This window comes from Camellia sinensis, chromosome 9 (genome assembly GCF_055761805.1).
Source record: "Camellia sinensis isolate YWXY chromosome 9, ASM5576180v1, whole genome shotgun sequence".
NCBI classification, from domain to species: domain Eukaryota; kingdom Viridiplantae; phylum Streptophyta; class Magnoliopsida; order Ericales; family Theaceae; genus Camellia; species Camellia sinensis.
In genome coordinates, this window is record NC_138969.1 from 139,324,427 (window position 1) to 139,396,515 (window position 72,089).

General features: G+C 39.2%; 1 long non-coding RNA gene across 1 annotated transcript; it reads right to left on the reverse strand.

Annotated features, from left to right (window-relative positions):
- Nucleotides 1-15,894: 15,894 nt before the first annotated feature.
- Nucleotides 15,895-37,577, reverse strand: LOC114312891 (uncharacterized). The gene is made up of 3 exons (XR_014340378.1): nucleotides 37,366-37,577; nucleotides 35,369-35,438; nucleotides 15,895-16,288 (listed from the first exon to the last, which is right to left on the reverse strand). It is a non-coding gene; the product is annotated as an uncharacterized LOC114312891 (long non-coding RNA).
- Nucleotides 37,578-72,089: the final 34,512 nt, after the last annotated feature.

Below are 72,089 nucleotides of genomic sequence, written 5' to 3' on the forward strand. Positions count from 1 at the left end.
AGAAGATCCCTAACAGCATAAGGTGAGTCATCACCAATTGCCTCTGTAAGGTACTTTCACTTCCTAGCTGCTACATCGCATTTATTATCTATTGCATCACATCTATCACTTCTATTGCATATAGAATTTATTGCATACATCTATTGCATCATACCATTTTATTGTTTGCATCCTTTCCATGTTAAGCTTGGTTTGGTATGTGCCCATACCTTTTCACGTTAAAACATAGCTCTGGACGTATACGCGCCTATTCTGCAAGAATTGTGGTATGAGGGTTTCGGCACCTTTTCTGTGTTAGACGTGGTTTGTTTTGTGTCCATACATTTTCTAGGTAAAATATGGTTCGGCTTACGCCTTATTCACTGCATCTATTGCATCGTATTTTGTCTTGTTGCATTAAGCATTTAGGATCATTATCTTTCCCCAGCAGATCATTTCTCACTTATATCATACCATCCAATTACTTGTACTCTTTCTCTTTCTACGAAAAACATAGTTCTACATGTGCATGCGCCTATTTCGCAAGAACTATGGTTAGAGTGCTCCGATACCTTTTCTATATAAAACGTAGTTTGACTTGCATCGCCAATCCTTTATGATATTTGTGTGTTTTGCATTGCTTGTGGTTTGATGATTTTGTCACATTGTATATCATTTTCATGATTTCATTACAATTGTGTATCATTTTGCATTCTGTTCCTGAACTACACTGGTTTGATTCCTTACAAAGGGATACGTAGGCAACTTTCGGGTTTAACCAATTGCATCTCTATTTTGTTTGTTTGCTCAAGTCTTACGGCCTTGTCAAAATGGGTCGTCTTCGGGCTTGACATTCGCTCACGTCATTTCATGACTTCGAGCTCTCTCAAAGAGGGACAACTGTAGACACCCCATTTTTGACCGCCCTTAAGACTTGGGTGCCATTGATTGATCACTCGATGATGAAAGTTATGCTGTACAAACGTTCGATTTCTTCAACAAGAAGAGCCTTAAATCCCAACCTTACACCACATTTTGGACCAAAACTATTTTGACCAAAATGATTTTGGACCTTAAAACCCTCTCTTTCAAAATATTTTTGAAAATGTTTCTACGATGTTCCGAAGCTCACTTTTCATTAAAAATTGTGCTTTTCGGTAAACCAAGTAAGGACAAAGTGGAAATAAATGAAAGGGAGGTGAACTCTTTGAAAAATCTTATTTATGGGTTTGGAGTACAAGAAAATAAGATGAGAGGGAAGAAACCTAGTTAGGGAAGAAGTTGGGCATAAACCGTTAAGAGAGAACCGGGCAGCCTTCACTAAATCAGGTCTATCCTTTTGTACACTTAGACTTAAGCTATGAAAACACCACCATTGGAAAGTGGACTTTCGGGGCTTCATTTTACACTCACGAATCTCCTAAAGCCGAGTCCGGATGAGGGAGATATGGCTGGTTGAAGTTAGGCACCAATTCGGTTAAGCCAAAACTGAGCAACCTTCACTAAAATAGGCATATCTCTTAGTACACTTATAATTTAGATGTGAGGCTACTACCATTGGAAACAAGACTTCAGGGACTTTAATTTAGACTCAAGAATGACCTCCAAAGGAGTCTGGATGAAGGAAATATGCCCATTTAAAGTTGAGTCTGGAAATAGATTTTTGATAGCCGACCGGCCACCATTAATGGCCGACTGGCCACACTTCTGGCTTGTCGGCCAGTGGTGAAAAAACTAGATATTTTGTACCAGCTGTCCCCCAAAATCTCTAGCTATCCATGGCTTGATATTTTCGACTGATGGACTATATTTTCTATATATAGAAGGCCTCTCTTGTTGCTTTCAAGGTTAAAAACATTTAGGAGTGAAATATTTTTGGAAAAATCCTCTCTCCACAATTCTCTCTCTCTTTTGCAACTTGCATAGCCTATGCCCAAACACACCAAACCAAACCTAGAGACCTTCTTGCTGAGGTGATTTGAGCTTGGATTTGAGCTCTTGAAGCACTTGAGAGTGTGGAAATTGGTAGTTTATGGCTTAAGGGTTCACTCATCTCCAAGAGGTATACTTTCTCTTGCCTTTGTACCATCTTTACACCTTTTGTTTTCCATCTTTTCTTGCTGTTTTTAAGCTCTTCAAAACCTGTTTTTGTGGGCTGAAACTTGTGGTTTAAGGCTATTAAAGGTAGAAGGGTATCACCCTTCTTTGAACCTTACTCTCTAAGCCTTTCCACTTGTGTTTCCCATTCTTTCATCAACTTTTTCCAAGCTTTTAAACACTGAATTTCAGAGTAATTTCAGTGATAAAAATCATGTTTTGAAGTTCAAAATAGGAGGGGTTAGCCTCCTCTCCTTATGTCTTGTTCACTAGCCTAGATAGCTCTTTGTGTTAGCCTATTTTTCTAGTAATTTGTAGCTTAATTCCAGCATGATTTAGGCTCTTTTTTGGATTGTTATAACTCTGTTTTTGACTGGTTAAGTCATTTGAGTTTTGTTTTGCATAGTTGTAGTGTAAGTCCTTTCACTAGCTTGGTCTTTTAGGCCATTAGACACCATTGGTTTGAGTTGATTGCATGTTTTAGTGCTTTTTCTCATCTAATTTCATCACTTATAATCTCTGCAATCTCCCTCATTTTTTCACTTTTTCATTTGCTTTGAGGGTTGTTTCAACCTTTGGGTTGTTTAAGTTTGAGATTGAGGCTCATGCTTAATGGTTTAATCCTCGTTTGAGGGTTCATTACCAACGGCATGAACCTTCTCTCATGCCTTAAAATATCCCTTGGTTGACACTTCTTTCATCTTAGAAGACACTCACCAATGGACAAATTGATTAATGAATGATTTGGTAACTAAAATGTGTAAACAAAATTGGCAAGTAAAAGTGGCAAGATAAGCATCTCTTTGTGTTGCATTGCATGTGTTCGAATCATACGTTAATTTGAACACAAAGAAAATGAGACATTTCATGCTCAATTTCATCAATGAAATGTTTCATACTCAATTTCATCACTTTTGATTATGAAATGTCCCATTTTCCTTGTGTTCAAATTAACATCCGATTCGAACATATGCAGTGCAACACAAAGAGATGCTTATCTTGCCACTTTTACTTACCAATTTTGTTTACACATTTTAGTTACCAAATCATTCATTAATCAATTTGTCCATTGGTGAGTGTCTTCTAAGATGAAAGAAGTGTCAACCAAGGGATAGTTTAAGGCATGAAAGAAGCTTCATGCCGTTGGTAATGAACCCTCAAAGGAGGATTAAACCATTAAGCATGAGCCTCAATCTCAAGCTTAAACAACCCTAAGGTTGAAACAACCCTCAAAGCAAATGAAAAAGTGAAGAAATGAGGGAGATTGCAGAGATTATAAGTGTTGAAATTCGGTGAGAAAAAGCACTAAAACATGCAATCAACTCAAACCAATGGTGTCTAGTAGCCTAAAAGACCAAGCTAGTGAAAGGACTTACATTACAACTATGCAAAACAAGACTCAAATGACTTAACCAGCAAAAAACAAAGTTACAACACCTACTCAATTAGGTGTCGATCCTTCTGGTTAGTACCAATAAAATAGCTTTGGTAGTGCTTGTATAGTCTAGTAGTAGATACATGCCTAGAGATTCCTAGTACTTTGTATCCACTGCCCTATTTTCTGATTTAAAAAGTATTGTTTTATGAATTTTTACATATATAACTAAGGAATTTGATTATTTTGAAAGAGAAATTATAATGGTTTGGTAAACGAGCATGCATGTGCATTCACCATATAACTTTGTTAAGCTTCATATGTTGTATTCAAGTATCTTTATTGGGCTTTAACTCACCTATGAAAACCAACTTTCAGGTGCTGATGATATGCCTTCACCAAGGATGTAGCTTGGGAGCATTGTGGAGCTGAAGGCTCATTTTTGTTTCTTTTATTATAATTATTTTTGTACAAACCTTGGGATTTTAATTGTTTTGGGAGTTGATCCATTTTTTCTATAACCAAGTATCGTCTTAGAAATATGTAGCTATTAGGGCATAAACTTTTCTATACTCCCTTTTGTTCTAGTATATTCATACATGTCATATGCTATAGATTCAAGATCTAGAATTTATGAATTTATACATGCATATGTCATCTTTTGTATGGGAAAAGAATATCAATGAAAGGTTAATGTTATGCAAGTTTCTACTTTTCTATTAAATATCATGAGGTGGGTTGTTGTTATTATTTTGGGGCATTACAACTTGGTATCAAAACTACCTCGTTTGAATACTTTAGATCGTGGGATGTGATTTTTACCAAAATGGGTTTATCTCCCTAGATAATATTACAAGTAGATTTGTCATGCTATGTGATAACATATTTATGTGATTAGATGACTATGGGATTTGGTTTCTAAGATATTGATTGGGTCTACGTGTTTGTAGAAGTCCTATAAGAGCACTTGATCACTACTAATCCGAACTTGAACTCTGGTAATGTCGCAAAATGATTATTATTTAGCAAGGAGATTTGTTTGTGACTATGTGACTCGGTACTTATGTGGAATGAATTATTTGTTGTCTGTTATATTAAGACATAAGTGACTTAGCTTTGGCACATTTATAAATATGATAAATTATTGTGTTACCTTTATCAGTATGTTAGGACGTGGACGTGGTGATAGTAGGTGTGGCAAGCCTAGGCAAGAAGAGGTGCCGTTATTGAATGAAATTTTGACATAGGAGAAGGGAGTTGGCCAGGCCAATGTAGCTAAGCCAGTAGGTTAGCAAGCCATAGACACCTTAGTCCACAAAATGGCAAGAGCATTGCAGAAATCCATAGACATTCTCGTGGCTAAGAATCAAGTGTAAGCCCATGTTACAGAGATAGGGCCATCCTTTCTGAAGAGAAAGTTCTTCCTGTTGAAACTGGATGAGTTTGTTGAGAGTCCGAAAGAGCCATTGAAGGCCGACAAGTGTCTTGAGTAGATGGTAAAGACGTTCGAGATACTTGGGATCAAGGACAACGGTTTGAGGGTGACCTTGGCGTCTTTTCAACTAAAAAGCGATGCAGGTCAATGGTAGAAGTATGTGAGAGGATGTATTGGGGTGACTTGGGAGGCTTTGTTAACACCTTTCAGCACAAGTTTATGCCACCCATAGCGTGGGAGAAGTTGGGAGAGCAATTTTTTAAGCTCAAACAGTTAAACACACCAGTGGCCGAGTTTGAAGTGACTTTCACTAGTCCTTCGAGGTTTGCACCGAAACTTGTGGCGATGGAGGAATGTCATTGCATCAAGTTTGAGAAAAGGTTCGGGCTCCTTTTGAAGGTGGTCGGGTCTATGATTAGTGATTATGGTCGTCTAGTGGAGGTGACAGCCCACCTAGAGATAGTGATCCAGATTGAGGAAGAGCGGATGAGGGGGTCTAGGTGGAGGAGTCAGGATGTTCAGGGTGATGCGAGGGACAATAAATGGCAAAGGGGTTCCACCCCTGTAGCTCGGGTTTTTCACGCCCCCTTTCAGAAGTTCCAAATAAGCCCTATAGTTCGGACTCTCGCGGTTATGAATCTAATCTCATAAGTGCAATGTAAAATTAATAAACACCAAAGGGTCCAAATCCGACAAATCTTTTAGAAAATCTATTTTGAATCAAATTGCCAAAAATGGACTGCTTTGCCAGGTACAGAGTCGCCACCTAAATATTTTTGGGAAATCTAAGAAACCCATGACTCGTGCCAAAGGCCACGTGTCCATCATCACCAAAGTTGTCTCGGTTCGGGAACTTGGGTACGAGAGGGGAAGGTCATGAATACATTTTGAGCACCCCCGCTCGCCCGATCAAAGATCGGCCTCTACTAACCATGATAAGAATTTTATCAACATTATATGCTCTTGTTCCGATAATTAGGCTAGCATTACGATGTGATGCGCACACAAGCAAGTATAGACTAAATTTGCAAGAATTGGAACATTTCAAGTCATGTTTGTTTTGCAAAATTGTTCTTAACAAAGTGGACTTAAAGTTTGTGAATTTTCCACTTGACAAAGTGGGCTTAAACGTATATTCATTGAATCATTCAAATTCAAGCAACAAGCCTTCATCTATAGGCATTCAAACAGTTTAACACTTGAGCACTTAGCCTCATGGCAAGCATGCTAGTCGTGGCAATCACTCACACTCATGCAAGTATGTTAAAGCATTAAAACTCACCAAGTATTCCAAGCTAAGACAAAACAAAAAAAAAAGTGAGAAAAATATACATGATTCCTAACTATACAAGATGGCTAATGCAATGCATGCGATAATGTAACTAACTAGGCTCGGCTACTTAACATGTTATTTGCAACGATTTCATAGCATGCGTTAAAACACGTATTCAATGAGGTAATAAACGACAGTGCAGTTAGAATGATGAACCGAGCTTCAATGTATGCAAAACAAATGAATGGATGCAAACATGTGATATGCTAATTGAAATGTGATATCCCTAATCTAATCATCATAAGCTGGTAAATAAAAGGGAGAAAGACGTGGGGTTGGAAGACATACACATTATTACAACATTTATGCTCTCACGAAGGAGAGTCTGAATGAATAAACTAAGCTAATTAGCAACTAATTAAGCTAAAGCTAATTAAGCTAACTATTACAAAACAAAATGAATAACTAGCTAAACTACATAACTAATTATTACAACACTTGAATTAACTAACTAGTTAACTAACTAATTAAATAATTACAACACAAGTGTAATTAAAATAAGTAGTTAAAGTAAGCAGCTAACTACTCCGTCCCGAGAAATGAAGGATGTGCATGTGCATGCTCGGATTCCACCAGAAAAGATCACCATTTTACTCCTGAATGCCTCTGTTTGCACAGTTGAACATTTCTAGAATAACTTTGCTCCACCTTACCAACACTCTACTGAGTTTTGCATCAGTGGCCAGCTGGCCAAAGATGAAGGTTGCCGGCCACCAGTCGGCCATGGAGGTGGTCTATCGGCCACCTGCCGGCCATGGAAAGTGGCCCGCCGGCCACTGATGCTTAGGTTCATCTTACTACAACATATGACAAACAGAGCATATACAAGGTATTTTCAAGGATTGTCTGCACAACTACCCCTCCTTTTTCATGAACAAATTCAAGGAGTAGCAAGTTCGGTTCACAAACCATCAATGGATGCAATTTCATTGCATGATGGCTTATGTAACTAAGTGTGCAATCTTAATAAATTCAAAACAAGACACAAACCTCCTCCCTTTCATGAAAGATCAAGGGAAGAAGTTGACCTTGGAGACTTGAATCATTTCATCACTAGCAAGTATGAAATGGTTCAAGCTTTTATGTGTTCAATTAACGTTTGATTGAACACAACCAAATTATTCTCTTTCTCACTTTTAGTTCCAAGTTTTAGTTACTCATTTTAATCTACCAACCATTCTTTAATCCAATTAAGTCCAAAGGGTGAGATTAAGTCCTCTAATGAAAAGAGGGCTCAAAACACAAGTTTCTTTGGGTATGAAAGAAGTATCATACCGTTGGTAATGAACCCCCTAAGGGATTAAATCATTAAGTATGAAACCTCAATTTCATACTTGGGCAAGCAAGTGACTTGAAACCACTTTCAAAGCAAAATAAAGAGCCAAGAATGGAGAGAGGTTGCAGAGATGATTAGTGCTAAAATCAAGCATGAAAAGCCCAAAATAAGTGCTATCAACTCAAATGAGTGATGTCTAAGACCTAAAACATCAAGCTCATGAGTACTATTACACTAGAAGCGTGCAAAATAAAGCTCAAATGTAAACAATAGCCCAAAATAATGCTAAAATAGTCTAAAATAAGTCCTAAAACATGTTGGAATTGGGCTAAAAAAATGCTAGATTAACATGCTAAAACATGGCACAAACTAGGTTAATAAGCAAAATATAAGGAGGGGAGACTAACCTCTCTAATTTTGGACTTCAAAACATGATTTTAGCCACTGAAAAAACTCTGAAATTCAGTATTTGCAAGCTCAAAAAAAGATAGTGCAAAGGTGGGAAACACAAGGGTAAAGGCTAGAACAACAAGGTGGAAGGAGGGTGAACCACCCCTCCACCCTTTAAGGCCTTAAACCACAAGTTTCAGCCCAAAAATACATAGTTTTTACAGTCCAAAAACAGCCCAAAAATAGTACAAAAAAGTGCTGGAATGAACACAAAAGTAGCAAATAATAAGCTAAAACATGGAGCAATTTAAGCAAGTAAACAACCCAAAGGAGGGGTGGCTAACCCCTCCATTTTTGTGACTTCAAGAACACTTTTTTTAGCCTTTGAAAATCTCTGAATATCAGTGGTAAAAATCTCAAAAAAAAAGTTGATGAAGAGATGGGAAACCCAAGTAGAAAGGCTTAGATAACAAGGTTCAAAAAATTGTGATTAACCCCTCTACCTTTAATAGCCTTAAACCACAAACTTCAGCCCATAAAAATAGCTTTTGAAGAGCTTAAAAATAGCAAGGAAAGATAGAAAAGAAGTGGTGTAAAGATGGTACAAAGGCAAGAGAAAGTATACCTTTTGAACAAAAATGAACCCTTCAGTCAAAAAACACCAATTTCACACTCTCAAGTGCTTCATGAGCTCAAGTTCAAACTCAAATCATCTCAGCAAGAAGTTCTCTAGGTTTGGTTTAGAGTGTTTGGGCATAAGCTATGCAAGTTACAAAAGAGAGAGAGAATTGTAGAGAGAGAGGATTTTTTCAAAATATTTTCACTCCTAAATATTTTCTAACCTTGAAAGCAAGAAGAAAAGTCTTCTATATATAGAAATATATGAGCTTTGGTCGAAAATATCTAAAAAAAGACAACTAGAGCTTTGTGGAAACAACTGGAGAAAATATCTGGTTTTTACACTGATGGCTGGCAGGCCAAAAATGGTGGCTTGCTGCCCACAAATGGTGGCTGCTGGTCACTTGCCGGCCATGCTTCCAGGCCCAACTTCAAATGGGCATATCTCCTTCATACGAACTGGGTTTTAGGTCATTCTTGATTCTAAATTAAATCCCCGAAAGTCTAGTTTCCAATGGTGGCAGCCTCATATCTAAATTATAAGTGTGGAAAGTGATATGCCTATTTTAGTGAAGGTTGCTCAGTTTTGGCTTAATCAGATTGATGCCTAACTTCAAACAACCATATCTCCCTAACTAGTTTTCTTCCCTCCTCTCCTATTTTCTTCTACTCCAAACCTATAAATAAGAGGTTTAAAAATATTTTTCAAAGAGTTCACCTCTCTTCCATTTATTTCCACTTTGTCCTTACTCGGTTTACCGAAAAGTGTAATTTTGGACGAAATACGAGCCTCAGAATATCATAGAAACTTTTGAGAAAAACATATTTTGAAAAAGAGGGTTTTGAGGTCTAAAAAAATGTTTTGTTCAAAATAGTTTTGGTCCAAAATGAGGTGTAAGGTTGGGATTTAGAGCTCTTCTTGCTGAAAAAATCGAACGTTTGCATAGCACAACTTTCATCATCGAGTGATCAATTGGTGGCGCCCAAGTCTTAAGGGCAGTAAAAAATGAGGTGTCTACAACCACCGCAATAGTCCCAGGCTACACAGTCGAGGTCCACATTTCTTGTGCCGAGTTCAAGCTCGGGGAGAGGTAACTATGGTGGGTTCATATGCTTCAAGTGTGGCCAATTGGGCCACAAATCTTCAATTTGCCCACAGAGAGGAGGACGTCAACAGTGTACACTGTTCTTGACTCGTTCTCAGGGTTAGGGCTTATAGGGCACTTGAGGAGGTTTTGTCCTTAGTCTGGTGGCACATCTAGTGCGTCTGGTTTGAGGCAGACACAAAGCCATCGACTAACACAGTCAGCATAGGCCTCGAGGGCTAATTAGGAAGCCACTTCGACTCAATTCGTATAGCAGGCCTATGCTCCGAGAGGTGAACAAGTGGATCAGAGGCCTTCAGGGCGTGTGTATGTTGTTACTACACCAGGTCAGTTGCTAGCACCTTCTGTTGTGAAAGGTAGCTTCTTGTTGTTAAACTCTATTGCCAATGTATTAATGGATATTGGTGCATCTCATTCATTCATATCGTCTTCTTTTGCATCTATATTGGGGTTGAAGTTTGAGCTGTTGGAGTCTTCTTTATTGGTTGAGACACCTATTAGGGGTAGAGTGGTATTGGGTTGAGTATACTGCTCTTGTGAGATTAAGGTAGTAGATTGTTGGCTCTTTTTCGATTATATTATTCTTGATATGCATCCTTTCGACGTAATTCTGGGCATAGATTGGTTGACCTATTATCGAGCTTCGATAGATTGCTATCGTAAGAGGGTGTTAGTGTGTACACCATCAGGAGAGTGCTTCTACTTCATGTGTGGCCGTGGCGATAGTCTTATTCCTCCGTTGTGTGACCTTAAGGGTTGAGGAGAGTTGAGTTTTCTTTTTTCCATCTTGGTAGCTGATGAAGGTAGTATAGTTAAGGGTGAATTACCGAGAGTAGATCGAGATCATCCATATGTCTTTCTGGAGGATCTCACAAAGTTATAACCACATAGAGAGATTGAGTTCTCTATCGACTTAGCGCCAGGCATGACTTTGATTTCCATGGCACCATATAGGTTTGCACCAATCGAGTTATGTGAGTAGAATGTGTAGCGTCAGGATTTATTAGATAAGGACTTTAGTCGCTTTAGTACCTCACCTTGGGGAGCACTGACTCTCTTTGCAAAAAAAAAAAAAAAAAAAGATGGCACATTACAACTGTGCATCGATTACCAAAAGTTAAATCATGCAACTGCTAAGAACATGTACCCATTACCGCGAATAGACGATCTGTTTGACCAGTTGAAGGGGTCTCATTGTTTTTCGAAGATTGACCTAAGATCGAGGTATCACTAGTTCAAGGTGAGAGAGAAGGATATTTAGAAAACGACATTTTGCACACGGTATGGTCACTACGAGTTCTTAGTGATGCCTTTTGGGCTGACTAATGCACTAGCTTCATTTATGGACTTGATAAATCGAGTCATTCGTGAGTTCCTAGATCAATTTGTGATTGACTTCATCGACGACATCTTAGTCTACTTACTCTCCGAGAAAGAATACGAGGAACACTTACAAGTTATATTTGAGTTACTTAGAGCACATCGTTTGTATGCTAAGTTCAAGAAGTGTGAGTTTTGGCTCAAGGAAGTTAAGTTCCTAGGCCATGTGGTGTCCAAGGAAGGAGTGACTGTAGATTCATCTAAGATAGACACAGTGCAAAATTAGGAACAACCTAAGGACACCTTTGAGATCCAGAGTTTCTTGAACTTAGTCGGGTACTAACGATGTTTTGTGAAAGATTTTTCTAGGTTGGCCTCACCATTTGACGAGGAAAGGGGTTAGAAGCTTGCTAAAAGTCATTCTAAGACCTTAAGGTTAAACTCAACACTACTCCAATTTTGATTATTTCGGAGAGAGGTTTGGGTTATTCAGTCTATGGTGACGCATCTCAGGAAGGTTTGGGCTATGTATTGATCCAAGAGGGGAAAGTTGTAGCCTATGGTTCACAACAATTGAAAACACACGAGAGAAACTATCCTATGCACGACTTAGAGCTAGCTGTAGTGATATTTGCCTTAAAAATCTGGAGGCATTACCTTTACAGGGAGATATTTGAGTTGTTTTTCTATCACAAGAGTTTGAACTATCTATTCTCACAGAAGGACTTGAATTTGAGGCAGAGAAGATGGATGAAGTTTATGGATGATTACGACTTTGAGTTGCATTATCATTCGGGGAAGGCCAACGTAGTGGTCGACGCTTTGAGTAGGAAATCCGTAAGCAAAGTAGTGAGTATTGTCATCTAGGAGTGGGAAATGTTAGGCGTTATAAACGAGTTTGACTTGCACCTTAGCGAGTTTGTTGGCCACTTTATTTACCGGAGTTGCACAACCTACCTTAGTTAATCGGGTTATAGAGGCACAACAGAGTGACCAAGAAATAAAATCTATCTGAGGAAAAGTATCCAATGGGAAGGTATTGAAGGGCTTGAATGTCCATTCAGACTCAAGTGTGAGATATCTAGACTGCCTATTTGTGCCAGAGTATTTTAGAGAGGAGGTATTCTGAGAGTTTCACTATTCACGCCTTATGGTACACCCAGGAGGCACGAAAATGTATTAGGAACTTAGTCGCCAGTTTTGGTGGAGGGAGATGAAGAGAGAAATAGCCTTGTTTGTTTCGAGGTGCCTTACTTGTTAACAAGTAAAGGTAGAGCATCAGCAACCAGCAAGTTTGTTACAAACCTTACCTATACCTGAGTAGAACTGGGAGCATGTCACAATGGATTTTGTTGTGGGTCTTTCAAGAACTCAATGGGGGTAATGATGCTGTGTGGGTAGTAGTTGACCAGTTAACCAAATCTGCAAACTTTATACCTATGTGCACAAGTGACTGGGCAGACTATCTTGCCAATCTGTATGTTAGAGATGTAGTACGTCTTTACGGGGTCTTGGTGACTATTGTATCGAATAGGGATCTGTATTTTACGTCTCTGTTTTGGCAGAGCCACTAAGTTGACTTTTAGCAATGCCTAACATCCTTAGATTGACGAGTAGTCTGAACTCACCATTCAGATTTTACAGGACATGCTTCAGGCTTGCATTCTCAATTTTAAGGGGTCATAGGAGAGACATTTGCCCGTGGAGGAGTTTGCTTATAATAATAGTTTTCAGGCAAGTATTGGTATCTCACCTTTTGAGGCCCTGTATGGCCGACTGTGTAGATCCTCTGTGTATTGGGCCGAGGTGGATGATGCACCTATGTTTGGTCCATAATTAGTTTGAAAATCGACGAAGAAGGTTATACTTATCCATAAGAGGTTGGTTTTGGCTTAGAGTCATCAAAAGAGCTATGTCGACTGAATGAGGAGACCTTTGCCTTTTGAGGTGGGGAATTACGTGTTTTTTAAGATCTCACCGATGGGGGGTTTGATGGGATTTGGGAATAGTGGGAAGTTGTCTCCTAGGTTTATTGAGCCCTTTGAGATTCTAGAATGAATTGTGGAGGTAACTTACTGTTTGGCCTTGCTGTCCTAATTTTCTAGGATTCATGATGTGTTTCATATATGTATACTTTGAAAGTACAAGCTTGATCCTTCACACGTGCTGGATTGGACCAATTTAGAGGTAGATGCGGATACCTCGTATAAAGAAAGGGCAGTTCGAGTGTTAAATACATGAGATCAAGTCTTGAGGGACTGGACTATTCCATTAGTTAAGGTGTTGTAATGATACCATGGAGTCGAGAAGACGACTTGGGAGCGTGAGGCTAAAGTTCATGATAAGTATCCAGACCTGTTTGTTGGTGTTTGAGTTTTGTATTAAAATTTCATCATGTTGTAATATGTAAACATTGTACATGTTTTGGAGATTCAAATTGTAATATTTTGTGTTGGATGACATTGTTTTATCATTGTTACTAGTATGGATTGTCATTGGGATTAGATTGCAGTGATTACTGTTTTGATTTAAATATCGGGGACAAAAATTTTTAAAAGGGGAAGATTATAACGGCTTGGGTTAGACCCGACCCTTTCATGTTCTTGGATCAGAGATCCGATAATTTTTATCGTTGTCTATACTCCTTTTTGTCTTTATTATTGTTGAGTTTGGTTGTTTGGAGTAATTGGTTTTGTTGTGAGCAGGTTGATAATTCATTTTTCAAAGGAGTTCATATATATTTTGCTTCATGCTCGCTCGAGCGGTCTTTGGGTTCTCTCAGTACTTTTGCAAGTCTGCAAAACTACTGGGAGTATGATGATCTTCGTTTGAGCGATCCTTTTTTCGCTCGAACAATCTTCTGCAATCTGCAAAACTTCTGGGAGGAGGTCATTATGCACTTGAGCTGTGTTTTGGCCGCTCAAGCGGTCTGTGTATATATCAAATCGGGGGAAGGTCCTTTTCTATCACTTTTTACCTTCTCTCTCTCTCTCTCTAAAACATCCTAAAACCTAATTTTTTCACTCTTTCTCTTTAGTTCTTACCTAAATACTCAAATACACCCAAATCTATTGATCTCGCCGCCCTAGTGCTTTGGAGTAAAGCGTAGAGCTCGTAAAGGAGAACATTTTAATTAGTGAAATTTCCATTTTTGACTCCGTCTAGAGTTAGGTCTTGTTTTTTTCTTCTTCTACAATTGAGGTAGGGACTTCTTTAACCTCTTTGTATGATTCTTAGCTTTATTATGTGTTCCTTACAAAATATTGTGGTCTGGGAGTTGGGGATTTGATTTAGGGTTTGGTTTTTGAAATGTAAGAGTGGGGTTTTCAAATAGGTTCTTGAAAAAGGTTGTAGGAATGAGTATATTGTTGAGTTGTGTTGATGTATTGAAAATTTTTCCTGAAAATGGGTTTTTGAAAGTAAAAGTTGTTTTTTCAAATAAAAAAAAAAAAATCATTAGTATTTGACCTATAAGTGAAAGGGAAAGTTATTGGATTTAAAATGATAAAATGAATTTATCCATTGATGATGAAAGTGGAGTTGGATATGTAAAAAATCACGTTGATCGGATATCGCTAGGTATTTGATCAAATCAGATTTCTGTCAACCGTTTTTTTTTACCGTTCATTTTTTTTAATACAAAACTGATCTGATCAAATAGCTATAGATATCTGATTAACGTGATTTTTTACAGGGATAAATAATTGATAAGTTCTACACATTGAATGGTTCAAATTATCGAAAAGGGGCCAACAAATGAGCCCACGGGCCGGACTGGACGATTCAGTCTTAATCTCCAACTAGAGACAAGCTGGACCGATTTTATTTTACCCATCTAAGTATAGCTTTATTTTCAAAGTTCTTCAAACAAATTTAGAATCCAAATACATGTAGCATATTAGTTAATTTTGTTTGCAATCTAACACTCTGCACCAAGTCCAAACCTCAACCCCGAAGCAGTTACCCGCAATGAGCAGATAATGAATACTAAGCTAGATAAGATTAAGAGTGTAATGAGGAAAATCAAAGGAATAGACTACAAGTTAGGAAAAGCTATTAATGTTCATGAAGCTCCACGTGTTCAAACTGCTTCGCTAATCATTACACAATGTCCCCTCATGTTCCTCAATCACTCGACACAAAATCATAGGACATAACTTTTTCACCAATCACAACACCTTGAAGTAACCATGTGGCCATACTCCAAGAGCACCCAATAACCACTCACAAGTTAGATGTTGGAAGGCTGCCTGTTTCTTGAGGCTAAGCTTCTCCAAAAGTTTAAAATGTCTGACATCAGAAAAATAGATAGAACTGGTAATTCAAAAACCCACATTCGTATGTATGTTAGATCATTAAGTCTCATGGGTTTTGAAAATGAATTGCTACCTCAACTTTTCCAAAAGACATGGACAGGAGCTACTTCACGACAGTTCCTTCAAACCCTTTGAAGGGGTTTTATAAGCTGATTTGGGACAATTTAAAGAAATGGTGCCTAAGCCATAACAGGTTTTAATTCAAGCCATAAAAATCTAGTGAAGTCATGAAATAAAGGGCATTATCCTTTAGCTATCCATCCATCTATCTATATATCTATACATCCAGAGAGTCCGGAAAGATGTAGCTAGTTGTAAATTGAAATAACTATTACTGAAGAAATATAGCAAATCCACCACATTTGAAATCAATATACATATTATTTGTCATTCTATGAGTTGTACCATGTGTGTCTTGGTCATCTTGGTCTTGGTCGCTTGCATATGCTCGCCAGCAACATGAATGAAATGTCACTCTGTTTAAACTAATCAAAGTAAATATCATTCTATGAGTTAACAATCCACATGCATGGCACTGTATTTCATTAACTTAACAACAATTGACACTGGACAGGCGAGAGCCAATTAATTAATAAAACTCATCTCCCAAATCGAATTGTTTTCATTCAAATTGCAATAAGTGATCTTGTACTCAGAATCGGCATGCATAAACCTATATATATATATATACATTGTTTCTATATATAAATTTCACATTTTCTCTATCAAAGAATGGATTACAGTCGAAAACAAAGACAACGAATAAAATTATCAAACAGAGAAAGAAAGGAATGACAATTATAAGTGAACCCCGAATGCTACAACAATAAAGGGGTCAGGCAAAATTGCTTTTGACTAGTTACACTGAAATAAGACCCACATATCCTACAAATAAAGCTAACACCCAAGAAAGCACGTATGCTCCTGTAACAATAACTGGTTCTTTTGACTCCACATAGCTCAAGGTGGTGATGAAATGGTGCCATCCGGAATAAGCGGCAGCCAGCTCCGCAAAAGCATTTGGTGGTCTTGAAGAAGGATACCTAAAACAAAAGGGCCTCAATTCAGTTACAAGCTCATGAAAATTGAATTTACCAACTTTTGTTCTTCAATCCAGCACAATATACTAACACAAACTTTAGGAAGGGAAATTGATCATAATAAATAGAAAAAACCACCAATCCACCACAAAATACTACCTAACAAGTATTAAAAAATATCAACTGTCTCTTTGTGCACCTGAGTATGTGCTTACTTGCATGCATTCATGTATCTACATATAAACCCTTGCATGCGGATATCTAGCCAACAAGCACATTATACAGTTTAATTTCAGGTTCTTCAAATGAAGATGATGTGAACTATAATCTTCAATTCTTAAAAATTAAAATGTTAGTTTTATCTTATTACTTGGATCTCACTGTCTTGTTGGCCAAACCAATTCCATTAGCAAAGACCTGGTTTCTCAAATTCAAGAGGAAAATCTTCTTCAATCCAAGTGGAAGAAGGGTGAAACATGAGACAGACATCCATTATAGAGGTTCTTACTAGATACCAAACACATTGCACTTGTATTAATATCTTGAAGAAGCTTTTAAGCTATGTTTGGTTAGGGAGTTTAGAAAGGGAAATGGAAAATGCAGGTGAAATGTGAATCAAATATACTTACATTTCACCTAGTTTTACACACCTTTTCCTTTTCATTTTCCAAATCCATTCCCAAATCTCCCAACCAAACACAGCATAAGGCAACTTTGTACATATGAAAATGGCAATACGTGAGTAGCATAAATCAGAAAGGAGAACCAAAAGGAATAGGAAGAAAAAAGTTGATCAAGAAGGAAAGGGAACATGTCAAGACTGCATTAAAGGATGATATCAATAGCAATGGGCTGATTACAGTGAGATCACAAAGAAAGAAAGAGAAAGGAAAAGAAAGAAAGAAAAAAATAAAAACAATAAAACAAATAAAGGAATTCAGTGGCGAACAAAAATATCAAAATTGAAGACACATCTGAGTCTTCTCATCACAGGTAAAAAGAATGATCAAGGGGAAGAAAAAAAAAATTACGGACACTGTTTGGATTAAATATAAAGAGAGAATGAACAGGACTAACACAAGAGAGAATAGCAACCGAAAACATATAACCTAATATATATACATTATCCCTCTCAAACTCAAGGAGGTAGCGTAGATATCATCTTGAGTTTAGAAACCAAGTCATGGAAGCGTCCCAAAAGATGTACTGTGACACCCTAAAGAAAGCCACATGCTATAACTATATTATTATCCATCCTTGAATATCCTAGGTCAAATTAACTGTCTCATTACACAAATATTTAAAGTGAAGCATAGAAATGAGTGATTAGGAAGCTTGGACCATCGAATTTCACTATCAACTATTAAGACTTAAGAACTAACCACCTCTTGAACATAGCGAGCAAGTGTGTATTGCATCAAAAGTATTTTTACATGACATGACTGAATATTTAGCTTAATCTAATCACCTTACAATACTCTAGACATAGAAATATGAAATGAGAAGATGAAACCTTAGAAGATGAATACAATTGGCAAGAAACTTAGAAGTGAAAAACACGCCTTGATGAGACAAACTTGAGAAGAAAAATACTTGAAGATTACTAATAGTTAGGGGACACCTTAAGTGTAGAATTTGTGAATGCTAAGATGTGCCTATGCACTAATTGGGGAGCTTAAAGATCTTAGAGTAATGTACTCGTCATTTTAATACTATATGTCATTTTGCTAATCGGGATTAGTGTTAATTAAGTAGAATTAGTGATCCCTAATTGAGATTAATTAAGCTAAGAAAGATTAAGTTAAACCTTGATTAATTAAAGACTAACCTAGATTAATTATAACTAAGATTGATTAACTAAGTTAAGTATGTGAGATTAGAGAAATTGGTGAAGCATACACATCAGTGAAACAAACATCTCTTCTTTTATACAAATGTTCAACTTTGTCCTACCTAGCTTTTGTCTTACCTTTAAATAAGCCAAATGAGGGGAGTGAAATCATATTTCACTAGAAGGAGGGAGAAGAAAAGAAAGAAACATAGAAGGGAAGAGAAGGGAAGAGAAAGAAGAGAAGAAAGAAAACTTGAATAATCAACCAAAAATCCATTTTTTGATCATCCTAAGGTAAGATTTCAAGCCTAATTCTAGTTGTAATCCTACCTATTGTCAAAGATTGAGAAAAAGCTAAGATTTAATTGAGTTATTAATGAAGAAATGAGGAATAAAATGAACAAAGGTAGGAAAGATTGAAGAACAAGCTAGGTAGTCATGATTCTCACCATTTTGATCTTGATTCTGGTGTTCTTGATGCATAAGAAGCTTCATCTTCATGTTTTCATATGATTTCTAAGAGTTTTGCGTGTTTAAATTCGTGTTTTGGAAGGATAGAAAGAAGGGTTTGAATAAGAAATAGAGTTTATGATTTCTTAACAAAAATCTAAGTTTTGATCCTGATGCCTTAAGAATAAATCATGTTTTGAAGTTACTGCTTTGAAAAGAATCATATTTCCATGCTTTCCTTTATGTTTTGAATGTTTTTTAACAAATTTTCAAGGTTCCAAGGCTTAGAAATGAGAAGAGGTAAGCTAGAGCAAGAGGGGATTTTTGAATATCCATCCCTACAAGTGCGAAAGTGACTCCCACACGTGCACCCAAACCCTCTAGAAATCGATTTTTGGTCCTGAAATAGCTGCACGTGTCCTCAGATTTTCCACACGTGCGGTAATCTTCCCACACTTCATCCGGCATGTGCCTCGATAGGTGTGGCAAATAGGGAATTTGCCCGATTTGACCCCTTTTTGCTTGTTTCGACGCCCTGGATCTTATAGAACTTGTTTTAGACCTAAAATAGAATTGAATAAAGTTTAGAAACTGATTTTTAATAGGAAAATTAAAGAACGAAGTTTAGAATTCGATTAACGCATTTGTTTTGCATTGCACATGCGTGTACTCCAAACCTATTTCATGTTTTTCAAGTCTTGTTTGCTTAGGACACCCCCATGCTTGCATTTGACACTTGTTATGCACTTGTTTAAGACTTGAACTAAGCCTAGAATAGCACCTGACATGTAAGAGAAGTTTAAGAAAATGTTTAGCCAAACTTAGGCATTCGGTTTGTTATATTTGTACATATAAGCTAGGTACTTCAATACCTTGTTCATGCTTTGTGTAGGTCAAGCACTTGGAGGAGGAAACCCTTTGTTCAAGGAGCCATTAGAAGTGTAGTAAAGTTATGTTTGTTAAAACTATGATTTCAAATGCAAACCTATGATATGTTTATGAAAGTTAAGCTATTGTTTTGTGTTAAAATATTTACCATCACCTACCACACACTCACCTACTACACTCACCTACTCCTCACCTACCACCACCATCTCCACTTCACATCTCCTATATATAGGAATCAATGTAAACACTACAAAACATCAATCAGATATCAAAATATTAATCAATAATACATATATTTCTACATGGTATCAGAGCTATAGGTTAGCTCTTGGTGAGCTTCACCTTCCGGCGGGCGGCAACCTTGCCTTCACCGCCCGCCGGACCCTAACCTGTTACATAATCAAATCTCAAACAGACCTGATTCACACGTCACAAAACATCTCATTTCATTCATCTGTTTCGTACCCTGTTGGCCTTCTTCCTTACCTTGCCGATCGGCGCCACCGCGCTACTTGCCTTGCTGTCACCGCCGTTAGACTTTCTGTTAGAATTCACCACACCTACTACACCTACCACCAATTCACCCTTACCTACTACACTCCACCTACCACCTCCACTACCATCTTCACCTACTCCCAAATCCTCTCCTATATAAATCCTTGTAATATACACAACATTTATGTATCAAATAACAATCAATAATACAGTATTTTTTAACATGGTATCAGAGCACTAAGATTTAGGCCTATTTTTTTTTTTCTCACCGGCGGGCAGCCGGCCGGCAACTTTACCTTCGCTGCCCGCTGGAATTTTCTACACTTTAACTTCGAGTTCTTCGCCATATTGCTCCCGAGTCTCCGGCGGGTTTGCCTTCATATCGCAGCCCGACTCGGAGCCTTCCTTGCACTGCCGAAGGAATACTTTAATCATCAGTCAGCAACTTTTTTTCCGACAAGTCGTTCGCCGGCAAGTCCATCGCCGCCGTACACTCCGGCCTCACAGACATGGATCAGCTGGCAGACACCCCCACCCGCTGCTCCCACCACCGTCGCGCCCAGTTCGCGACCTTCTTCCGGTTCCCCGACGACATCCTCCTTGACGACTTCCAACCTCTTCTCCTCCTCTCTCCAGATCATCGGCCACTACCGGAACCACCGCAAACAACAACAACAACAATGGCTTCAGTGATGGTGGTGGAGCCGAAACCCTTACCCAATCCACCAGCAACCCTCCCAGCCATCCTCCCGGATCCCTACTCCAGCTCCGACGACGAAGACGACCTCTACAGCCGGCTGAAATCCCTGGAACGGCAACTGGAGTTCATCGAGATCCAAGAAGCGTACGTGAAGGACGAGCAGAAGAATCTGCAGCGCGAGCTCCTCCGTGCCCAGGCAGAGGTCAAGCGGCTCCAATCTGTTCCCCTCGTCATCGGTCCGTTCATGGAGATGATTGACGATAGTAGCACCATATACACCGCAGCTATGGTGGTGGTGGCCAACCTCCTTTTCTTCTTCACTGCTACAGGGTCTTTCACAGTTCTTGCCCTCGATCCGTGGTGTTATACAGCCACAACGCCACACCTTCTCTCTCCCTTTCTCTCTCTCTCGTGGTTCCACTTTCCAGCCCACGTTTTTGATTAAACCCAGCCTCTGCTAATAATAATAATAATAATAATAATAATAATAAAAATCCATTCACACGCACACAGAACAACACATCCCCACTCACCTTTTTTTATTTTCTTTTAAATATATATAGCCGACACTCCATTCCCACGCACACAGAACAACACATCCCCACTCACCTTTTTTTATTTACTTTTAATATATATATATATATATATATTTATTATAATATATTGCACAGCTTTTTCCACTTCTGCACCATCCATATTCCCCACATCATTTCCTTTTGTTGGGCGTTACCCCAACTTTATTTTGACACATCATTTTTCCATTAAAAAAAAAAAAAAAAAAAAAAAAAAAAAAAAAAAAAACAAACAAACAAACAATTTACACATTTGCCCACAAACCATATTTTATTCATCTCAGGGCTAACCCCGATCACCATTTTACACAAAAAAAAAAAAAAAAAAAAAAAAAAACCAAACAAAACAAAACAAATCCAACACCCACAAACAACAGATTTGTTTTCTTTTTCTGCAGACGGTCATCCACCGACCTCACTTCTTCCTACTCTGCCGCCGGTCTCTTCTTCTTGCCTCCGTCCTGGGCGGCCCTTGACGGTGTTGCCTCCGTGTTTTCTTGTCCACCGAGCACGTTCACTCCCCCATACTGCTCCTCCACTGCAGCATATGGCGGCCCTCCAAATCGGAACATCACGGTGGCCTTCCGCTTCAGCTCCTTGTTTTCTGCCCTTAGCACGCTTATCTCTGCTCGCGCATCCTTATACATGCGTTGGAGTAGAGCCAGCTGGGAGTTTAAATGCTGCACCTCATTTGTCCTACTCTGCAGCCGGTTCGACAAATTTGTGACCGCCGTCATGGTTTCCACGCATGACTTCAGAGTATACTGATTAGCCTCAATATCAGTTTGCATCGCCATTTTTTGCTCCACCGACCGCATCGGAAAGTTCAATGGAGCAAAACCAGAGGTGTTTGGTTGCGGTTCACTGGCCACCGCACCAGTTATTTCTCTTGTGGGCTCGTTCAGTTCTGGAAAGAGCGTGAGCAGGTTCTGGGTAACTGGACGGGAAGAAGAGGCCATGTTTTTGAGTTGCTAAGTGTTTCAGAGAAGGGTTGGTTTCCGGGTATTTCAAGATTTGCAGAGACAAGCTCTCCGAGCGTTCAGAGGTTTCAGACTCGTATGCACAACCTTCGCCTCAACCTTGTTTTAAATAGCCAGGGCCAGCCACGCGCATCGCGCGCCTCTTGCCGCCCGACAAACTGGCACGCCTTTTCATGGCACATCTTTTGATGAATTGGGCACGCCTTTTGATGGCACGCTTTTTGACAAATTGGGCACACCTTTTGAGGGTGCAACTTTTACAAGGGTCCGACAAGACTCTGTAAACTGTCCCGACATTGATTCCGGTTAGTTTCTACAAGGGTCCAGCATGACCCCATAAACTGTTTTCTACAACGGTCCGACATGACCCCATAAACTGTCTTCTACAACGGTCCGACATGACCCCATAAACTGTCTTCTACATCGGTCTGACACCACCATACAGTGTCTCCTATCTTTTTTTTTATTTTTATGTATTTTCTTGTTTTCTTCCTCTCTTCAAACTCAAGTTGGTTAGTTTCTATCCTCCTTGAGTTTGCGGGGGGCTGTTAGAATTCACCACACCTACTACACCTACCACCAATTCACCCTTACCTACTACACTCCACCTACCACCTCCACTACCATCTTCACCTACTCCCAAATCCTCTCCTATATAAATCCTTGTAATATACACAACATTTATGTATCAAATAACAATCAATAATACAGTATTTTTTAACACTTTCCGGCGTTGGTTCTCTACTCGCCGCCAGTGCTCTTCGCTTGTCATTTCTCTCCGGCGCAACCCCCCAGAACCGTCGCCCAGTGTCTCGCCGGCCTACTCCTCTCCGCCGCCGCCGTTCATTATGGCTTGCTGAAGCCGCTCCTGCAGCGCCGCAGCCGTGGCCACTGCTCCCATCCAGTAGGTCTCCATTCCCCGAGAGAGAGAGAGAGACTCCTTCCGGGCTAGGTTTTTGGCCACCCAAAATGGTAGCTGACCGCGGCAAGAAATCGAAGGTCGCCGATAGAACTCAGGACGAACATTCCGATCACATTGACACTGACCTTGTCCTCTCGATCGAAAAGTTGCAGAAGGTCCAAGACGACCTCGACAAGTTTAATGAAGAAGCTAGCGAGAAAGTTTTGGAAGTAGAGCAGAAGTATAATGAGATCCGCAGGCCTGTCTATGTTAAACGGAATGAGATCATCAATTCTATTCCTAACTTTTGGTTGACCGCTTTCTTGAGTCATCCTGCACTTGGTGATCTTTTGAGCGAGGAAGACTCAAAGATTTTCAAGTACCTAGATTCTCTTGAGGAGAATAAAGAAGAAAAGAGCAAACAACACAGGGGGGACATAGCACACACTGTCACTCTCTCTCTCTAATAATCACCCCACATGCCTCAAGATATTTCACGTGGGTACTCCACCTCCATAGACACATCAAATATTTTATTCACACCCAAAATCATCATTTTCCACCGCCCCACTTTTTAAACATATTATTATTATTATTATTATTATTATTATTTTAAATATATTATTATTATTTCTTTCTTTTATTTTTATTTTTTTCACTTTATTAAAAAAAAAAAAAAAAAAAAAACAATTGCAACCAATTTACAAATTTGCACAATACACTCATTTTATTCATATCGGGATCAACCCCGATCCACATTTTACACACAAAAAAAAAAAAAAAAAACAACAAAAAAAAAAAAAATCCACAACAACAGCTTTGTTTTCTTTTCTGCAGACGGCCACCCACCGTCCTACTCTGCCGCCGGTCTCTTCTTTTTGCCTCCGTCCTGTACAGTCCTTGACGGTGTTGCCTCCGTGTTTCCTTGTCCACCGAGCACGTTCACTCCCCCATACTCTTCCACTGCAGCATATGGCGGACCTCCGAATCGGAACATCACGGTGGCCTTCCGCTTCAGCTCCTTATTTTCTGCCTTCAGCACACTTATCTCTGCTCGCGCATCCTTATACATGCGTTGGAGCAGAGCCAGCTGGGAGTTTAACTGTTGCACCTCATATGTCCTACTCTGCAGCCGGTGCGACAAGTTTGTGACCGCCGTCATGGACTCCACACATGCCTTCAAAGTATACTGATTAGCCTCCACATCCGACTGCACTGCCATTCTTTGCTCCACAGACCGCATCGGAAAATTCAACGGAGCAAACTCCGGGGCGCTTGGTTGAGGTTCTAGTGCCACCGCACCAGTTCTCTCTCTTGTTGACTCGTTGAGGTCAGGAAAGAGGGTGAGCAGTCCACGGGAAGACGAGGACGAGGCCATTTTTCTGGGCAACAGAGTGTTACAGCCTATCTCTCTCAGCAAAAGGAAATATCTCTCTCAGCAAAGGAAGAGTTTTTCAGGGGATTTTCAGAAGTTTTTTGTCTGCCTCAGCCTCAGCATCAACCTTGGTTAAATAGCCAAGACAGACCCGCGCTTCATGCGCCGCTCGGCGCTCGCCGACAACTTGGCACGCCTTTTGATGGCACACCTTTTGATGGCGCGCCTTTTGATGGCTCGTCTTTTGATGAATTGGGCACGCCTTTTGATGGCACGCCTTTTGACAACATTGGGCACACCTTTTGAGGGTGCAACTTTTACAACGGTCCGACATGACCCTATAAACTGTCCCGACATTTGATTCCGGTTAGCCTTTTACAACGGTCCGACATGACCCTATAAACTGTCCCGACATTTGATTCCGGTTAGCTTTTCCAACGGTCCGACATGACCCCATAAACTGTCCCGACATTGATTCCGGTTAGCATACAGTGTCCTCTATAACGTTATGACACCACCATACAGTGTCCTCTACAACGTTATGACACCACCATACAGTGTCCTCTACACCGTTATGACACCGCCATCCAGTGTCCTCTACACCGTTATGACACCATCATACACTGTCCTCTACCACGTTATGACACCCCCATCCAGTGTCCTCTACACCGTTATGACACCACCATACAGTGCCTTCACCAATGGTCTGACACGACCATACAGTGTCTCCTATCCTCTTTTATTTTTATGTATTTTCTTGTTTTGTTCCTCTCTCCAAACTCAAGTTGGTTAGTTTTCTATCCTCCTTGAGTTTGCGGGGGGCTGTTAAAATATTTACCATCACCGACCACACACTTACCATCACCTACCACACACTCACCTACTACACTCACCTACTCCTCACCTACCACCACCATCTCCACTTCACATCTCCTATATATAGGAATCAATGTAAACACTACAAAACATCAATCAGATATCAAAATATTAATCAATAATACATATATTTCTACATTTTGTTATGAATGTACATCCTATATTCGTGTATCATGGATTAAGATGACATTCTTGGATCATGTCTAAAAATTGGGGAAATAACCAATCATGTCTTGATAGCTGAGCTCACCTTGCCACCTTCGGGTGAGACGTTTAGCTGGTATCCGCATCGGTTAAACACCTTATAATCCTTGATATGTTCATTATTATGTAAATGTTTGCAAGCCAAGTTATGTAATGTCTTGCTCAAGTTAAATCTATGTTGAAACTATGATTTGATGTTATGTTTAAAAGCTTGCCAGTGTACATTCATTTACCACTTTACTATATTACTATTCATTGAGTACTCACCCCTCTCCCCTATATGTATGCAGGTGCAAGAGAAGCATATGGAGAAATTAGTTCCTTGAAGTTTATGCATGTATGCTAGAGGCAAGAGGGCTGTAAATAGTCTTGTATATGTTGTATCCTTGTAAATATGTATGTAATCAAGAACAATGTATGCGTTCATTTCGTATAGTTATACACTACTCTGGATGGATGTTTTAAACGGACTAAATATAAGCAAATAATGGCTTTCGCACTCAATAATGGAAAATTTGCCTCAATTACCCTAAGAGTCCAACTCGTTTTGTAAGTTAGGCCTTTGGTAGTCTATAACTACTGGCTGGTCACATAACTATCCTCTTTGGGGTGGGATGGATTCATGACATGTACCTTGGTGAAGATATTAGTAATTTGATCGGATGAGGAAACTGAGAGAAGGCAAATAGTGCCACACACTTATGTTGTTACAGTGTAGTGTGCTAGCAGAAGAGTGAGAAACACCTAAGCCAGAGAAGTTCTTGAGTGGTATCAGCACTACCACAATATTCGGCCTCAATACAGGATCTACCTCTAACAATTTGCTTCTTGCTACAGTAGGAAATAAGTGAATTGCCTGTTTAGAAAGAAGCAGAAGACTAGAATGACAATCAGTGCAATCATCCCACCAATCTGAGTATGCATATAATTAAAGTGTAGAGTACGCTGAGTAATGAAGACCACAGAATAGTATTATCGAGAGTAAAAAAGTTTGTGGCCATTTTTGTGACCTTCTCCCTCTTCTTTTTCTACATCAAACAGTGAGATAAACAAGGTTGCCAATGAACTATCGTTAAAGTGACATCAGAAAGTGGGGTGACATCCAAAGAGAGTGAGGCGATCATTAAACTCTAGAGGTGTAAATAAAATCTTAGTATCAGTAAGTCCAACCCAAGCTATAAGATCATAAGCATACTTAGCCTGAGAAAGAGAACCCAAAATGTAAAATCATTTGTATCAAAGAAAATTTCAAGCCCCCAAAAGTAGCTAAGAGAGCCCAAATCCTTCATCTCAAAGTGCTTGCTGAGGATTGTTTGAGTTTAGAAATATTAGTAAAATCATCTCCAATGACAATCATATCATCAACATGAGGGAGTAAAAGAGTAATACCTTGCTTTGTCTTGAAGATAAAAAGAGTAGAATCATAAGGACTTGAGGGCAAACAAAATGACCAATAGTAACACTAAATTTTGCAAACCATGCTCGAGGAGCCTATTTGAGACCGTAGAGAGTACAACAAAATTTACAAACCTTGTGTGGTTGATTTGCATATCTAGGAGGAGGTTGCATATGAACCTCCTCAATAAGATAACCATTGAGAAAAAAGCATTTTTGACGTCTATTTGATACAATCCCCATAGGCGAGCTACAACACCAGCAACTACAACTAGACTCCTAACAGAAGTGACACAAGATACTAGAGCGAACATCTCATAATCAATGTCATACTCATGTAAAACCTTTTTGCAACCAAATGAGCCTTATAGCATTCTCTGGTGTTGATCTTGTAGACCCACTTACAACCAACTACTGTCTTGCCTAGAGAAAGATCAACCAAGTCACATGTATGAGTGTCGTCCAGGGCTTGCAATTCTTCTACCATAGCTTGCTACAAAAGAGGGTCAGAATTGGCTTCATGATAGGAAGGTTCATGATAAGAAGTATTGTGGGAAAATATTGGTAATCACATAGATGAATAGGTATATCTCTCTTATATGAGTACAGCGACAGATGGGTGAAGCAATGGAATGGTAATTATATTGAATGGTGGCCAGAGTATATAGGGGCAAAACCATTAGACGAACCAGATACGGAGAAACTATATTAATGAGCTCAGGATAAGAAGTTGCATCAAGTTTGTCAAAAACAGTTCCATGGAGGAATTGGTTAAGCAAACAAAGCTTTCATAGTTGAAGACTAACAGTGTTGCAGTTCTGGAAAGCACCATACAAACGCTCAAAAGAATACTGATTACTAATGATGGGAGAGGGAATGCGACTCACTGTATAGACAACAGTGAGAGCAACTTCTTCCCAAATTTGCTGAGGACAAGAGGCAGAGATGATAAAAGCACAAAATGTGTCAACAATATATCTATGCTTGCGTTCAACAAGCCTATTCCGTCGGTATGTGCTTGGACAAGAACAATGACAGACTGTCATTTGGGCAAAGAAAATTGAATGAACACTCTATATTCCATAGTATTATTGGCACAAAAGACTTTGATATAGCGAGAAAACTGAGTTTTTACCATGTTTACAAAGTCACAGTAGATCTTTGGTAATGCAGATCGATTATGCATCAGAGGTATGTATCCATGCAAAATGTGAATAATCATCAACAAAAATAACAAAGTACCTGCAACCCCCCTCACCCCCAATGGTGGAAGAGATAAGGATCCCTAGACAATGGAGGGAATAAGTACCAAATAGAGCAAACGACACAAAATCACTTTCATTAAAAGGTAATCAAGTTTTTTGGCAAGTCGAAAAAAAATAATATATATATATATATATAAATTTAAAAAAAAAAACAAACAAGCAAACAATTGACATCTTCATTTTCTTTTAGACCTAACTAACCACTAGAGACTAAAGTTCTAAGTGACCAACAGACATACATGACTGAACTGAGAATGCTAAAGACTGATAATGAGGGTGTTAAAGTTAAGGCAACAGACAGAACTGTGGGAGAAGGCTAGGAATGAATCTGAAGATTAGTGAGCTTGAATAGGAGCCCAAGCTTATGGCCTATCCCGAGGGTCTGACGCATCCATAGACCTTGCACAAGACATCTTGTTGGAAAACTGGGTCAGGTTTCAAACTCGGGTTTGGGCACACCATGGTGGCATGACCCAAGACCTGTTTGGAGACCCAGCTCTTTTGAAGATAGGTGTTAAGTGACACTATAAGTGTAAACTTGGCCTATGTGATTAAACATGCATACTCTGAAGGATAGGTAAATGAGAAGCAAGGAAGCACGGGTGCGAGTACGAGTATGGTATGGGTACGAGTGCGGGTACGCCGATTCGGCAAAACTCAAAAAAAGTATGATACGGGTATGGCTGCGGTACGCCGATATTTTATTTTATTTTTTAATATAATTATGGTTAAAGGATCCAACCTACAAATTAAAATTAAATATCAAAACTAAAAAAAGAACTACTCATTTTCCTATAATTTAAAACCATTAAGCGTTAAAAATAATATATGTGAAATCTCTCACTTTGACATGTTATGCACTGTGAATTTGTGATCATAATTTATTTTAAAAATATTTATTTTTGCTCATCAATTTGTTATTTTTATAAAGTGAGACCAAAGAAATAATAGGAGACCAAAGAAAGATTTAAAGTTAATTGCCAACAGTAAAGGAAAAAAATTCTCAATTGGGGCAGGTTGTCAATTGCAATTTGCATAATACATAAAATTGCATCATTCCCAACCACTACTAATCACCTAATACAGTATCATTTTTTAATGTTTTGTGCATAAACTTTGAAAGTTTGTTATGATTAAAGATTTTATAAAAAAATTCTAGGAGGATCTAAAGCAAAAGCATAATGCATAATCATACATAGAACTACCCTTTATAAGCCTTGCATTTTTTTTTTTGCCCAAATTGCTTTTTAAAAACATCAAAATCATTTGCTGATATGTTTATACAATTCATACAGACAAACAAGACAACAGAAAAACATCAAAATTATTGATCTACAAGGGCACAAAAAAAAAAGGCCCTGGCATACCCGAAACGTACCAATGGCGTACCCAAGCCGTACCCGAATGAACCAAACGTACCAGACCCTCTTTTGCCGTACCCGGTACGCATACCGCCGTACTGGTACGTGTACCCACACCCGGTAAGTACCCAATACTCGTACGGCACTATTTTTGGAGTACCCGTGCTTCATAGATGAGAAGCAAATGATTTGGAAGAGAAGACAGCAGAGTCAAATGTCATTTGATTACAGCAGGCAAAATCAAAGAACCAAGAAGGTACCTGAGGTGATTGACAAAGAAGTGGAAGGTGGTGAGAGAACCTATCTGAAAATGGTCACAAGATCACTAGCAGTGATATACTTGTAGAAGAGCAATATTTAGAAGTGGGAACCTCAGCAGCAGTGGCAAAAGCAGAGGGAGGGGAAGAATACTGTTTAAGGCGAAGAATACCATCCATATCATCACCGATGATAATCATGTCATCCACATAAAGCAGAAGCAGGGTGGTCCCTTGAGCTGTTTCCCGTATAAAAAGAGCAGCATCATAAGAACTGGAGGTGAAACCACATTCATGAATAGTAGAGCTGAACTTGGCAAAACAAGCACGCGGGGCTTGCTTAAGACCATATAAAGCACGTTGAAGTTTGCAAACTTTACGAGGTGGATAAGTAGACCTAGGGGGAGGTTGCATGTAGACCTCCTCGAGAAGAACACCATTAAGAAAAGCATTTTTCACATCCAGTTGATAAAGATCCCATTGCCGGGTGGTAGCAACAGCAATCAAGCTGCGAATAGAGGTGAGATGAGCAACAGGAGCAAAGGTCTTCTCATAGTCAATACCATATTCCTGGTTGAAGTCTTTGGCAACAAGGCGGGCTTTGTAGCGCTCAATAGATCCATCAGAACAAGTCTTGATTTTGTATACCCATTTGCAGCCAATGGCAGTCTTGCCAGGGGGAAGATTAACAATGTCCCAAGTATGAGTTTTGTCTAAAGCCTGCAATTCATCAGTTATAACATGCTGCGAAAGAGGATTAGAGCGAGCCTCACAATAGGAGGTAGGTTCATAAGTAGAAAAAGAAGTAGAACCAACAATAAAGTCACGAAGACGAGTAGAAGGTTGGGTCACCCGGTGTGGTCGAGCAGAGGGAGGAAGAGGAGCCAGAGGAAGAGACTCAACAGGAGGTGAGGATCCCGAGAGAGCAAGAGCATGACCATCAGAGCGAGCAGACTCATGGGAAAGACCAGTAGGCAAGGTGGTCTCTAGAGAGTCTGGCAGGGGCAGTGGAGCAAGCGCATCAGAAAACAGATCTGTGTAAGGGTTAGTAAAAAACAGAGAGGGTGAGGGAGCGGATAAGTGGAAGAGAGAGAGAGAGAGAGAGAGAGAGAGAGAGGGGAAAACATTTTGTGTTCCCAAAAGACCACATGATGAGAGATATAGAGGCGCTGGGAGAGAGGATCCCAACAACGATACCCTTTATGTTCAGTACCATACCCCAAGAAGCAACAAAGGAGGGAACGAGGTTCAAGTTTGGTACGTTCATGAGGTTGGAGAAGAACAAAACAGGCAGATCCAAAGACCCTAAGACTGGTGTAAGGGGGACGAGTGCCATGCAAACGCACATAGGGAGTGTGATTATGAATGATAGGTGTAGGGATACAATTGATAGTGTAAGCAGCAGTGAGAGCTGCTTCCCCTAAAAAATTTTCCAAACAAGAGGAAGAGAGAAGGAGAGCTCGAGTAGTGTCGAGAATATGCCAATATTTCCGTTCAGCATGTCCATTTTGTTAAGACGTACCTGGACAGGAACGATGAGGTTGAGTACCATGACTCTCAAGGAAAGAAAGAAAATCAAAATCTTTATATTCTATGGCATTGTCAAAGCGAAAAAGCTAAATAGTTTTAGAAAATTGGGTTTTAACCATTGCAGCAAAATTGTAATAAAGTTGTTTGAACTTAGAGCGATTTTTCATAAGAAACAACCATGCAAAATGGGAAAAATCATCTATAAAAACAACAAAATAGCGTGCGCCTCCCATAGTAGGAGTAGGAGAGGGCCCACAAATATCAGAATGGATGAGATCAAATGGTGCAAGAGAAACAGAGTCACTTTTATTAAATGATAAAGCAGGTTGTTTGGCAAGTTGACATGATAAACAATCTAAAGTATCAGAACTGACAGGACCTAAATGACCACTAGAAATTAAAGACTTGAACCGACCAACAGAAATATGGCCTAAACGACAGTGCCAAAGCTGAGAAGAAGATAAAAGAGGAGCAGTGGTAGGAGCTGCGATTTGGGAAGAATCCGGAACATGAAGATGGATGAGTTCATAACGACGTCCATGCTTATGGCCTATCCCAAGAGTCCGTCCCGTCCGAGGGTCTTGCACCAAACAACCAATATGAGAAAAAGTAACAGTTAGACCATGCTCACACAATTAACTAATGGAGATAAAATTTAAAGTAAGAGCAGGCATAAGATAGACATGGGATAAAGATAAGTGAGAGGTGGAAACAGAATCAACATGACTTACAGACAGAAGAAACCCATTAGCAGTATGAATAGAAGGAACATGAGATAAGAAGAGAGAGTAGTAAAAATAGTAGGGTCAAAGGTCATGTGATTACAACAAGCGAAGTCAAAGTACCAGGAAGTGTTATCTGAGGTGACAGATAAAGCAGTAGATGGAGGAGTACCGAAAGTGGAGAGAAATTGCTGGAACATGGCTTCGACATCGGTTTGAGAGAAGACTAGAGTGGAAGGGTCTATAGGGACAGAGGAAGGTAAATCCTCTAAGGCAGTAGCAGCAGTGCGATGAACAGGCATAGATTTAAACTGATTCCCAAGACGGAGAGAGTTGTTGTGTGAAAAATTCCCGGTGGAAGGACCATGGCGAGAGGAGGAACTAGGAGAGGCTCGGGTTGGATTGCAGAAGCAATCTTGCTGGAGATGACTAGGACCAGTCTTGTTGCAAAATCGATAGAGGCGAACTGAACAATTAACCAGAAGATAAGTGGATGGAAGACCTCGGTTTTGACAGTAGTTGCAGGCAATTGACCTTTGTGGTGAAGGAGAACTCTAAGTCTGGGGAGTGGCAAGAATAGAGTCCACAGGGTGCGGATGGAGAGTACCAAACCTAGTTTCCTCTGAAAGTAGTTCAGAAATTGCTTGCCCAAGAGTAGGTAAAAGAGTGCGATGAAGGAGAGATGCGCGCACTGGCTCAAAATGGGGAGTGAGAGCCATAAGAAACTAAACCAATCGTTGTTGGTCACGATAAGTAGTAAACAAGGCAGCATCCTCAGTATGGGGCCGTGGAGGTTCAGAAAGAGCGAGCTGATCCCAAACAGAATACATTTGAAAAAGGAAATCATTAATAGTCTGAGTTATGTCTTGGCGCATACGGTGAAGATGACTCAGAAGCTAATATTGGTGAGCAAGACCAATAGTTTGATAGCGCTCTTTAAAAATATCCCAGATGGCTTTTGCCGGAGTAAAAACAAAGTCAAGTTGGAACCGACCAAACTGAAGGCTGATAGATGTAATAGAAGTATTGCGAAGCCAAGTGATAATCTGATAGTTTTTACTGTCCCAATCCTCCAGGCAGTCGACATATTTGTTAGGTGATTCCACGGTCTCTTGAATGGGTTTACACACATCCCCAATGATGATGTGCCAAAATTTCTTGCCTTTGAGGAAGCTAGACATGGCTTGTGCCCATAAGACATAATTGGTCCCGTCAAGAACAATGGAAATAGGGTGGTTAGAGAAGTCCCGGCGATCCATGAAGGAAAAACAACACGATCGAGGTAGAAGCTAAAAAAACTGAGGGTACCAGTGAATTCAGAAGGTCAAAATTAGTGGGGAACCGGTCTGAACCGGCCTGGGGAAGTTGCTGAACTGGTTTGAGCTGAACCAACTGGAGCCGAAGTCTGAAGCCGAAGGCAAAGGCAGGTGCAGCAAGCGGCGTGCGCGAGTGGCTAGAGCGGCACGAGCGAGTGGTTAGAGCGAGTGACGCGCGCTGTGAGAGACGGCTCAAGCGGCTGCGGGGGCCTGTAGCGCGTGAGACGACGAGGACGAGACGGCTTGAACGGCTGAGAAGTACGTGTGGCGCGTGAGACATCGAACGTGGAAGTGGGTGACGCGCGGCGACAAATGTGGCGCGTGAGGGCGCGTTACAGCAGATCTGAGGACGCCGTTGGTGGCGTTGGAATCGTGAGAAGATTTTGAGCGCTTTGGTAGGCAGTGCAAAAATTTTTGAGAACAAAAAGGATCTGATCAGTGATGAAACAGAGATAACTACCAGAAAATGTGAATTTTTCTAGTTAATGCGCTATATATTTGAGGCTCTGATACCATGTAAAATAAGTTGAGAGAGGGATAGAGAGAGAAATCTCTGTATTTCTATATATATGAAACCATATAGAGGGTCTCCGTTATATAGGAGCTTCTATGTTACAAACATCATCATTTGACAAACATCATTATGAAAAGGGACCGAAAGCTAACCGAAAGCTAAATCCTATCTAGTTGTATTCTATACATGTATATATTAATATTAATAGCCATACATTAATGTATTAACAGACATCATGAACATAATCAAACGTTGTTAATCCCCACATGTAGCGAACTTCTCTGCCTCACCAAAGCATGTTCACACAGGTTCAGAAATTATCAACTGGAATCATACATTTGAGACAACTAATTGATAGACTACCCGAGTTGATATTAATGAGCAAGATCAGCAGTTGTATAACACTCAGCTAAGACATCCCAAATAGATTGGCAGTGTCAAAGCATCCAAACTGAAGGCTAATTGATGTAGTATATGTGTTGCAAAACCAACTAATAGTCTGATGGTTTTGTTATCCCGCTCAAAAAGGAGCGGAGGAAATTTATCATCTTGTTCTTTTCCTTGCTTGGGCTCCTTTAGATCCTTAGTGAAATATCTCCAAAGTTTATGTCCTTTCAGGAAACTAGAAATTTCTTGAGACCAAAAGACGTAATTGGAGCCACTTAAGATGACAGATATTGGCTGAGAAACTTCATAACGTTCCATAGTAATATAACAAGTAAGCTACCAATGCAAAAGTGAAATACAGAGGCTTATTTTCAGAAACAGAGGCCATAGACATTCACAAGGCCAAAAATAGGCAGGAACAGATCTTAATCATATCAGAAAGGTTCAAAAACACCTTAAACCAGCCAATGGTAGTTGCTGGAAGGGTCTGAGTGAACAGTCAGCAGAAAGAAACCAGCTGAGATGCACATGCTGCACGCAGAGCAAATGGGGCGCGTTGCGCATGAATGAAGATGTACGCATTGTGCGCTGAGCAAACAGAGGAAACAAGGCGACCATGCCGCACAGCACATAAGACAAGGGGCTGAGCATGGAACAACGCCCCAGTGTTGCGGTGGGGAGTGTCAGATTGTCCGTGGGTGATTGGAGCCCAGACCTCACCAGTGAACTCGGTTGATTGGGGCAAAGACAATGGTGCTTTTAGAATTGAGATTGAAGCACTGGAATATTATTTCAATAGGCCATGCACAAAGAGTGGACAGTGGTGGCGGCATTGTATTGAGGTGCGACAGCAGCAGTTCACAGACCAAGAAAATAACAGATAGGATAGAGTTTTTGATAAGATAAATGATGGGATTTTTTATAACCATATTGGATTCAATACAAAGAGAGAATGAAGAAAATAACTCTGTATTGATCATCCATTCTCTACAGTGAGCCATTACACATGAAAAGAAACCGAAAATATATAATCTAATATATATTCACTTCAACACACAAAATACCTGCATTATAACTGAATCAATAGGAAACCAATACAAGCTCCTGCCATCGATGCTCCAAATATAGCAAGATCTGATTTATAATGCAAGAGTCAGTATTTCAGTTCAATAAAATTTCTCCTCAACAGAACATCATGACTTAACACAGCTTATTGTCATGAAATCAAACTTCAAAACATTGAAAACAAAGTGAGTAGATTTCACCTTGCTGTCTATAATTGTATGACAGCTTTTATCAAAATATGCTGCAACAAAATACATATATGAAATTTCTTGGGAAGAATGTGGAACAGTGCCTCTGATTGGCCATCTTATCCCTTTACAAGCAAACAATACCCACATCACTTTGTACTAATCTCTGTGTCTGCTCTACTCTCTCTCCACCTCTCGGTACTCGGTCTCTTTCTTTCTCTATTTACATTTCCTTCGTCACAGTCAGCAAAAACATCAATCCAGCACCGTAATCTCACTAGTCCACCAACTACCTCCTCCATAATCATCACCTCCTACCATCATATTTGACCTCACAACCACCACTGCAACAATCTAATCATGTGAACACTATCTTCTCTCTCTTCTCCTTTAAAACCATTTACATCAAACCACTTTTTGTCTCTCCGCTTCCTCTCTAAAACTTTTGATAAAATTTCATTAATTTTAATAACTACAAAACTACATGTATTAAAAATAAAAAGACACGATGAAATAAAATTTTTTTTTTTTTTTTTGTAGTTTTTTTCCCCCAAAAGACAGTCTCTCTAAAACATCAAGTAGTAAACCAGAAACAAATTTAATAAAAAAAATAAACACAAGTAAACAACTTCATGGACTTTCTCTTTCTACTTTCTCCATCTAAAAACTCTTTACCGAACCATTTTCTTACCATAACTTAGTGATGTAGACGATTACGGACAGGCCATAAAGGATTGCAAAGCTTACTTTCTGTGGGTTTTTATGGTTGCTTAAAACTGAATCAATAGGAATTTTAGGATTTCAATTAATGAATGGAATGAACTAGGTTTAGAATTAATAAACCAGCTGAAAGAGATCAAAAGAGGGGCTGTTTAGGAGCAGTGAACAGCAATAATTGGCCTATGGAAGTGCTGAAATTTAAGGAACAAATACAAAAAAGAAGATAGCTTTAGGCATCACACCTGAATTCCATAGGCATCACACCTAGGGTTAGGTTGCATCACACCAACCCAAAACAGGCTTCAAAGCTCTGAAAATTCTATTAAATATCAACTCTATCAAATTATAAGTAACACATGGCTTTATATTGAACTAGGAGACTTCCTAACCAACTATAACCAAAAAAGAAAACTATTATCTATGAAGCATAGACACGAACACGAGACACGGCAATTTTAAAAAAATAGGGACACGGACACGAACATGGACACGAACACGGGACACAGAAATTTTCAAAAAATAGGGACACGGACACGGGGGACACGGCCAATTTTTTTATTTTATTTTTTAATATTTTTATGTGTTATGTACATTCATATTCCATTCATTCAAAATCAAAATTAACAAATACCAAAATAGGAACATTAATTAAAGCTTCAAATAGATGTAGATCCAAACACTAACATAGTAACATTATAAATTAACATTAACATTAGAAGGGACAAAAAAAAAATAATAAAGAAAGAGAAAACAGTCTTCAAAAGAAAGAGAACTAGACATATTTCCTATAGTTCACATTATATATATAAACCTATAAACACACTTCAATTTGAAAACAGTCTGTATATATATATAAACCTATAATTTTTTTTTTTTTTTTAATAAGTCTTCAGCTTCGACAAGGTTGAAAACAGTCTATATATATAAACCTATAATTGAAAAAAAAAAAAAGTCTTCAGCTTGGACAAGGAGAGAGAGAGAGAGAGAGAGAGAGAGAGAGAGAGAGAGAGAAAGATAGAGCAAGAGCGAGACAGAGAGAGAGCACAAACAGTTTCGAGAGAGAGAGAGAGAGAGGGGGGGGGGTTTACCTTCGAAGTCGTTTGGGGTCTTCGACTGTTCGATCGATTGATGGAGGTCTTCGATCTTCGACTGGATGGAGCTTCGATCTTCGACCGGTGGATCGACTGGATGGAGCTTCGATCGACTGGTTCAAGGAGGTGGTGGATCGACTGGTTTAGGGCACTGATGATACTCTTTAATCGATTGATTACGCTTCAATTCAGCAACACTGATCCACTATGGGGGTGTTTGGGAAGAAAAAAAATAGCTTAGTTTAGGTTAAAAATCATAAAAAGATAAAATAGGCTAAAATAGCTAATAAGACAAAATATCACATCAAACTCATAATCATTTCACTTTTTCTCTCACAAACATCACATCCAACCACAAAAAAATCTAATCATCTTCCCAAACACAAAAATTTTAACCTACTAAAATAGCCAAAAACTAAAATAGCCTACTAAAATAACCACTTCCCAAACGAGGCCATATCAGGGCAAGTTGATTTTTTTTTACTTATTAAATATTATACTTTGACCCCAAACAAATGTGACAAAATTAAAATTGAACCCCGCGCGTGTACCGTACCGTGTCTCAATATGGACACACGTGTCCCCGCCGTGTCCCCTACAAAAAAAAACAATTGGTTCCATCACCGGAGCGAGGCTTTGGAAATATATCCGAAAGGGCAGCCCTTAGCCCAATATGAAGGGCAGAAAGTGCTTTATCCCGAGAGAGCATACCATTTTAGCATATCACTCCTTCATCCACGACCGTAAGATTGACCACTCGAGAAAGTCCTTGACCTAGAAGCAACTCTCTCAGTAATTTAGGCATGAGGCCTAGTGCAGGTACTATCTGGGCCCGACAAGACGCCAAAATAGAAAGCAAGTGCGTGTGGGCCTTTCTTGCTGTCCTTCGTGGGGGAATAATCATTAAACTAAAGGGATACGACACGTGTCCCCGGTATGTCCTCGTGTTCCCGGCGTGTCCGCGTTTCGGACACCGCCACGACACTAATTTTGGAGTCTTCATGCTTCATAGATTATTATAATATCTTTGACTTCCAAAACTAATATAAGACTAGATAAGAAACAGAAACAAAGACTAATTAAATAACTTGACCCATAAGATGACCCATAGGCAACCCACACAACTTGTATTCTGAAATTTTACAAATTACCAAAATACCTCTAACCTAAAAATCCTAGAAAACATCAAATTAATCATAAAATAAGACTCTAATAATACTAGAAACATAACTATGGCGGTGTTTGGGGGAAAAAAAAAATTGGGTTTTTTTTATATTTTTTTATTTTTTCCACTAAAAGACAAAGTTTTTGCAAAACCAAAAAAAAAAAAAAACAAATCCAAACAAAATATCACATCCAACCTCATAATCACTTCAGTTTTTCTCTCACAAACATCACATCCAATCACAAAAAAACCAACTATCTTTTCAAACACCAAAATTTTTTTATCTAATAATATCCTACAACTAAAAAAATCTACATAAAAACTCACTTCCCAAACACCCACTATATAAGATTTCCGTCAATTTCTCTATGAAATCATATCAATGTCCAAGTATCATCGCCTCTCGGAATTTAGCCTTCATTGAGTTTCTCATACTCTGCATCACTTTCATTCAACTTCCTCTAGAACCAATATCACACACCATTTAATTAACCGGGTAGCCCGCGTCAAAGACGCGTAATCCATCAACTGAAATTAAGAAAACTCCAATGACTTAAGAACAACTAAACTAAAAATTAGATCAAACGTGCCTTCCATCATATCATAATTCACTATCACCATATGCACCATGCAAATGCACCACCACTATCACAACATGTGAATGCACAATCATTGTCCAATATAAACAACCACGGTCAACCTGTGGTACAAAACTACATAAAGAGGAGTAAAAAGGAATTTGAAAGTTTTATACACAATAGAGAAATGGAAACTCTGGCTTTGTTTATAGGTAGTAGACTTTATCCAAGTTGAGCTTCAAATAGAGACGAGGAAATAGAAATTTAATCTTATACCAATTCCTTTGTTTTAAGGTTATAGAGATGAATGAATTATGGTTAACACACACACACACGCGCAAATTATTAATATAATAAAGAAAGACTAGGTAGGGGTACCACTCAATTTTTGGTGAAACTGTGTCACAACTTTTTGTTAAATTAGTGAATGATAAAGATGTCAATTCATAATAACCCCAAGGGATTGGTCTAGTGGTAAGGCCTTGAGTCTTGGGGTTGTGCTCCCTTCAAGGTTTATGGATCAAAACCTCTTAGGTGCTAACAATTCTTTGGGGCCATCGGACTAAGAGAAAATCTTGAATTAACCATGGTGCACTTGCGGGAACCCCTCACCGAAGGCTTGTGCACCCTTACATATTAGTCAGGCTTTGAACCGGACACCACGGTGCTAAAAAAAAAAAAAAGGTCAATTCATAACAATTAATGTAAGGTAAAGATGTAAATAGCAATCTTCAACATTCTTCCAATAATTAAACTCAACAACACACATTTTGTGGAAAGGTCCCTCATGAAATGTGGGTTACGAAAAGAAAAAGTAGGAATAATTAGATTAGAAGCAGAAGAATCAGGAATAAAAATACTTAATAAAAAGTAAATATAAAAGAAAATAATAGAATTAGTATTAGTTAACGCACACACCTAGGTGCGTGCCACACTTCTAGTTTACATATATAAAAACTCTTCCATGGATGATTGATGATTATATATATTGCTTGACATAACACGTTTCCTAAAAACATTAAATAACCACAAACATAATGAGTTCACTAATTTGTTCGCAGACTATAGATAGGAAATCAACATTTATTCCTAAGGCAAGTCCAAGAGGGATCTAGTTCACTAAAAGGCCTTGAAAGAAGTAAAAAAGACAATCATCTTGCTAGAAATAACGATGACGACACGGCAACATAAAGAATGATGATTACTTCTCCTAATCACAAAATTGTTTACACATCATAGCTTAAACAAAATGTGTAGACCAAACACTATGAAGTACAGATACTTCAAAAAAGGCCGCGTATGTGTATCAAAAACGTATTGGATATAGATACGTGTCCGATACAATCAAATCTCTCTCTCTATATGATGAAAAGGAACAATAAAAAACTACCATAGTATATTCTTTGCTAAATATAATTTTTTTAGGATAAATTACAAATATAGAACTAAGTTTTGTCAAAAATACATATTACCCCCTCACATTTTGGAAATTACAAATACCCTTTCTTAGAATTTTTTGTACAACTAACCTAGAAGAAAAACATAAAACTACCCAAATGCCCTCTAATACCAAAATGAAATTATCATACTACCCTCATTTTCATTTACTAACCACCAAATCCCTATCTCTACATCACCACAAAGAGGCAACATAACATTAACTAAAATTAAAAAGACATAACGTAAATATCAAGAGATCATTTATATAACAATTATTACATTATAAAGAATGCAAAACAATTGTAGAATATTGAAATACACATGACGCATTCATTTTATAATTGTTATAAATATATTTAGACTACATAAGTTGCATTTCAAAGAATGCAAAACATTGGCCTTGTTTTGAGGGTTCAAGAAGTGTCAACAAAGTGTCTGATATTATGAATTTAAAATTTTAATTAAGACACGTTGAAGAAGTGTTGGGAGCACTTTAGGAGTGCTGGTCTCAATCACAGGTGTCCAACATGACAGAGAGAAATATGTTTCCACTAGAACAAGTCTGTTGTGAGCCAAGCTATTTTAATTACTCAACCGAGCCGAGGCACTATTCACCAAGTGGGATGAATTAGAGAATTTTTGAAATAGCTAAGAGTATGACGTACTAGATGAATGTTCCATTGGATGACTGGAGAGAAACAATTGTTATAGTTGTCCACCTAATCAACTGGACTCCTACATTTGCGTTGAATGGATTCTCCTTGGGGATCTATTTTTCTTTTTTTTGACTAATATAGTCGATAGAGTTTGCAAGGACGGCTTGGTAAGCAAGCAAGCAAGCACCAACTCCTACATCTTTCTATTCTTTCTTTCTTTACAAACTAAATATAGAATTTTCTTCCTAAAGTTCTGAATGGTGAGACAAGGAACTAAAAGCTCTTATTCAAAATTTGCTCAATTTATCCCTTCATGAGGAATTACCAAAACATTTGACTCTTTACCCATTCTAATATAAAGGATTAGTTAATCAAATAATAGATAGTAAATTGGTCGGTACGAAAAAAACTGAATTACTAGTTGTAGAATATTATTCTCTTCAGATAATAACTGAATTACATGTGTTTCATAGCTTGCTATAATTTTTCTCTTGCTTGTAGCTTTTCTTTTGTTTCTTTGTAATCACATGTTTGAGACTCGAGAGGTTGGATTTCAGTTAGGAATGTTGTTCATTCTCAATAAGAACGTAGTTATAACTTGATTCTTACTCTGAATCAAGGAATCACAGTTTTGGAGTGGATTCATCACCCCAGGTAGAAAGTTGTTAAGCTAAGGTAAATACCTCTCGTAACAACTTCCTACTTGAGAAACTTTGCAAGTCGTTGAGAGAGCTCACATGAAAAGCAAGTCATGCCAAAAAAAAAGAGGGAAACATGTTGGTAGTAGTGGACGTCATATTACTGAGATTATTTTGGAGGTAAGGTTTGTTGCTAAATGCAATGAGCCATTCAAAAATTGTGGGACACTTGGCATTGTGAAATTAAAAGAGAGATAAATGGGAAAAGTGGCTTATAGCTATTATTCTACCTATATCAAAAAAAGGATCAGGGCTGAGAGAACTACTGCATATACCACTGCTCCATTAAAAACCCAACCAACGAATGTTGGGCACTCAGATCTTTAGTCCAAAGAATGATAGCAGATGACACCCTGTAGCTCCCTCGCTAGCTGGAGGATGTCCTGAAAGATTCTCTTCCTTATCACAAAGACAATGGAAAAACAATCATGATGTTGCCTCACTATGAGTAAGCAAAAGAACCAATGGTGTGCAAGGCTCAATTTGGATGGCACGAACTTGAAGGGAAATCATAATATGATTTTAGGTCCCCATAGTTCCACTATTTGAAATGGATTGGAATAGGAAAGTGTGGGTAAGTGAAGTTAGAGGTGGTCGGTTGTTGACCTCTGGGAACATGGCTGACACTTCTACTGTCTGAGATCATCGAAGGTAGAACGGAGAAGGCCAAGTAAGACTTAGAGATCAAGAAGTTGGTAGCGAGAGACCTTGAACACTTGTGTATGATTGTTAAGTATGTTGATTGTATTGTGCTTAAGGTGATCTATTACTATATTAGTGTGTTTTTATATGTCATATACATGATACATTATATAAGCTCTAGGAGTATTGGAGCCTAAGCAACCTGTTGGATAGGTGGCTAGCTCTTCTCAATCCCGTAGGAGGTTGATATCAGCCCTACTACCATATGTAGTTTAGGCTGGCAGGTGTGAAGGCAACATGCCATATTATATATACCATAGAGGCATGAGTGTAAAGTCCACATCACTTCTCTCTAGGCCCAGTCAAAGTGGAGCTATCTTAGTAGAAAGACCACCAAGCAAAGATCTTGACGTTTGCATGACTTTAGCTTCCAATTCATAATCCTCTGATGATCCCAAGCAGTGGTGCCTAAGTACTACTTCCAACCTATGTAGCAAAGTATACGAGTGAGCCAGGGGCCCATCTTAGTGCTAGGTGAGCCAAGGGCCTAGCCTCAGCAGCCCATTAAGCACAAGTAGGCCAAGGGCTTAACTATGTTGCTATTGGGCCGGTAGTGAGTAAGGTATAAAGGACCATAGGTTTAAGGTAGGCCATGGTGCTACCTGTTGTTGAGCTTTTCATATTCAGACTCATTATTGTGGTGTGTGCAATTAGTCATGCGAGGATGTGTGTACAATTAGTCATGCGAGGATGTGTGGTGCCTTGTAGGTCTGCCACGTAGGTAGGGTATTGATGTTGTAACGCCCGAGGCGCTCCACATAAATTAATTTATGATTACCCATTCAAATTGAAATTAGTTTTCCAAATTATGCAAGAATTTGATCCCCAATGCCCTCATGGTAATCTCATTTCATCGCAATCACATGTTTTAAAAATGTTAAACCCAATACTTTGCATTCTAATTTTTTTTCCTATATAAGATTCCTAAATACATTAGGTATTAGATTATAGGGTATTGGATTCTTAGTAATGAGATTCTCATTCTCTCTCTAGAATCCAAGCATCCAAACATAGCCCAAAGGAAAGGCCCATGCTTGTATTTCTAAAAATGGTAAAAAGAATAAGATGAGAGGGAGAGCCATAAAAGTCCGACTATGGTTTTCCTATTCTCAGAAGGAGCTTCACCATCTAAAACATATAAGGCCTTGACAAATTTCCACCATCGTTCTGGCTCCTCTTATCAATTTGAGAGGCTTTTTCAAAAGTTTTTGGAGAAGATGAATGGTTACATAGCTTAAAGTTGGCAGCGAGGTGGGGGCTAGTCCTCGACAAAGGATTTTTTTTCTCAGTGATTAGTTTTTTGAGCTAGAAGAGGAAGTAGATGATCATATTGGGTAGTGTTGTCTGTCTATGGTGGAGTGCGGTTAAGGGCTCCGAATGGCTATTGTGCTTGTTGCGTATAAAGTGCCATGGTTGTGTGTAAAGCTTCAGATTACGTCATGAAAACTAAGCAAGCTAGCTTTCTTGGGACGTTTATTTCGTGGTCGTAGAAGTGTGGCAGCATGGGTTCGTGGTAAGGAAGGGGATCACTTTTACATTCAGATCGTGGTAACAGCAGGCGACAAAAGGAAATAGGTGTTCATTTCGCAATTTAGTTTTGGGGATGGCTGGAAGGGGTGGCTTTGGTCATCTAAGGCTCTACGATGGGTGATGGATGGGTAACAAAAAATGGTTTCTTGAGTAAGGAGAGGAGGCAACAAGGGGCTTTGATGAAAGTGATAGAGAAGACATGTGGTGGTGAGGGAGATGACATCATTACGAAGATTGGGTTAGAGGGGGTCTGGTTTCAGAAGTTGGATCGATTGTTGGTTGCATGGATTGGGGAATTGGGAGAGAAAGGCTTGGAGCTTCTTGTTGTATCTGATTGAGTTCACCAATGGTGGACGAAGTCAAGAAAGGTGGAGGATATTGGGATAGAGGGACAATTTTTCTTGTTTGTGTTTTAGTCAAGGTAAGAGGCAGAGGCAAAGGCAGAGGCTTTGATTCGTCGACGATGGACTATTGCAGGATGTGATTTATTGTTGGACTAGTGGTCGCCGGTGACTTATGCAGCCATTCATCTTTTTTAGAAACTTTTGACAAAGCCTCTCGAATTGAAGAGAGTTAAAATGATGATGGAAATTTGTCAAGGCCCTATACATCAATGAAAGACGCGGTTGCTTGCTGCTCAGTGCTTAATGTGATTGATTTGGTTGGAGCATAATAGACATACTTTTAAGGGGATTTCTCATTTAGTGTCTTGGTTGGAGATTAGGCTTTTTTTGGTTTTTCATAGTTGGGTCATGGTGTCAGTGGATCCAGATGTGTTGGCCTTTGTAGATTTTGTGGATGATTTGATTGGTTAGGTTTCGGCCTATTGTGGCCCATAGTTTTGTATTCTTTGCGTCATCTTGATGCTTTATAATAATATCTGATCTTATTTATCAAAAATGAATAAAAATTCCACCATCATTCTTGAGGTGAAAGAAAACTACGTGCAAATAAACCCTACAAACCTTAAATCAACAATTTGATGCCATTTATATGAACCCATCTTCTCAAATCAACTCTTATTGACACTAAATACCTTTTGATTCAACTAAATAAAAATGAGGATATTATGCTCAAATAGTAGGAATTTTACCCTAATAAGCACAGACACATTTTAGAGGATGCTGACACTTCAAAAGCATGTCTAACACTTCTTCAACGTGTCTTGATTAAAATTTAAATTCATAATAATGGCCACTTTTCAGACACTTTCTTAGATACTTTGACGATACTTATGTGATGATTCTCTCCATGGCTCATAGTAACAATGTTCCACATCCTTTGGAATGTAACTTGTGCACTCCAAATATGTTTTGAAACATATTTAAGATGAATACATCATTTGTATTTCAATATTCTGTTTTGCATTTTATAGAATGCAATTGTTTAGTGAATTATATCTTGATGTTTAAGTTATGAAATATATGGATTTTTAATTTAATAAGAATTATATTGCTTTTTTTTAGTTGTCCTTCAACAAAATTATTTAGGACAAATTACATTAGTGGCCTTTACATTTTGTTCCTTGTATCATTTTAGTCCCTACACTTTTAATTGGCTCAATTTTGACCCTTAATTTTAAATTTTATCTCAATTTGGTCTAATTGATAACGTCGTTAGTTGGTTGAGGTTAACTCACTAAGGTTAGTAAATTTTTAATTTTACTCTAAAAAAATATGACACATGCCATTTATATGCATTTTCCATTAAAAATGCTAAGAATTGTAATCAATTGGACTAAATTGAAACAAAATCATAAATTCAAGGTCAAAATTAAGCTAATTAAAATTACATGGACCAAAATGACACAAGAACCAAAGTACAGGGACTACTGTTACAATTTGCCCAATTATTTATATATTAGGAATAATTGAACCACAACCACAAAATGTTAGTACCATGTAGCTGCTTCAAAGCCAACATGATGCTCCAATGTCAGATGACCTAGATATTGGCGAATACCGCATATGATCGAGAAAAGTGTGCCTATAATCACAAGAAAACCATGAAAGCCCATTGCTAAGTAGAAGGTAGAACCACAAAGTAATTTCATTTGAAATATGATAAATTTATAAAAATATAAATTTTTAACATATCCTAAGCATATCGTGTCCTACATTTTTTAAAAATCATCGTGTCAGCATATTTATGTCATGTCCATTTCGTGTATAGTCTCCATGTCTGTGCCACTTAGCTTTTATCCTAATGTACAGATAAGAAAATTGTTAAGTCACCATTCATCTCACAAGCTCAAGTTCTTAGAGAATGAGCGTAACTATGTATATCAAGCTACCTAGCACCCTTCCTCACCTGCAACCTTGCCTTGCACATGGAGAAACAAATAGAAAGAGAAGCAAACAACTAAACAGATAGCACCAAATGCCAATGGCGAGACCTCCACCCAAGACTTTTCTCAACATGAGCTCTGATACCATATTAAGTCATCAATTATCTGCAAGTTGAAGGCGGATAACAGTGGTTGGAATTGGTTGTCAATTGTGAGAGGGGGTGGCCAACTGTCAGTGATGGTAGCCGGCCACTAGAAGCAGTGACTTAAGGTGGTGGTTGAAGGTGTCTTCTAAAAAGAGGTACTGATCGAAGGTGGTTGATGCCGGTGGATGATGGTTGCCAGTCAAGAGAAATGGTGGCCAAAGGTGATTGTTGGAGGAGGTCACCAAAAATTGTGACAGAGGTAGGGGTGGTTGGATGTGATAGCTAATGGTGGTGATGAGTGGTAGGTGAAAAGGGTGGGTGATGGAGGAAGGAACAAAATTTTGTTTTTAAATAAATGAAACAAAGTTTTCTATGATTACAAGAATTTAATAATTTTTTTAATATGTAATCAAACTTTATTAGAAAAGTATCAAGACGATGCAAAGAATACAAAGAAAAAGCCAACCCACAATGGGCCCAAACAAAGCTAACTAATCAAATCTTCCCCAAAATGGACAAAAACCAAAACAGTAAGAACAACCGTACCTGTAACCCAACTATGCAACACCATCAACAACCTACTCTCTAACTATAGAACTAAATGACACACATCCTAGAAAACCCACCTATTACGCTGTTACGCTCCAATCAAACTGACCAAAGAAAACTATGGGAAGTAAGTACCCAAGCCTTCCGACGCCCCTTCCCCACCCTGACCCTACCCCAACTTTGTAACACACTCAACGCAAACCCCGGTTGCACCCAAACCAGGCCGAACAAAGCAATAATAAAACTCCATAGTCGAGACGCAACTAGGTAATGAAGAAGCAAATGATCCACCATCTCCGCATCCCCACAACACATGCAACACCAATTTACTAGAATATGCCTCCGCCAAATTAAGTTGTCAATAGTCAGAATACAACCCAAAGCAGAACGTATCAAAGACAACCAAGTTATTTCCTCTTACTAGCATCCTATAGTTATTAATGATATATGGCAAAAAGATCAGCCTTCCACACAAAAGGTGAAAATATGAGTTGAGTCATTAGGCCCATTGTACATCAAGATATACAAGTAAGACCATAAGACAAAATCTGAAGTTTTCTATTTCGAAGAAATAATAATAATAATAATAATAATAATAATAATAATAATAATAATAATAGTAGTAGTAGTAGTAGTAGTAGTAGTAATAGTAGTGGTTGTTGTTGTTGTGTAAGTCTTGGTAAAGAAATCAGCAAGTTGCAATGCTGAAGAGATGAAATGAAGCGAGATGGAGCCAGACTACAGATGTTGATGAATAAAATGACAGTCAATCTCGATGTGCTTCATTCGCTCATGGAAGACAATGTTATGGGCAATTTGAATAGCACTGCGATTGTCACAACAAAAGGAGGTCGGAGAAGAATGAGGGACACCCAACTTAGTCAAGAGACAACGAAGCCAAACAATCTCAGTAGTAGTATGGGCCATAGCACAGTACTCAGTCTCGGCAGTGGAATGCGCAACAACAGTTTGTTTCTTGCTTTTCCAAGAAATCAAGGAATCACCAAGAAACATGCAAAAACCAGAAGTGGACTAGCGATCAGTGACGTCACCAGCCTAATCAAAATCAGCATAACTAACCAAGTCCAACGAGCAAGTAGAGAACATTAGTAAGCCCTGAAATATAGTATCTCAGAGATAGCGACGAATCCGAATCAAAGAAGCCCAATGTATAGAACAAAGAGCCGAAACGAACTTACTGTAGACACTCCATTTTTGACCGCCCTTAAGACTTGGGCGTTACTGATGGTTTACTTGGTGGAGAAAGGTGTGCAGGGCCAAGGTTTAGTTTCTTCAGCAAGGAGAGAGACAAATCTCAACTTCACACCCCATTTTGGACCAAAACTATTTTGAATGGTTTTTAGACCTTAAAACCCTCTCTTTCAAAACATTTTTTTGAAATAAAGTTCCTACGATGCTCCGACGCTCGCATTTCGGTAAATGTTGTGCTTTTCGGTAAACCAAGCAAGAACAAAGTGGAGATGAATGAAAGAGAGATGAAATCTTTGAAAAATCTTTCAAAACACTTTGTTTAGGGGTTTAGAGTTGAAGAAAAGAGGAGAAGAGAGAAGAAACCTAGCTGGGGAAGAAGTTGGGTATGAATTGCTAAGAGAGAGTCAAGTGGTCCTCGCTAAATCAGGCTTACCTATCTATGAACTTGGAGTTAAGCTATGAGTCCACCATCGTTGGAAAGAAGACTTCCGGGGCTTCATTTTTCACTCAAGAATCTCCTAAAGCCAAGTCCGGATGGAGGAGATATGATTGGTTGAAGTTGGGCATCATCCCGGTTGGACCGAAACTGAGCAACCTTTACCAAAACAAGCATAACTTTTTGCACAGTTGGAATTTTGATGCGAGGTTGGCGCCATTGGAAAGATAACTTCCGGGGCTTCAATGTGGCCACATGGGAAACAAGCAAATCAGATGGCCGACCAGCTTTTTTGGGTCAAAAGTGGTTCAGCATGAATCTGGAAGGAGAGAAAACATCTGCGTGGCTTCATTGAAATGAGCATAACTTTTTGCACAGTTGGACGTTTAATGCAAGGTTTGCGCCATTGGAAAGCTAACTTCTGGGGATTCAATTTGGACACAAGAATGACCTAAAAAGGGGTTCAAATGAAGGAGTTATGTTCGTTTGAAGTTGGACCTTCAGAGCAGATTTTTTTTCTTGCCACCGGCCATTGGTGGTCGGTCTTGATGGTCGGTCGGCACCTTTGGCGGTCGGCCTTGATGGTCGGTCGGCACCTTTGGCGGTCGACCTTGGTGGTCGGTCGGCACCTTTGGCGGTCGGCCTTGGTGGTCGGTCGGCACGATCGGTCGGCCATCAATTTTATTTTATTTTATTTATTTATTTTTTTTCGGCTGAAGCTTCTCCAAGAAGCTTGAACCCTTTGTTTTAGCTTCTTGAGGAAGCTTGAACCTTTTGTTTTAGCTTATTGAGGAAGCTTGAATCTTTTGCTCTAGCTTCTCTAAGAAGCTTGACCCTTTTGCTTAAGCTTCTTTGAGAAGCTTTGACCCTTTCTTGAGGCTTCTCCAAGAAGCCTTGGCCCTTGGTCTTCTATAAAACAAACCCTCCTCTCCATTTGCAAGGGTTAGAAAAAACCAGCTGGAGCATTGCATACAAATCCTCCATATCTCCTCCATCCAAGCTCCAAAACACCCTTGACCTTGCACCATTTGCACTACAACCCATAGCACAACACCTCCATCACTCATTCCAGCACCTTGGAGGACATTTGGAGAGGTTGAAGGCTCAGAAATTTGGACCAAAAGCTGCTGGAAAGTTGGTCTTCAAGGGTAAGTCTCTTTTCCCCTCAAACTTGCGTTTTTTTTTTTGCTTCATTTATAAGCCATACTTGCAAGCATTTCTGGGCTCCGACCCAAACTGTAAAGTGACTTGTTTTGAGCCCCTCTTCAACTTTGTTGAAAGGATCCTCTCTGTTTGAGGCCATCTACTACCTCTTGTCTCCTATTTCTCTTCGTAGGACCATTTTTGCATGCTATTTTAGCCCTACTTGTGATCATTTTCAAGACTTTCTATAAACTGTGAAGTGCCTTTTTTTGAGTCCCTATTCAACTTTGTTGAAGGGCTCTTTCCTGTTCGAGGCCATCTGCTGCCCCTTGTCTTTAATCTCTCTTTTAGGGCTGTTTTTGCATGACATATTAGCCTTATTTTTGAGCTATTCTGGACCTCGACCTAAACTGAAAAAAATCTTGTTTTGACCTGTTCTTCAAGTTTGTTTAAGGTTACATTTCTGTTTGGAGTCATCTCCTTCTTTGCATGCCTTATTTCTCCATGCTTTGAGCCATACATGTGAGCATTTGCATTGGCCTTGTTTTGGCCTCTTAGCCACTGAAATCTAGTGGATTTTCAGTGGCTTAGGTGCATTCTTGAAGGCCAAAATCAGAGGGGGGTGACCCCCTCTCTCTTTGTCTTGTTTGGTGGTCTTTGGGCCTTCCAAAGAGACCTCTATTTTGCATGCATTGAGGTCACTTTCCAGGCCTCATTCTGAGGGTTTTGAGGTCTGCCTTGGCTCTGTCCAAGGCCCTTTTGGCCATATTTTATGTCTACAATGCATGTGTAGAGCAATCTCATTCAAGGCCTTTCAAAGGGGCCTTTCTTTGCATGATTCCGAGACTGATTTCAGGGATTTTTTAGTGGGTTTTAGGACCGTCATATTCCATTTCTAGAGTTGATTTGCTCTTGCTAAGTGTCCATCTTGTATGTGCTTAAGAATCCCTTGCATAGCCCTCTAAAGGAGCTCATCATTTTTGCATGCATTGGCTGCATATCAGCGGTTATTTGGCATATTTTGGCATATTTTATTCACTGGTTTTTGCTGGTTTGGTGAGATTCCATATGCTTCATATACATGCCATGTAAACCATGTTTGCTAGTCAAAGTTGCATGCTATTTTAGTCCATCTTGCTAGCACTTTTTGACCATGCTCTAAACTGGAAATGTGCATGTTTTGGGACTGCCTTGGCTCTGTCTTTAGACTTCATGATCAAATAATACATACTTTGTATAGCTATAAGTCATCACACATGCCTAGTTTTGAGTTTCGGGGCTCACCTCATGCATCGGGTGCCATATTTCCATGATTCGGGACTATTTTGTATCATATTTCAGTGCTGAAATTTGCATGTTTGCATACCATATTCCATGCCTTGCCATGCTTTGGTAGAGTGGCATTAGTGCCTTAGGTTCGGTCCTCGGTTTGCGTGCATGCGTGCACACATTTCGAGTGTCTCATCTTCATCTAATGGCTACTTATGTGAGTGTGGCTGAGGTCCACTCGTGTTGGTGTAAGTCCATTGTGCATTGTGTATGCCATTTTATTTCATAGCATTGTGTATGCTAGGTTGTATGTTAGCGCATTGTGTATGCCATGTTACCTCGTGCATCGTGTATGCCATTTCATAGCATTGTACATGTTAGGTTGTATCTTAGTTGCACTCATGCATATCATGCATATTGCATTGTGTTTGGGATAGGAGTTAGCCCGAGCACGGGAAACGAGGGACGTTTCGTACTCCAAGTGACGGAACGTGTCTCAATTCCCGGTCGCCGACACTCCGGATTATCCATGATGGAGTCTAGGCCTTGTTGTGTCCATATGTGCATTCATTTCATATTGAGTCATGCAATTCGACTTCTCGGCCATCATGCATCGAGATGCGCGATTGGTGGCACGAGGATCGAGGACTACACTCCCTGAAGAGTAGTTATGCATACATATGTGAAAATACTTTGCCATGCCCCTTTGTTGCTCTCTGTTGGAGCAAATCAGAAATCAGCAACCTTCCGGAGCCTGGCACGCATCCCAAGAATAATTGCAAATAGAGGCAAACCGGGGCATCGCAAGGGATTCTCCGCACAAGGCAACTCGAGCATGCATCATTCATCATTTGGAACAGAGCTGAGGCGGTCTATGGATTTGCGTGCCAATTTACTGCTTTCCTAGATTAATTTGTTAATTAATTAGAATTCCGTATTTATTTGGGACTGTATTATTTATTCGGACCCTCTGCGCGAGGGCAATGTCGTAATAAGTATGCGTGAGTGTGATGTATGTCTTCCAACCCCACGTCTTTCTCCCTTTTATTTACCAGCTTATGATGGTTAGATTAGGGCATATTTCAATTAGCATACAGTATGATAGCATGTTTGCATTCATTCATCTGTCTTGCATGCACCGGGCTCGGCACATCATACTAACTGCATTGTATTTCAATTTCGAATTGAATACATGTTAGTTGTAGCATTTCACATGCCATCTTTAGAATAGCCGAGCCTATCTTAGTTGCATTTTTTCATGTGTTGCATTAGGCATTTCTGTATAGTTAGGATCATGCATGGATTTCTAATATAGCTTCTGTTTTGGCTTGGAGTACTCGGTAAGTTTTTATGCTTTAGCATCCTTGTATGCGTGTGAGTGACTGCCATGAATAGCATGCTTACCATGAGGCTATATGCTTATGTGATATAACTGCCTGAATGCCTGTGGGTGAAGGTTGGGTTATTTGAATTGGAACAATTCATCAAATGTGTGTTTTAAGCCCACTAGATAGTGGCAAAATCATGTTTTCTAAGCCCACCTGAGGGTGGCAAATCTACGTCTTAGCCTACTTGCAGGTAGCACCATCAAACCATTTTCAAACAAACAAACATAAAATGTTTTGTTCCAATTCAGGTGATCCAGTCTATACTTGTATGCTGTGCGCATCACATAGTAATCTAGGCTAATAACCGGAATAAGAACACATAATGTTTTCGAAAATAGATATCATGGTTAGTAGAGGCCGATCTTTGATCGGGCGAGCGGGGGTGCTCACGAAGTGACCTTCCCCAATCGTACCCAAGTTCCCGAGCCGAGGCAACTTTGGTGATGACGGACACGTGGCGTTAGGCAACGAGTCAGGGTTTCCTAAATTTCCCAAAATAAAATATTTAGGTGGCGACTCTGTATCTGGCAAAGCAGTCCATGTTTGGCACTTCTTTTCTAAAAATCTGTTTTCTCAAAACGATTTGTCGGATTTGGACTCTTTGGTTCAGATTAAGAACCGTGACATTTGAGTCCTGAACTGTAGTGAGCCCAATATCGAACGGAACGGGGACTCGTTCCTCCCGGGGCGTTCGGGGACGTCTACAGATACGATAGCCATATAGTTCGGATTCCCGTGGTTCTGAATCTGGTTTCACAAGTGTAATGTGAAATAGAAAAAACTCAAATGAGAGTTCAAATCCAGCAAATTTTTGAAAAATCGATTTACAATCAGAAATGCCAAAATTGGACTGCACTGCCAGATTTCAAAGTCACCACCTAAATATTTTTGAGAAATTTAGGAAACTTGTGACTCGTGCCAAAGGCCACTTATCCGTCATAACCAAAATGTCTTGGCTCTGGAACTTAGGTATGAAAGGGGAAGGTCATAAATTGAGCACTCCCCTCACCCGATCAAAGATCAGTCTCTACTAATCATGATGTGATTTTTATGTATAGTATATGCTCTTGTTCTGATTATTAATGCTAACTTACTATGTAAGGCACACAAGTATATACTAAGTCACTCGCTTTGGAATGTTTTGGTTTCATGCTTTGTTTGAAAAGTGTTTTGAATATGCTCTATTTAAAAAAGTAAGCTTATATTTACATTAATCAAATCATCCTAATTCAAGCAAACTAGTCTTTATCCACAGGCATTCAAGAGTTATATCAAATAAGCACTTAGCCTTATGGTAATATGCTTGATATGGCAACGTTAACATACATGCATTATGCTAAAGCAAAAATGCTCACCTAGTACTCAACCGAGGCAAACCAAACTAGAAGAAATAGTTAGAAAAATCCATGCTCTAATATGCAAATGACTAATGCAACACATACAAAATGCAACTACTAGGTTTGGTTTATTAACATGACATATGGCTCAACTCAAAGCATGCGTTTAGCACATGTATTCAACTAAGCAAGAAGTGACAACAATGTTAGAATGATGAACCGAACCCAATGCATGCAAAAATGGCTATTTTACACATGGTAATGATATGAAACCAAAACATGAATGCAACCATCGTAAGCAAGTAAATAAAAAGGAGAAAGAAATGAGGGTTGGAAGACATACAAATATTTACAAGTGTTTACAATTTTCCCTCACACAAGAGGGTCCCAATGAATGTCTTACTTAAACTAATTATTGCAATATCAAATAAATGGAGTAAACTAATTAACTAATTATTACAAATTCGACTGAATCTAATTAATTAATTACAACACACTAATTATTAAATCTAATTTAAAGGACTCGCACAGGAAGTGAGAACCTGTGCACACGCAATCGAGAACATCTTCCCAGAAACCTCTCTGTTGCTGCCAGTTTCTGTTCTGTTTTGCAGTCAGAAAATTATTCTATTTTTGCCTCAGTTTATGCTCTGTTCTGCAAGAAAAATACCACTGCCTATACAACAAAAGGTGGCCGGCAAGCCTTGAGAAATGGCCGGCCGAGTAGAAAGGTGGCTAGCCGGCCACTGATTTTGGGTTTTGCCCTGCTACGACAGAATCAAAACAGAGCAAAGACAAAGTGCTTCCAGGAGATATTTATCCTCTCTGCCTTGCCCTATCATGAAACTAATCAAGGGAGGAGTAGACTTGATTTGCAAATCATCAATTGTCGCAAAGTTGTTGCATGATGATCTATGAACTGATAGGACAAAAGATTAATAAATAGAAATAAAAGACCAACAAAAGCATTCCCCTATCATGGAGTTACCTTAAGGAAAGTGGTAGACATTGCTTCTTGAATCATTAACATCACTAAAGAGCATGTAATGATTTGAGACGCAATAGGTTCAATATAACGTCCGATTGAACCTAACCCAATTTTATTATTTTTTTTACCTCTTTTGTTCCAATTTTATTAGTCTCTTTTACGATACCTTCCATTTCTTATTCATTTTTCTCCAAAAGTGATCATTATGTCCACTAAGTGCAAAAAGTGATAAAAAGAAGCGTCAAACAAGAATTTGTACTAAACATGAGAGAGATGTAATGCCTTGGTAATGAACCTCCGAAGAGATTAAACTATTAAGCATGTAAAGTCTCTTTCTTACGCCTTGAGCAACAAACTAGTGATTAAGACAACTCTTAATCAAAGAAAGCAAAGAAATGAGGGAGGTTGTAAAAATGATTAGGCAAAGGTGATGATGACAAATATGAATATTTACATGGAAATTATTAAAGAAAGCTATCAACTCAAATAGTTTGGTGTCTATGGGCTAAACCACAAAATCTATGAGGATTTTACAACAATATAAGTATGGTATTCAAAGCATAACTAAGTAAACATATGAAATAGCCCCTAAATAGCACAAAACAGTGCTGAAAATCAGTTTGAAAAGCTAGCAAAAATAAACCAAAAAAAAGAAGAGAACAAAGCTAGTAAGCATGCCTAAGGAAGGGTGGCTAACCCCTCCATTTTTTGGACCTTTAAATCACATATTTTAGCCTCTGAAAACTCTAAAAATTAGTAGCTAAAAACAAAGAAACAAGTGGGAAAAAACAAGGATATAAGCTACGGGTTAAGGTTCAAGAAAGGGTGGTTAACACCTCCACCTTTGGTAGCTTTTTAATCACAAGTTTCAACACTTGAAAACAGTCCAAAACAGTGTATAAAAGACAAGAAAAGAGTAGTGTAAATGGCAAAAACTATACTTCTTAAAGAGAGGATGTTCTTTGATTCACAAACCACAAAGTGATCACCCTTAAGAGTTGAAATTTTGGCTCAATAATCTCAGCAAGAAGCTTCAAAATTTTGGTTTAGAAAGTGTATGTATATTGCAAGATAGATAGATAGATAGAGAGAGAGAGAGAGAGAGAGAGAGAGAGAGTGTGTGTGTGTGTGTGTGTGTGTGTGTGGCAAGGTTTTGTCTCTTGGCAAAATTTTTTAACCTAAAACCATGAGGGGTTGTCATGTATTTATAGAAAAAACAGGTTCCTCTATCGAAAATTTCTGTATTGAGCCAGCTGGTGCAAGGCATGCATATGGGGGGATAGTTGGCAGCAAAATATTTGCTAGCCGTTGGACATGGCCGGCCGGCCATGGAGAGGGACGGCCGGCCAATAAAAATTGGCCTACCAGCCACTTTTTGGCCAGCAGGCCTCTGAGTGGTCAAGCTAAAAAAAATTAGGTTTTGGTCTAAAGGAGGTGCAAGGTTTTAGGTTTTGAAACGCAAAACCGAAGCCTTTTGCTGTAGAAATTGAACGATTGTACAACATAATAATTCATCATCAAGTATTCAACATAAGTCGCCCAAGTCTTAAAGGCAGTCAAATTGGGGTGTCTACACTCGTCATGTTACTATATTAACTTTTTCAAAATCGTTGCACAGTGTGTCCAAGGTCGTGTATGTATTCTTGCTTCTTAGGTTTGGGCATCAAACATTCCAAACAAACCATAACTTAAGAATTTTATTAATAAAGAAGAATACTTGAGAGCTCGTGTAACAAGTCAAACCATATTGGTTAAATTCATTGGATTTCAAACCTTTTAGGATACACCATGAACCTAACCTTGTGTTTAAGACATGCCATTGCAACAACTAACCCTAACTAGGATTTCACATTCTCTTTACTAATTATTCATAACAATAGGGTTTCTTATCAAGGTTAGGCATGTGCATTGAGTTTGACAATAGAAGCGTGAAAAGAAGGATCTTGAATATATAAATGAGGTAGCTACTTATGATATCAAAGATAACTTGCAATGATGATTTTGTGGACTTGGGAGCACTGCAGCATGGAGTCATTTTGAAAAGGGATAGCAGTTGTGTCTACTAGGCCCTTGATGAGAACGACAGAGAGATGAAGGGGGAGCATATGTCATGACCCAAACTTGCATAGGCATGTCTTGGGTCCCATGTCAAAAGCAAGTAAAGTGAGATTCATACTAAAATGTACTCAACATATATATCCACAAGACCTACAACCATTTGTTGTAAACCATTTTTTAGCACAAGTAAATTTTAAAGTCATAATGGCCGCCATTCAATTGTCAAGTTGTTTAGGTTACTATTGCCTAAATATGTCAACAAACCAAACCAAACCAAACTATAGTGATCCCGGTTTTCTTTTTTTTTTTACTTGTTATATCCGGACTTAGGTTCCATGGAACTGGTTGTTGAGAGTATGTTGTTTGCACCCTTTAATCCTTATATTGAGTCTTGGGTTGTGTTGGGAAAATTTGGAGCAGGTTGGTTGAGCTTAGGAACCAAGTCTAGTTGCCCAGATTTTGGCTTGTCCGCTCGAGCGGGAGTTTGGGCGCTCGAGCAGAGAATACACCCATCCAGTATGTCCTGTGTAGTATTGGACGCTCGAGCGGGGGATTGGCCGCTCGAGCGGGAGGTTGTGAGTGACTCTCGAGCGGGGAGTTGGGAGCTCGAGCGGGGACCTGTCTGCAAAAACTTCTGGGAGTGTGCATCCGCCGCTTGAGCGGGAGTTTGGCCGCTCGAGCGGGAGTCTGTGAGTAGAGCTCGAGCGGGGGTTTCCACGCTCGAGCGGGGCGACTGTTATAAAAACCCGAGAACCGACTTTCTGGATCATTTTTCATCTCCCTTTTGATTCTAAAACCCTAGAACCGTCTTCTCCCTCTCCCTACACCCCTTCTCTCTTAGGTTTGATCTACTTAGAGTGTATTTCTACCCTAAGTCCTTTGTTAAAAAGATAGAGTGGGTCGAGGGCTTCCGTTTAATCTGAACAATCTTGGGTTTGGAGCACTTTGGTTTTTCGTCATCTTCTCCATTCGAGTTCTTCGTTTCGAGGTAGGGACTTCCTACTCCATATTATAGGTTTTGTTCTAAGTTTTGGTATTTTGATATGTTGGGGGTTGTTTGGTAATTTTGGAAAAAATCCTAGTTGTTGTAATAAATTAATTTAGGGAAAATTGGGGAATTTAGTTGAATTCATGGAATTAATGAATTTATTGATTAAGTGGTGTAGTTGGTAGTTTAATCACTCACCTATGAAAATGTTGGAATTATGTTAGTTGATACATTTATTTCCTGTTTAGAAATAACTGTTTTGGGCTATCGGTGGAGGATAGTCGTGATTGTTGTAGACATTGCATGTGGATTAGGGAAAACTGAAACTAATTGCATTGGTTAAGTCATTGATTTAGACTATTGAATTAATACAGAAAATACATGTATTGATTGTGTGTTGTATATGACAAGTGTTTAATACATTGTATATGTATTTTTGTTTGGGAGGAGATAGGGGATGTACTCCACGGTTTAGGGGAAGATAGGGGATGGACCTCTAAACCGGATTTTGTTTGGGAGGAGATAGGGGATGGACTCCATTAGCATCACTATTATGTGTGCTTATTGATATTGAAGTGTTTTCACATGTTATGGATACAGCACTAAAATGTGTATCAAACGAGAAGTATGAAGTGTTTGATATGAGCCTGGGTCTCATTTGTTTTGTTGATATTGAAAGTAATGTGAATACGATATATAGTTCACTGTTGTAAGTTTGGCCAGGTTCTGAGCCATGTTGATAATAATGGAAAGTGAAATGTGTCTTAGACATTAGTGTCATGAGACTGTATAATGATAAAATTGATTATCTTGGTTAACCATCTATTGAATGCTATTGCTTTATTCAATGCTTATATTTGGTTTAGTATATTTCTACTGGGCTATGGCTCACCCTATATGGGAACATCATTTTCAGGTTCAGGTGATAAGCTACCTCCAAGGACTTAGCTTGGATGGATTTGACTTTTGGATTTTGAAGACTATCTTCAGTTAGTTGTTTTTATTTGATAGTACATGTAAACATTCAAGCCTAGGGCTTTACTTGTATTTGAGTCAGAACTCATATTTTTGTGTCCAAGTGTTGGCTTGGAAAGATGTAAGCCTGTAGGGCATTTAATTTGATGTTACATGTAATGCTTTTATTTAGTAATACTCTGATGAATGAGATAATGAATTGTTTTCTTTAAATATTGCATGTCAATGATAAATATATAATGAGCTTATTTTGAGGACGTGACAACTTGGTATTAGAGCGTACCGGGTTTGAATACTTTGGGTATGTGGGAAGTGATTAGTATCACAATGGGTTCGTCTCGTTTGATAGAGACTTAGTGAAATGTTATATGCTTATATGATAACATGTTTATGTGACTATTTGGGTATGGAATGTAGTTTCTAGGATATTGGTTGGACCCTTGAGTTTCTGATAGTCTTGTTGGAAAGGCACTTGATTAATGCTGCTTCCAACCGGAATTATAGTAACGCTTCGGGACTATTATCATCCAGGAATGAAATTCGTAGGTGCTTATGTGATTATGTGCTTACGTGGAATGAATTACTGTTGTCCAATGCATTAGGACACTAGTGTTATAGCTTCGGCACATTTATTAATGTGCTAACGGCTTGTTTACCTTTATTAGGATGTCAGGACGAGGACGAGGACGTGGTAGGCGTGGTAGGTAGGATAGGTAGGAAGTGCCTATGCCGGAGGAGATTCCGGAGCAGCAGGAAGGAGTTGGCCAGGCTAATGTGGCCGAGCCAATAGGCCAGCAGGCTATGGGCGCTTTGGCCCGAGAGATAGCAGGGGCATTCAGGGAGTCAGTAGGCATTCTTAGGGCTAAGAATCAAGCCCAGGTAGTTGTTGCGGATGCAGGACCTTCTTTTCTGAAGAGGGAGTTCTTTCGGTCTAACCTGGACGAATTTGTAGGTGATCCCAAAGAGCCACTTAAGGCAGATGAATGGCTCGAACAGACAACGAAGACGTTTGAGATGCTTGGCATCGAAGACGAGGGGTTGAAAGTGACCTTGGCATCGTTCAAGCTGAAGGGGGATGCGGGTCAGTGGTGGAAGTTCACTAAGGGTCGTATAGGAGGTACGTGGGAGGCTTTTGTAAATGCTTTCCAGGAGAGGTTTTTATCTCCAGCTGTCAGGGAAAAGCTGAGAGACCAGTTCTGTCAGCTTAAGCAGTCGAGTTCTTCAGTGGCCGAGTTTGAGGTTGCATTTACTAGTTTATCCAGGTTTGCACCTGAGTTGGTGGCGTCTGAAGAACGCCGTTGTATTGAGTTTGAGAAGAAGTTGAGGCGTGGCCTCAAGCTGAGAGTTGGAGGAACTATGATTTGGGATTATGGGCGTATGGTTGATGCTGCAGCCCATATGGAGATCATGATGCAGGAGGAGGAAGAAGGGTAGAAAGGCTCCAAGAGGAGTCAGGATGGCCAGAGTGATGGCAGGAGACAGAGAGGTTTCACTTCTCAACAGTCTCAGAGTAGCTTTTCTAGATCAACTTTTCCAGTGCCGAGTGCAGGTTCGGGGAAAGGTAGTCAGGGAGACATTACCTGTTTCAAGTGTGGTCAGCTGGGCCACAAGTCTCCGGTTTGCCCGCAGAGGGGAGAAGTACAGAGAGCAGCATCTTTTTCGGCTCGATCTCAGAGCCAGAGTCAGGGTAGAGGCCAGCCACTCTCGTGTTATCAATGTGGTCAGCCAGGACACTTGAAGAGGTATTGCCCGCAGTTGAGTGGCACATCTGGTGCATCTGGTTTGAGGCAGACTCAGAGTCATCAGCAGTCGGTTCAGGCCTTGAAGGCCAATCAGGGGGCTTCATCGTCCCAGTCTGTGCAGCAGTCTTATGCTCCTAGGGGTGAGCAGGTTGATCAGAGACCATCTGGGCACGTGTACGCTGTTACCGCGCAGGATCTTGTACCGGCTCCATCGGTTGTGAGAGGTACCTTCTTGTTTTGCAATTCTGTTGCTAGTGTTTTGATTGATATGGGTGCATCTCATTCCTTTGTGTCTGCTGCATTTGCATCTGTTTTGGAGTTGGAGTTAGCACAGTTAGCATCTCCTATTTGTGTAGTGTCACCTCTTGGGGGTGAATTGATCTTGAAACAAGGTGTTAGGGGTTGTGATATAGAAATCGCCGATCATAGACTTCCGTTTCCTTTTGTAGTTATGCCCATGAAGGGCTTTGATGTTATTTTGGGTATGGACTGGCTATCGTCATACCGGGCAGTTATCGATTGCTACCGCCAGAGGGTCACACTATGTACCTTAAGCGAGGAGTGTTTTCATTTTTTGGGAGATCGGGTTGGTAGTGTTTTGCCACCGGGGTATGATCCGCGAGGGCGGAGTGAGCTTAGTGGTCTACTTCCTAGCCTTTTGAGTAGTGAGTGTGATGAGACCCAGATTGTGTTGCCAAGGGTGGTTTGTGAGTACTCGGACGTCTTTCCCGAGGATCTTGTTGGTTTGCCACCGCATCGAAAGATTGAGTTCTCTATTGACTTAGTGCCCGGCACGGCGCCAATTTCTATGGCACCTTACCGTTTTGACCGTTTTGCCCCAGCCGAGTTAGTTGAGTTGAAGATTCAGCTCCAGGAGTTTCTAGATAAGGGCTATATCCGTCCTAGTGTTTCGCCGTGGGGAGCACCAGCCCTCTTTGTTAAAAAGAAAGGTGGTGCTTTGAGACTTTGTATCGATTACCGGAAGTTGAATCGGGCTACGGTTAAGAATAAGTACCCTATGCCTCGTATAGATGATCTATTCGATCAGTTGAAGGGTTCCCGTTGTTTCTCTAAGATAGACTTAAGATCGGGTTACCACCAATTGAGAGTCAGGGAGGAGGACATTCCGAAGACGGCATTCCGTACGCGGTATGGCCATTATGAGTTCCTGGTGATGCCTTTTGGGCTCACCAATGCACCGGCAGTCTTTATGGACTTGATGAACCGGATCTTCCGGGAATTCCTGGATCGTTTTGTGGTCGTTTTCGTAGACGACATTCTCATTTATTCACCTTCGGAGGAGGAGCACAAGGAACACTTGAGAGTGGTGCTTGAGTTACTTAGAGCCCATAAGCTTTATGCTAAGTTTGGGAAGTGTGAGTTCTGGCTAGAAGATGTGAAGTTGTTAGGCCATGTAGTTTCTGGGGAAGGGGTGTCTGTTGATACATCCAAGATGGAGGCAGTGCAAGATTGGGCACAGCCTAAGAGTGTGTTTGAGATACGCAGTTTTCTGGGATTAGTTGGGTATTATCGCCAGTTTGTGAAGGATTTCTCCAGGTTAGCTTCACCTTTGACTAGATTGACTCGGAATGGAGTCAAATTTGTTTGGAGTGAGACTTGTGAAAAGTCATTCCAGGAGTTGAAAGTTAGACTGACCACCGCTCCAGTCTTGATTATTCCGGAGAGAGGGTTGGGCTATGCAGTCTATTGTGACGCCTCACGAGAGGGTCTGGGTTGTGTGTTGATGCAAGAGGGGAAAGTGGTTGCCTATGGCTCACGTCAGTTGAAAATTCATGAGAAGAATTACCCTACACATGATTTAGAGTTAGCAGCTGTGATATTTGCCTTGAAAATTTGGAGGCATTATCTTTATAGTGAGAGGTTCGAGGTATTCTCGGATCATAAGAGTCTGAAATATCTGTTCACACAGAAAGACTTGAATTTGAGGCAGAGAAGGTGGATGGAGTTTATTGAGGATTATGACTTTGAATTGCATTATCATCCGGGAAAGGCCAATGTGGTGGCCGACGCCCTTAGCAGGAAACCTGTTGGTGACATAGCTAGTATAGCCATTCGGGAGTGGAAGATGTTCGGTGCACTTGGGGAGTTTGATTTGCTTCTGGGCGAATCCGTTGAGGCTGCGGCCTTGTTTTCTGTTGTTGCGCAGCCTACACTTGTGACTCGAGTGTTAGAGGCTCAGAGGGGTGACCTTGAGGTAGAATCCCTCCAAGAGAAGATCTCCAGTGGGAAGGTTGAGAAGGGTTTGACGGTGTATTCCGACCTGAGTGTGAGATACCGAGACCGTCTGTTTGTGCCGGAGTCTTGCCGAGAGAAGGTACTCCGAGAGTTTCATCATTCACGCCTTGCGGTGCATCCGGGAGGTACTAAGATGTATAGGGATTTAAGTAGCCAGTTTTGGTGGCGGGGTATGAAGAGAGATGTGGCAGCTTTCGTGTCTAAGTGCCTTACTTGTCAGCAAGTGAAGGCCGAGCATCAGCGGCCAGCCGGTTTGTTACAACCCTTGCCTATTGTCGAGTGGAAGTGGGAGCATGTCATTATGGACTTCGTTGTAGGTCTTCCGAGGACTCAGCGAGGTAGTGATACTATTTGGGTGGTTGTAGACCGGTTGACTAAGTCGGCGCACTTCATTCCTATGCGTGTTAGAGATTCAGTAGATCATCTTGCCGACTTGTACATTCGGGACATAGTGAGGTTGCACGGGGTTCCAGTGACGATCGTCTCCGATAGAGATCCTCGTTTTACTGCTAGATTGTGGCAGGGCTTGCAGAGTGTTTTAGGCACTAAGTTGACCTTTAGCACAGCTTATCATCCTCAGACTGATGGGCAGTCCGAGCGTACTATTCAGATCCTTGAAGATGTGCTTCGGGGTTGTGTTCTTGACTTTAGTGGGTCATGGGAGAGGCACTTGCCTTTGGTGGAGTTTGCCTACAACAATAGTTTCCAGTCTAGTATCGGTATGGCACCGTTTGAGGCCTTGTACGGCCGATCGTGTAGGTCTCCAGTTTGTTGGGCCGAGGTGGGTGATGCACCTTTGTTGGGTCCAGAGTAAGTGAGGGAAACGACGGAGAAAGTTGAGCTTATCCGTAGGAGGCTTGTTACAGCCCAGAGTCGTCAGAGATCTTATGCCGACCGTAGGAGGAGACCCTTGGTGTTTGAAGTGGGTGATCATGTCTTTCTGAAAATATCACCTAGGCGGGGGTTGATGAGGTTTGGGAAGAGTGGGAAGTTGTCCCCTCGGTTTATTGGTCCTTTTGAGATCCTCGAGAGGATTGGCGAAGTTGCTTATCGTTTAGCTTTGCCGTCACAGTTGTCTGAAGTTCATGACGTGTTTCATGTGAGTATGCTTCGGAAATATGAGCCGGATCCATCGCATGTATTGGATTGGACCGACTTAGAGGTAGATGAGGATACCTCGTATGAGGAGAGGCCGGTTCGGGTCTTGGATAGGTGGGATCAAGTCTTGCGAGGCAAGACCATTCCTTTGGTAAAAGTTTTGTGGAAACATCACGGGGTGGAGGAAGCCACTTGGGAACGTGAGTTGGAAGTCCGCGAGAAATATCCGGACATGTTTATCGATTTGTAATCTTATATTTAGATTTTGTAATATTGTTGAACTTTAGAGCTTCATATATGTCTTAAGCTGTAAAACATTGAGAATGTTTTGGTAAATGGAAATATTTTGGAACTTGCCTCGAAATGGAAGTTTAATGGAACATTGCATATGTTGAATATATTGAAAATTGTTGAAATTGAAAGAAAATTGCATAGTGTTAATACAGGTGGAAATATATGTTATTTTACATATTGTGAAATGCCTCTTGATAAGAGATAAAATGGCTGGTGTTGGGTCAAGTTGTTTATTTTTGAGTTATCATATTGTTGGAATTTGAGAAAAACTTGTTTTCGAAACCTTATGCTTAATTTCGGGGACGAAATTCTTTTAAGGAGGGGAGGTTATAGCGATCCCGGTTTTCTTTTTTTTTTTACTTGTTATATCCGGACTTAGGTTCCGTGGAACTGGTTGTTGAGAGTATGTTGTTTGCACCCTTTAATCCTTATATTGAGTCTTGGGTTGTGTTGGGAAAATTTGGAGCAGGTTGGTTGAGCTTAGGAACCAAGTCTAGTTGCCCAGATTTTGGCTTGTCCGCTCGAGCGGGAGTTTGGGCGCTCGAGCAGAGAATACACCCATCCAGTATGTCCTGTGTAGTATTGGACGCTCGAGCGGGGGATTGGCCGCTCGAGCGGGAGGTTGTGAGTGACGCTCGAGCGGGGAGTTGGGAGCTCGAGCGGGGACCTGTCTGCAAAAACTTCTGGGAGTGTGCATCCGCCGCTCGAGCGGGAGTTTGGCCGCTCGAGCGGGAGTCTGTGAGTGGAGCTCGAGCGGGGGTTTCCACGCTCGAGCGGGGCGACTGTTATAAAAACCCGAGAACCGATTTTCTGGATCATTTTTCATCTCCCTTTTGATTCTAAAACCCTAGAACCGTCTTCTCCCTCTCCCTACACCCCTTCTCTCTTAGGTTTGATCTACTTAGAGTGTATTTCTACCCTAAGTCCTTTGTTAAAAAGATAGAGTGGGTCGAGGGCTTCCGTTTAATCTGAACAATCTTGGGTTTGGAGCACTTTGGTTTTTCGTCATCTTCTCCATTCGAGTTCTTCACTTCGAGGTAGGGACTTCCTACTCCATATTATAGGTTTTCTTCTAAGTTTTGGTATTTTGATATGTTGGGGGTTGTTTGGTAATTTTGGAAAAAACCCTAGTTGTTGTAATAAATTAATTTATATAATTAATTTAGGGAAAATTGGGAAATTTAGTTGAATTCATGGAATTAATGAATTTATTGATTAAGTGGTGTAGTTGGTAGTTTAATCACTCCCCTATGAAAATGTTGGAATTATGTTAGTTGATACATTTATTTCCTGTTTAGAAATAACTGTTTTGGGCTATCGGTGGAGGATAGTCGTGATTGTTGTAGACATTGCATGTGGATTAAGGAAAACTGAAACTAATCGCATTGGTTAAGTCATTGATTTAGACTGTTGAATTAATACGAAAAATACATGTATTGATTGTGTGTTGTATATGACAAGTGTTTAATACATTGTATATGTATTTTTGTTTGGGAGGAGATAGGGGATGTACTCCACGGTTTAGGGGAAGATAGGGGATGGACCTCTAAACCGGATTTTGTTTGGGAGGAGATAGGGGATGGACTCCATTAGCATCACTATTATGTGTGCTTATTGATATTGAAGTGTTTTTACATGTTATGGATACAGCACTAAAATGTGTATCAAACGAGAAGTATGAAGTGTTTGATATGAGCCTGGGTCTCATTTGTTTTGTTGATATTGAAAGTAATGTGAATACGATATATAGTTCACTGTTGTAAGTTTGGCCAGGTTTTGAGCCATGTTGATAATAATGGAAAGTGAAATGTGTCTTAGACATTAGTGTCATGAGACTGTATAATGATAAAATTGATTATCTTGGTTAACCATCTATTGAATGTTATTGCTTTATTCAATGCTTATATTTGGTTTAGTATATTTCTACTGGGCTATGGCTCACCCTATATGGGAACATCATTTTCAGGTTCAGGTGATAAGCTACCTCCAAGGACTTAGCTTGGATGGATTTGACTTTTGGATTTTGAAGACTATCTTCAATTAGTTGTTTTTATTTGATAGTACATGTAAACATTCAAGCCTAGGGCTTTACTTGTATTTGAGTTAGAACTCATATTTTTGTGTCCAAGTGTTGGCTTGGAAAGATGTAAGCCCGTAGAGCATTTAATTTGATGTTACATGTAATGCTTTTATTTAGTAATACTCTGATGAATGAGATAATGAATTGTTTTCTTTAAATATTGCATGTCAATGATAAATATATAATGGGCTTATTTTGAGGACGTGACACAAACTAAGTAGTGAAGCCCTACGAGCACCACGTCGTCACCACCTAGGCATTATCATCTCATCTCCACATGGCAGTCCTGCCAAGCAAAGTTTTTAAAGGCAAATGCATAACTCTAGTATTTTACCCCTCATGAAGCAAGGCGTTGAGACATAAGCATTTTGAATTTTGAATTTTAATATTTTATAAATAAATTGAATATTTTTAAATAGTGAAAATAATAAAAAATAAATATAAAATGTATAAATATTTTTCTCTTCAAGGCATTAAACATTTCATTGCGGAAAATGAAGCTTGCCTTCATCGAAAGTAAAATTGACATTCTTAGCTTAGTGATCAAGCTTTTGTATTTTTTGTTCATTGTTCATAAACTTGATTTTTTTTTTCTATAGAATATAGTCACAAAAGGGATTCTTTTTTATTTTTGAATTTTTGATGTTTAAACTATCTACTAGACTAAGTTTAACAAGAGTCTAAGGCAACCTCTTCATATGTGTACTCATCATATGCTTATGGGAAAAAGACATACAAGGCGCACACCTCAGATTGTGATGCGCAAGCCTTTAGGAAGTATAACCTAAAAATTAAAGCATTGGTGCATTTTATCTTAGACTCGAGGCTAGGTGAGCATCGAGGTGAGCCTTAGCAAAGCCTTTGAAAACTTTGCTCCCAAGGCAACATGATGTATCCCTGAGTTAATTAATTGGTGTTATATGTTGTGCCTAATTTGGGGCATATATACCACCAAGTATGGCCTACAGCGCTTGCTGCCCTAGAAGGCCAAAACACCAAATGAACGAGTCAAAGTATGAAAAGCCCAATGCATGGCTCGCAACACCACATAGTGAAATCAAGTTCACGTGCTTGGTCATGGCCTACTTAGAAATGCCATAACTCGGTAGCACCTTGGCTCGATAGCTAGGATGAGCCTTCGTTTGATTATGGTCCTTCATACCTTATTCCCATAGGATATGCCGAGGAGCTACTAGGAGCATCGCTTGCCTGAGCATGCCTCCACTCAGTCACTCTCACTCTATAGCAACATAACCTAGACCTTGACTTGCTTACATCTTCCTCAAGCGCAAATCCCTGTAGTTGAGATTACTTATCATGACCATTACCATGGCATCCTAAGCTAGAAGCAAAGCCTAGGTATCCACGACTAGTATTCATCAAAGGATTATGAATTGGAGGTATGATACCTACAATTGTGGCTCTCATAATACACCCTCCAAGGTCTGAATTATAGGACCCAACAATAGGCCTAATACCCCTACTCTATCGAACCAAGGAGACTTGGCCGCTTATCTGTAGGTGAGTTGGCCTCTAACAGTCTTAGAGCCTAAAAAAGGGAGTATCCATGCACGTAGAACACAATCATAACGTTGGCCATCATCTTGTATAGCTCTGATGATCGAGGACTCTCACTACCACCTTCTCTCCCTCTAAGGCTGCTTTGGTTCTCTCATCTACCACCTTCACCACTCTCTAGCCATTTAATTTTCCACTATCTTTCCAGAAGTCTATGACCAATCACCTAACATACCTAATACCTACGAACATCATACTTCGAATGTACAAGAGTTGTGGCACCTTTGGGCACTTCTAAGAAAATGTAATATAAGGTCAAGTAACTCACCACTTAATTTGTGAGACAAGATGACTCTGTTATTACCTAACAGATAATGAACTATGAGATATGACAGGTAAAATATGTCAATTAAGATACTACAAAATGGAATTTTGGTCTGTTAAAATTAAGACCTCTAGCATAAACACATGATGGTAAACTACCAAATGGAAGAAGGAAAAAAAATTAATAATAATAAACATAAAATAAAAAACAGAACTCAAGAATATCAGAAGTCACAAAACATCCTTAGTGGAAGAATCAGAGGTAACTTTTGATAGAGTTTTCTAAATATGATTTAAGAATAGAGTTGTATTTTGAGCTTGCGAGTTTTGAAATTATGATTTGAGTGTGGAAAATTTGTTTGGTGAATGAGTTTTGAATTGAGTGGGGAATTTTTGATGTAACATATGATATTTGATACAAAAAATTACAACTCATAACCAAACACACAACTCAAAATTCTATTCAAAGCTCATTAAATTTTTTTAAAAATTCCAAAATTTTTTATTTAAAATATAAAAAAATTATAGGTGCCAATTGTAAAAGAAAAATAAAAAATAAAAAATTAGCACTGTTTCGGTCAACCGGCCGGACATCCGGTTAGCCAAATTTTCCCGCCTTGGAAAGAGTTTTTAAAAGTGAGTGTAGAATTAATTTTTGAAAACTCTAAACAAAAAAGACACTTAAACAAGGGGTGGAAATATGTTTGGAGAAGCTAACCAAACACAGCCAGAGGTTTGCATAATTTTTTCTTTTCCCTGTCGCCTTTTCTTATTGACTGCAAATATATAATAGTTGTAATTGGGTTTTAGGGGTTTAAATTATTATTACATAGAAGTGCTCAACCATCAAACTAACTTCTAATAGATTAGTGAAATTGCAAATACTAGTATAGTTCTAGGATTCAAACACTTGGCATTCTCTTTAAAACTTGTACAAGAATAGATATGTGAGTTACCATTAGACAAATGTGGAACAGATTAGTTACAAGAAGGTATACATGTTGTAGGGTGATGAAATCTTTGTGGTATCCAACCAAAATGAAAACAATGATCCAACAACTACCTATAAAGCAACACAAATTAAGGTTACTTAAGATATTGACAACCATAGATTACTTAAGATATTGACAATCATCGTCTCTAAATCGCGTAAAAGGAAGCAAATAAAAAATATTAAAAGAACAAAAAAATGCTTTACCTCCAAAAGAATCCTCATCCAAGCAGGCAAACCATTATTACAATTCTTGATAAGGCTTAAGATATCATCAAGTAGCCTAACTGTAGCAAAGGCTAGAGTGACTGCTGCTGCGGCAGAAACCTCAATGGAAGAAAAACCAACTAGTACTTCTGCAACAATTATATTAATTGGTACAAAAACCAACCCACCCATTGTGGGGATGCCCTTCTTAGAAGAGTTCCTAGCAAGTCTCACTACAACAAAAATATACTGTAGTGGCACTACATTAGTGGCATATTTTTAGAAAATGCCACAAAAAATGATATTTAGTGGCACGTTTTTTAAAAATGCCACAAAACGACAAATATAAAAGGCTCTAGTGACATTTCAATGAACAAGTGTCACAAAACTACAACAAAAACATACTTTAGTGGCACTACACTAGTTGCATATTTTTAGAAAATGATACAAAAATGATATTTAGTGGCACGTTTTTGAAAAATGCCACAAAATGACAAACATAAAAGGCTCTAGTAACATTTCAATGAACAAGTGTCACAACACTACAACAAAAACATATTTTAGTGACACCATACTAGTGGCATGTTCTTAAAAAATGTCACAAAAAGAATATTTGGTGGCATTTTTTGGAAAAATGTCATAGAGCCACAAACATACAAGGCTCTAGTGGCATTTTAATTAAAAAAAGTGTCACTTCACTACAACAAAAATGTCACTACAAAAACTTTTTATGAATATTTGCAATGGCATTTTTTAAAAAATGGTCAGGACACTAGGTAGGTGTAAATTACTTTTTATGGCACTTAGGTAACAAGTGTAATAAACAAATATTTTATAGCATTTTGAGAAATGTCACTAAGCCAAAAACTTTGCAAGCTTATAATGACATTTTTGAAAAAACAAAAAATGTCAATATATTTTCTAAATTTTTAAAATGCAGTAAATGATTAAAAATAAATGAATTAAACTCAATATACACTACAGGAAAAAGCATATTCGGCGACTAAATTTCCTGACCAAAAAAATTTGGTCACTGAAAGTATAGCTTTCAATGACCAAAACAACATTAGTTGCCAAAAGTAAAACTTTTTTGCGACTAAACAATTTTAGTAAAAGTCTACAATTGCCGACTAAAACTAAGTTTGGTCACTGATTATATGGGTTTTAGTGACTAAAAAATTTTAGTAGCCCAAAGTAAAGCTTTTTGGCGACTAAAAAAATTTAATAGCCAAAAGTTTACAATTGGTGACTAAAAATAAGTTTGGTCGCTGATTATATGGGTTTTACCGACTAAAAAAATTTTAGTAGCCAAAAGTAAAACTTTTTGGTGCCAAAAAGAATTTTAGTAGCCAAAAGTTTACAATTGGCGACTAAAAAATAAGTTTAGTCGCGAAAAGTGGTCATTTTTAGCGCGGGAGAACTAAAATCCTAAGGCGGGAATAAAATCTTTTGGTGACCAAAATTTTGGTAGCTGAAAGTGCATCTTCGGCGACCAAATCCGATTTTGGTTGACAAAAGTTAAGTTTTTTAACAACTAAAAAATAATTAGTAGCCAAAAGTATAGAATTGGCGACTAAAAAATATTTTTAGTCGCCAAAAGTGGTCTTTTTTTTATTTTGGTAGTAAATAGTTTATTTTACATAAATTATGTTCAATAAAATAATTATGTTTATACATATATTTTTATATTAATATGGATGTATGTACTATATAAATAATATATGTTGCATATATAATCATGTGGTGCTATAGAGGTGTAGTGGGAAGAGTGTGGTGTATAAGGTTTATGGTGCGGAAGGTTGGCGGTTCAAGTCTCCGCAAGAGCGGATCAAATTGTTCTACAACGAATTATCGTCATGAATGGCACTTGATAGCGTCACGAATAGTGCCTACCATGACATTAAAGTGTCACTGAAAGGTTTTAGTCTTGATGGTGTAATGACACTTACAAGTGTCACTAACTCTTTTTTTAATGGCGCTTGATAGTGCCACAAATAATATCTACCATGACATTAAAATGTCATTGAAAGTTTTCAGCCATGATGGTGCAGTGGCACTTGCAAGTATCTACCGTGGCACTCGTATCTACCGTGGCACCGATAGAAGTGGCACTTGTTCAAAATGCCACAAGACCAAAAAATGTCATTAGAAGAATAGTTTTGTGACACTTTCAAATGTCACTAAACTAAGAAAATGTTGTAGTGTCTTTTCCTAATGATTGAGTGAATCTTCAAAATACAAAGTAGTGGGACACAGACATAGCCTACACAAGACACTACAACTGCATATATACAAAAAAGGGCCGCATCAAATAAAAAGGTTCCAAGGGTAGTCTGACAATCCACCATGCACACCACTCCACAAATAAAAGAAGCATTGTCAAGAAGGTCATAAGTCCAATATTGTTTATCATTCCGTATTTAATCTTGCAATTTAAGTGTTCCACAGTACCATGTCAATAATAATAAGTATTAGAAATATGCTGCTGAATTCATAATTTCATGAACTACCAAAAAACAAAAATGAGAATCTTTAATGAAACAGTCAAGTATCATATTGTCTGCATATATCAATAATTACAATAATCATTTGCCAATGATGCTAATGGCTGCTCAAGAACACAGCTATAGAATGCCACCCTGCTTAGATCACAATGGAGAATGAGG